The sequence below is a fragment of the Drosophila hydei genome, unplaced genomic scaffold (genome assembly GCF_003285905.1).
Source record: "Drosophila hydei strain 15085-1641.00,03,60 unplaced genomic scaffold, DhydRS2 tig00000172-arrow-pilon, whole genome shotgun sequence".
Classification (NCBI taxonomy): Eukaryota; Metazoa; Arthropoda; class Insecta; order Diptera; family Drosophilidae; genus Drosophila; species Drosophila hydei.
Window position 1 is genome coordinate 854,105 of NW_022045682.1, and position 72,089 is coordinate 926,193.

Consider the following 72,089-nt stretch of genomic DNA (forward strand, 5'->3'; position numbering starts at 1 on the left):
GGTCTGCCATTCCGGGTGGCAGCTTAAATAAATAATTGAGACGCACAGCGACAGCCAAAACGTTGCGCCTCGCTGCACTCACACACGCACACGCACACAGATTGATGGAACTGAAGTCGATGCAGAAGCTAGCAAAACAAATGACTTAGGCAACGAACTTGGACTTGGCAGCGTCTCAAGTGAATAATAGCCAGCGCAAATAGTGCAGACTGAGTCGAGTGGAACCTGCCCGTAGAAGTTCTCAGTAACCGCTAAAATCTTTTAAATATTTTTAGGTCTCAGAAAAAATGTTTTTGACTTGCTGAACCTTTTTTAATAACTCAATATAAAAGTAGATAAAATAATGCTTCTCATATATGACAATAGAATTAGATTCCTTTCACGTACTTATTCATTGTCAACTAGCCGGAGTATGGAAGTTTAAATAAAATTGTTTTTTTACCTCGAATTTTGATTATTTGCTTTATATATTTACTATTCACTATTATGATCTGTCAGCTATGATATATGACCGGGTATGCCATCTTTTATCTAGAAGTGCCGGCAAACTTAAGCGTATCAACAATTGAATGCTTTGCTTCGGGCTTTCTTCAAACAGAGTTAAGATCAAAGAGAAGTTCGCTATCGCAGTGTTTGATCAGCAAATGAAGTGGATGCTCCAAGTCAACTTGACTTTACTTACTATATACTCATAAAACTGCTAAAGACTGGGGAGCATGGAATGATATGTTCGTAATCACGTAATATCGATAATTCTGAAGGCAATGTCCATTAATAATGAACTTAAGTAGACCAGCAGCTCATCTAAAAACTAAAGCAATGACGACCTCTCGAGCTTTACTTCAGGGCGAATTATTGATTATAATACCAGTTAGCATTTCATTAAGCAAAGAAGTTGAAAATTCACATTTAAGAGCTCGTCTTGGATGTCCACAACATGTAATTAAAGCATAGGTCACAGGTGTTTATTTTTGTATGTCTCTATACTGGATTGTGTTGACGTTGAGAATGTATTTGAATGTCTCAATGCTCTCTCAATCTTCACATTTGGTGCGCAATCATGCATCTGAGCTGACCCTATACAAGTAATGTATTCAATACTTTACTCAATGTAAGTTCACTCTCGAGTAAACGTTTAACCGAACCACTTCGGTGCACCAACTGCACTTGTTGTATACAAAATAATAGCATTAAGTATTCTACTCTACTAAAGTAATTTATTTATTATGAATACTAAATATACATAATATAATATAAACTAATATTCTACATAAAGAAACCCGTATAGAATATTACAAATTCATCAAATCTATTGACATTTCTTTGCTTTTGCCCCAAACATAATTCCAAGCTGAAGTCAATAATTTCCACTGTTGAATAGTGCTGAAGCCACGCGAACAACCACAAATTAAATAATAAGCCAGGCAATTAAATAACCCTCCAACGGCTTCCACAACAACAACAACAAAAAAACTAACTGAAGAAAAAAGGTCATAAGAAATTGTGTATTTATTAGAGGTAAATGCAAAGCAGATGAGCTGAAAGGCAGTTGCTCTCTCTCCCTCTCTTCCTCTCTCTCTCTCTCTCTCTCTTTGTCATGCTAATGATGTAAACTAAGCATTTAACTGTTAAAAGTGCCGACAGCGCCAGTGGAAGATGACAAAAAAGAAAAGACAGTGGGCCACAGAAGATGCGCGGCCAAAGCGACGACAAAAGCTGAGGTCGCCAGGAAAGCGCTCCTAAGCCCCCACCCTTCTCTCTCTCTCTCTCCCTTCGCCCATGCCCGTAAAGTCAAAGCCAAGTTCGAGTTGGGCTCTAAGACCAAATCAAAGCCGTTAGCTGGAAGACAGAATGCGGCTAAGAAACGCACTCGACGCTTGACTTGAAAGACGTCAGCAACAAAGGCGAGGGGGAAGCCAAACAAAAGGGTTTCACACACAAATGTGTGTGTGTGTGCGTGTGTATATGTGTAGGAGCTTGTGAAAATGTAGGTTGCATTGGCAATGAGTGAAAATGTTCACGGTAATCTTTACAGAAATTACCGTTTTATTGTTGTTGCTGCTGTTGCTGTTGTTGACACAGCAGCAACTGGTTGCTGCGTGCTCGCTGCTGTTGCTGCTGCTGTGATCACAGCTGCCTTTTAATGATCATCATTAGATGGTTGGCGCGCACTTAAAGGGTTCTTATTTTTATGGCCACAACTTGAAGAAGAAGAAGAAGAATCCACAGCAACAGCAACAGCAACAGCAGCTAACGTGACAACATGCAATACACAACAGCAACAGCAACAGCAACATCGACGACAGCAGCAGCAACAACTGCTTCAATAATATTTGATAATGCAAAGCGGAAGCTATAAAAATCCCAATGTGAACGACATTTGTGTTAGTTAGTTGGTTAGTTAGTTAGTTGCTTGGCTCAGTTAGTTAGTTAGCTCTATCGTTACATTAGAGCGAAGAAATTTGCTAATTGCCTGCAATTGACGAGAGGAACTAGGCAAAGGAGGAGCTAGGGAGGCGCACAGGAAGCAGCATCATTAAATTAATGGAAGGCACACCAGAAGATGTACACTGGCAGAAAAGAGCAGCAAGTGCTTGATCAAATAGTAGAAGAATCTCAATTTCAAAAAACCCTATTCTGATTCAAACATTAATTGTTTCTTAGTTCTTAGTTCTTAAATTCGTAGTTACCAAGTTACTCAAATATTGTCTTCAACCCACTGTGACTAAGAATGTCGTATGCCTGTTGATCGAAAATTAAGTCATTTGAATAACTGAAATGCTATTTCCAGTTGAGCTTTCCAGTTGAACAGTTGAATTTTACACCTAAATTTACATCTATGTATGGAATATATATTTAGCATTTCATTTATTTGGACTACCTTTCGTAACTAACTAAGTTTGTGGCCCACTCTTATCATAATTTATAATTTGTATCTTATTTATCTAGATTCATATATGAACTTTGCCTAGTAAATTATCCTATTTAAAGTCAATTTATAGTTAATTATATACTCAATATTAGGCCAAGTTTATACCTATTTCATACCTTATATTATACCTAATGTTCTACCAAATTTTAAATATAATTTTATTCCCAATTTTATACCTAATTTTAAATCTTTTCTTTATAGCTTTTCTTTATACCTTTACTTTAATTTAATTTTATTTATAACTGTCTTATAACTAGGTTATACCTAACATTACAAAAACTTTATACCAAATTGGTTGATGCCCATTTTATTAATTCCAAAGTTTTAAACCTATGTAACACATATTTTATGTTTATACCTTAATTCAATACCAAAACTCAATCTACAAATTAGACTTATACCTAAGTTAACATACATATATTCAGAAAGCTTCAGCCTCTAATCCATTCAGATCACAATCTACATCACTGTCACAATTTCTCTAAGTGTAGCCGAATCTCTTGCTTGAGTGCACTTTAAACGAAACGAAAAAAAAAAGAGTCGCTCAGGGGCGTGGCGCAACGAATACACTACCTCAAGGTCAACTGGCAGCCAAATGGGCGCAGCTCCTTTTTGGCAGCTCGAGCTCCGTTCGAGCTCCAGTCGAGCTGCATCTGATATGCCTAAAAGGCCGAAACACAAAGGCGAACCGAAACCCGAACAGCCGATATAGAAGAACCGCACGTAATCTGATATTCCAAAAAAAAGAAAAGAAAATAAAACTATAAAAAAAGAAGAGTTAGTTTGCCATATGAGGCGAGCTTTTTGTTTGGTCTTCAGTTCTCTTTTTTTTTTTGTTTAGCTATCAAAACAGCATCAGCAACACACACAAAGACAGAGACTGAGACTGAGACAGAGAGAGAGGCAACTGGCCAAGAGTTGACTTGGTGGGGAGGTGTGGGGGGCGTGGCATGCATGCATGCAGTTCCAGGCGAGTGCACAGAAAAAACAGACGCTGTGCCGTAACAGTGAGTGGAAGAGATGACAACCAGGTGCATGCAACATCTAGATATAAATCAAGAGCTGCTCCAGCAGGCGAGTGCGCCAGAAGAAGCTCAGCACAGTTTTGGATGAACTGACTACGATAGAGAAATTCCATAGAATTTCCTAATGATATTTCAATAAAGTCATCTACTTGACTAAATTGTTGCGGCTTCAATTGTGGTGGTAATAGAAACTGAGGGTAATTAAAATTAAAGATGAGGAGGCCATATATAGATATACTAGAAAACTAATTCAGCTTAGCTCTGATATAATATAAAATAACTAAAGAAATTGAAATTACAACGATCATGTGAAAGTCACGATCATGTTTAAGTCTTATATACATAGTAGTAATGGAACCTGAAAGGAAAATGTGAGCTTATATGAAACGTATTCCATTCAGTTGCCTTAAGCTACTACGGAGCAGTTCTACAAAGTTCTATAAGGAAGTGTTGATTATAAAGGTCTGCTATTTCAAATGATATTCAACAGAACTATAGAGAACAGGAATTAAAGTTTGTGGATGATTAGCAGCATTACTCCTAGCTCAACTTAGTTACTTAACAGCAACTGTAAGAGCTTTAGGCTTGTAGTTTTTATTCACAGTTGGGAGACTAGCTGGAGTAGTTCTACATTATATTCATATTGATTTTATCTATTTTCATATATGTTTCTCACTTTTGGGTGCTTACTACGGCAGAGTTTCAAAAACTTCTTGTTTTAGCCAGGCATTACCTAGATGAGCCCTCCCCTAACAACTACACAAGCTATTGAAATCCCTCTATATTATATATGAACTAAGATGTTTGGATATATCTTTCTCATTCTAGATCTTCTCTCAAAGTCTAACAATGAACTTTAACATCAACAGAAACTCTTGAGTGCCCTATAAATATCAAGAGATCTTTCACATCCCATTGCATATAAATTTCTGACAACTTCACTTCACGTCAATTTCATATCAATTTCTTACAGAATTGAGTTCCAACTGCATTTGAGATTCATAGACTACCGCCAACTCTCTTCAAGAGTCAACCCAATATCTCAAATACTCTGCGAGTCGATGGACCATTCAGTTGGCTTCCATTTTGGCTCGTCTGCTCTGTCAACTATTTATCAGAACTGTCTGGCGCAGGCCTTTCATGGACTGAGAGTTGGAGGCTCTGGCCTGGGCACGCAAATTTTGTTCAGTTGGCTAACGGCTCTTGGCCATGTTAACAAGTTGCGTTGACAAATGTCCCGGAAACAGTTCGTGCGAATTTGCATGAAAAAAAGGGAAAATGGAGCTCAGCTGGGAATAACTTTGTAGTGCATTTGGCTAATGCATTGTCTCAGCTCCCAGTTCAAGTGAAGACAAAAAAAAGTACAAAACGCGCTTGAAACAGCAGCAGCAGCAGAGATTGCGACTGAGTCTGGGTCGTTGGCCAAGTTTGTGCTCTAAGTCTTTTGATTTATGTGTGGCCAAATTGAAGTCTATATTAATCGCAGCTGTCAGGTTGACAATTTTATTATAATGCGAGCGCGGGCAACTCACGAACTGGCCAACAATTTGGCTTAATGACCCAGTACAAAGCGACAGACAAACATATTTATGGCCAAGAGAGACTTTGGCCAATGAACTTGATGCTCGGGTACTTAATGTGGCTTAGAACTAGCCTAGCTCAACTCAGTTCGCTGTGAAAGGTGTACAGCTGTGTGTGTGAGTGTGTGTGTGTGTTGGTGTGTGCGGGTCCAGCACAGCGTATTGAGTACCTTTCCATTGCAATCGCTTTGTCGTGCAGTTGTTCTAATTTCATTTAGCTGACGACTTTCACCTGCCCAGCATAACTAGAGCCGCAGACCCAATCCATATGCAGCCCTAATTAAGCAGAAACACGTGCCAGCCCGAATCCACTAATGCTCCATATACAACTCGTTCTCGCCTTGCTACGATTTATGAAACGTCGCCATAGAAATTCAATTAACTCCTCTGACAAGCGCTGACTGTGCAATGGGAGAACTGGGAACTGGGCGAAGCTCAGTGAAAGAAGTTTTCGATGTGAAAAATACTTTTCTTAGCAATATTTATTTATTATTATTGCGGATCAATGGGGGCATGTTGGATTGGAGAAGCATTGCTAGAATGCTATAGAAGATATTGAAAAGATCCAGAAACGTAAGTTCCTTCCTTCTAGACCCTCTCTAACATAGTCCAAAATTGACTCTGGTGTGGAAAGTGCATTCAGACTTCGTTGAGCTTGCTTTGCCTCAGTTTTCTCTTGTTCTTCTTTTCATTTACAACTTCCGCTTGGATAGAATGAAAAAAGAAGCCAAGCACAAGAGTGAAGTAAGAGGAAAAAGGAGCTGGAAAGGTATTCGATGGCGATCGGAGCAATCGCTGATGATGAGGTGCATAAACGACGCCCATTTATTGAGCCCTCGCGGCTTTAATAACTTCGAACGTGAAGCTGCTGTCCGTCTGGCTGGCTTGAGGAAGGTACCAAAGGAGGAGCATGGGACTGAGGCAACATGTTTGCCTGCCAACAAATGACAGGCATTTGTCTGCTTCATTCTAAAGGGGAGACGGACAGACTAGGAGACTGGCAGACTAAGAGACTGAGAGACTGAGGGACTGAGAGACATCCAGACAGGCAGGCAAAAGTCGCATCAATTGAGTTCGACATGAAAATTGCGCTGTGTTAAATTCTTGAGACTCCACAACTCGTCGTCGTTGTTGTTCTTGCTGTTGCTGTTTACATAGCTGTGTGTGCAGAATATATACGTAGAAGCCACACATGAAGCGTAAGGTACCCCAGCACTGGCTGTCATTATTTCTTTTTATGGTCAGGTGTGTCTGCAGCCCGTTCGTAATGGTCAATCTGGCCAAAAATTGTGAGCACGCGTGGGCTACAAATTGTTTTGGCACACTATAACAAGCAAGAACAAGAAGAAGAACAACAACAACAACAACTGGCAACTGGCACCAATTTCACTCAGTATGAAGTGGCCAAGTTAGAAATGGCCAAGAGAGTCACAAGATAGTTCTCAACCAAGCAAATAGCCCACTTTGAATATATGATTTATAATCGATTCATTTATGAGTTTCGATTTCAATTTCTGCTCTCTGATTCCAGCTGCTAAGCTAAAGCCAAAGAATATGTACAGAAGAAGAAGCATATAGTATAGTAAAAGCCAAAGAATATGTAGAGAAGAAGAAGCATATAGTATAGTAATAGAAGAACATGAGAGAATAACAGCGTGGAGCTTTCTACTAGCCAAGTACCCTACTTGGAGCACATGATTCATTTGCAACTCATTCATAGGTTTCGATTTCAGGTTTTTAGTTTGTGCTCTCTGATCTAATCTGATCTGATTTAAAAGAGAATTTCCAGAAATATTAGAACAGGAGAGAACATCAGAAAGAGCAAAAAAAGTTTTCTACTAGCCAAATACCCTACTTGAAGCACAAGACTCACTTGCAAGCGATATCAATTTTGTATTTCCATTTCCATTTCTGTTTTCTTCTGGGCATAACTTGAGAATGTAGAATATAGACATGTGGGCAAAGCAGAACGTGAGAGAATGTCAAGTGAACACCTTGCTAGCTTATGTAGTTCTCTGGCAAGCGTAAGCTCACATAACTCATTTGCTACTCATTTGTCCGTGTCTATTATTCATTCATTCATTAGTTTTCAATTTCTGTTCTTGTGTTCGATTTGCGAAAGTTACATGAGAGTTGAGAAACCAAAAGAATAAGAGAAGAAAGCAAATAGATTATCTAGTCTAGTTCCTTATCTAATTCAATTGATTTATTTGCCTCACACTTTATTGGTTCATTCAATTAGTTACTAATTGTTTTAAATTGATATGAACAAGATTAATTTGAATACTCAGACAGTTTTCCCAATAGCTGAGTTTCTCATTGCCTTCAAATGATTCATACGAAGCTGTCTGTACGCAAGTAATGTGAATAGAATAGGAGTTGCTTTCATGCATTATGTTACTTGTGTCAACTTCGTTCTACTTGTGGCTCTCAATATATAAAGGTGTAACACATGATTCATAATTCATATAAAATTTCCTTCATTCAGATCTCCAGTTCTTTGCATAATTCATATGATTCATAAGCTCACTCATTTCATTTATCGATCCATTGTTTTCTATATCCATAATTTTCTTAGTCTCAATTCATCTTTTGGCTTAATTTGTATTCATCCTTGATACACTAAAGTGTAACTATGTAAATCATCACATGATTTATAAACGACTCACCTCATTCATTCAATCATGCATTCATAAGTTTTGACTAGCATTTCATTCCCTTTGCCTCTTCATTGTGCAAAGCTGAAACATAATCTGAGAGAGCATCGCAAGAGAATTCTCTACTAACCGAGTTCTACATTCCATTCACATGACTCAGTTTCTACTTAATTCATTCATTAGTTTCGATTTCTGAACTCAAGTTCCATTTGCGAAAGTGAAACACAATAGATTAGCTAGAGAATTCTCTAGTAACCCAGTTCGCTCCTCACTTTACATGAGTCACAGTATTCATATGGGAATTCGTTTCAACAATTCACTCATTGATTTCGATTTCTGTTCTTGTTCGTGTTCATTCGCTTTGCAAAAGTGAAAAACTAGGCTCTGGCATTATTAGATCGCAGTCTGGATTTACATAATCTGGGTGAAAGTTTCTGCTGCCTGGCAAAACAAATTATTAGTTAGAAGTTATGCCCAGTAGCTGCAGTTGGGGCCCAGATTTGATGCCTGAGATTTGCAGTTGCCTTTCACAAATCAAGCCACAAAAGACGCAAGAAATTCCCCCAAAATACAAAATCTGTCCGTGGGGCGTTGCCTCAGTGTCAAAGAGTTGAAGCGGGACAACAGCCAAAAGTATCTGTCAGATACAAGATACAAGTGCTCAATCGCTAATTTATTGCCTTGAATTGATGTCGCGCTTTAGAATTTATTGCTCTGCTAGCAACCTCTTCTTTCTCTTCTTCTTGCTGCTTCTTTTCTATTGATTCAAGAAGAATCACATTCTCTGTGCATTGTCTTCGGCTGCTCCGAAGATTGCTGTTCGAATTGGTTTATGGCACAGCTGACACAGCTACACTTAACTGGGCTGATTTCTAGAGTAGCTCCAAAAAATAAAGTAATCGGAGCTGAATGCTGGACAATGAAGTTGTGGGAGCTGCTTGAAAAAACTCAAACAACTCTTTGTCAAAAGAAAAACATCTAAGCTTACCGACTTTTCTGAAGCTTCAATCTACTAATAAATTAGGTTGAGGTTCTTCTTACTCAAAGTATCGAGCGGTATTGTAGAAGAGTAACTAGAAACTTCTATGAGCGAATGAAGCATAAGTTTGATTGAAAAAAGTTTTACTATGAACTTTTAAATGGTTTCAATTTTATTTTCAAAAGATTTCATAAAACATTACTGTCATTAAAGTGCTTTTTCCATAGCTTATACTACCCAAGCAGCTACGCTCCATGCAAATATATTTCATAAGAAAACTTTTCTATAATTTATTTTCAATTTAAGAAGCTTTCTTAAAAACAGCTAAACTGTTTACAAATATGCGTCACATGAAAGCTTTTGAAGCCTAAATTTTATTATGAACACATATGAAAAAGCTTAAATGTGCTTTTTATTGTGCAAATATATTCAAATATATTTTATATTTTATGTCCTCTAAAGTATGCTTTGTCAACTTTAGGTTTGTTATAGGCTCTATTCCAAAAGTAGTTTAAACACTGTTTAATATATATAATATAAATGACATTTAATCAAGCTTTAAGCTTTCCTTCAGAGATATTTTTTGAGCTGCTACTAGATTAAAAGCATTTATAAATATATTTTTCTTAATTCACACTAAAAGATAATAGTTTAATTTAAAGCGCATTAAGCGCTCTAAGCTCTAGATTACTTTCCCATTAAAGCTTTCTACAATTTAACGCTGACCTTTGTTTGGCTTCAGCTCCAATGAAAACTCTCCAAAGCGCTTAAAGTAATATCACACTCTCATTTTCGCTAGCCAATAATTAAGTTAGGAACTTAATATCTCATTCCCATTCTCAGAGACACAATCTTGACTACAGATCCAAAACTGGGTTGCAGAAATTGCAAGTTGAGTTTTCGACTAATATTCCAAACTTAATTTGGGACTTTCGCCGTTTTCGAGCGATCAAAGTTAATTGCTTTATTAATTTGTCTAGCATTTCTTTCTCTCAGTGTAGCTTTTGACAAAAATTATGTTGTTGGGGCGTAATTGTTGGCCCCGTTACGTTAAAGCCGCCCCAAATGGCAGTTGAATTGAGTTGGAGTTCTTGAACACACTCGACTCGAGTCGTGTAAGACAATTGCTCCCACAGCCTCGTGGCACACAGCTTTCTTTGATTTTGATATTGGCTTTTGTTGCCTTTATGCATACCCTGTATGACAGAGAGGGTAGATTAGGTTTGTTTAAGTGTGGCACAAGGAGATGTGACTCCCAGAGGGTATAAATATTCTAATTCATAAGCAATAGCCGAGTAGATTTAGACCACTCGCTCTTGCTGGCCAGTGTCCTTCCGTTCCTCATGTCTGTGCCTTCATTTACTTGTCATCCTTTTGTCTATGTCTCTTCCCATCTATATGTTCGTCCATCCATTTTATGTATTCCTCTAGTGACATTCGATGTAGTGCCTTCCGTCTTTACAGCTCATCAGTATAGCCTTTGAACCGTCCATTAATCCTTTCATTCATCTGCCATAGGTCCTTCTGTACGTCTGTCTAGCCATCAAGGCTTGGTATTTAGATTCCCCCAATAAGAAGTTTCCCACAGTTTATATACAGCAGTTCGCCTCGTTGTTCAGGGTATCTCCCAGGCGAGCACTCCCCACTACAGCTTGTTTCTTTCATAGCTTGTAATAACTGTAATTTATTTACGAGCTTTACACACGTTCTGAAAACACAGTTGAATTGTGTTTCTAATAATTCTTCTCTGATATCTAAATATATAACTAAACTGTAATTAAGTTGAAGTCGTTTTTCAGTTTCTCAGTTTTTCCAGTAGCTTTTCAGCAGCTGTCAGCTGCAATTTTCCTTGGCAAAGAAAGTGCCAAATTAAGTGCTTAAGCAGCCCTAGGCCAACAGCTGAGCTCGACTAGAAGAGTGTTCCAAAGAGAGTGTGGGAGAGACAGACAGAGAAGGAGAGAGAGAATGATAGCTCTTTAGAGCTGTTTCTCTTAACTCTTTGACTTTGGTTTTTTTTGGTTTTCATGGCCAAGTGAATTCAATTAATGACAACAGTCAAAATAAAAGTCAACTGCAGTGATTTATTGTGTGAAACTGAAACTTCTTCCTCTGCTTAGATTGTTTATTTTTAATTTTATTTTTATTTTTTTATTTGACTTGTTTCAGCTTCTGCTGTTGGCGTGAAAGTTTCTGTTTCGATCGTCTCAGTGCGCCAATTCAGAGGCTTTGACACTAAGATAATAGCTTGATTAAAACTTGTCATGAGAACGAACCGGCGAGTCTTTACCATGCCATGCCGAGCCATGAGAGCTCCAATTAAGCGCACTTCTCGATCAATGCTCAGTGTCTGCCGCCTTTTGATGGGGTATGCCAGACTAGCTGTGCCAATTTGTAACACATGAAGTGGAAGAAAGAGTTTTACAAGCAGTCGCTTGCACTGAATGTTGTCCCAGAGGGCATCTAGTTATGCTCTCCATCTGGAGTCAACATTTGGCAGGTTAGGGTATTTGAGATTCGAGTTGACGCTGAGCAGAGAACATGCACAATGTTTCTTGTGCCATGTTCTGCATTTGCATGCAAGTTTGTCGGGCTCTGCGCTGTTCTGCTCTGCTAATCACGTTCTTAATGAAAGTGGATGCTGTGCGCATGCAGTGCTGCCTGTCGACCACTGTTCGTGGTTTCGTTCTGGCCAGCTGCAGCAGCAGAGGCAGAGGAAGCAGACGACTATTTGGCTCTTTCACTGGCAATGACCGCCATTTGCTTTGGCTCTATTTGATTTTCACGTTTGTCGCTTCGTTCGTTTGTTTGTTTGTTTGTTTTGACAATTCGCATGCAACACTTTGCCGCGCTGCGAGCGGCTCTGGATGCTGTGCTGATTCCGATTCTGATTCTATATTCTGGTTACCAGTTCTGCCTCTACTTCTCCTTCTTCTTTTTCATTTTCTCTTTTTTGCCATTTTTTGATTGATAAATATTATTTATAGCTGAGTTTCGTGTCTGCTCAGCTTCCCAGCTGCGATTTTAATTAATATGTTGTTTCCTCCGAGAGAGCTTCTCTGGCCCAATTCTGTCCATCTCCCAATTTGTTTATACATTTTATGCGCGTGTGTGAGTGCGCCTCTGTGTGTGAGGGGAAACACTTAGCAAATGTAAACAAACCCATAAAGTTGCGAAAATTATTGCAATTAGATTAAGTGCTTCGGAAAAGTGGAAAACAGCGCAACGCATAGGAAGTACATAAAGGAAATGTTAATTCATGATATGTGAGATGTTGGCAGAAGGGGTAAGGGCAAAGATCGGGCGAAATGAGTTTTCTTAAGAGAAAAAGAAAACAAAGATGAAACAGAATGGATTTTCATTCAATGAACTTGGTGTCCTATCGTAAATAAAGCGGTTTATATATTAGATGTTGTATAACTGCACAGAGGAACGCCTTCAAGATTCTAAGAAATTTTACTCATATATTGAATAAGAATTTAGCTTAAACAGAAACTGCTCTGAGTGAACGAGATACAATTTTAAGAATTGAAATTAAATATATTTATATTGCTAAGCAAAATTTGCCGTAGTCTTATTATGCATGGCCGTCTGTCCATGAATACTAACAGCAAATGATGTGAGACCTATGGGAAAATCCGTATATTCCATCTAACTTTAACTATTTTGTAAGCGCTGATGTCTAACTTCAGCAATCTTATTTTAAAAATATTTAAGAAATATAAGTAAATTAAATAACTTATATATAAAAATACACTAATTACTATAGATCTGTTTTTTAATCTAACGAAAACTATTTGTCGAAATTAAAATAAATATATTTCAGTTGCATAATATGCGATGTTTCGCAGTATTACAAAATTCGATTGAAAAAGTTTTATAATATCTAAGCAAACTCAATCCAGGGGCAACGAACTCGAATAAGCAGATTATTATTGTCTTAATTTACACTTCTTTGCTCAATTATATTAGAAGAAATTATGAAAAAACGTAGAAATAAATTCCATTTCTCATTAGACAAAACAACGCAATGGCTAAAAAGTTTCTACCAAAAATTCCTAGATAAAGCACGAAATGCCAAAAATGTAGATATTTATCTAACACTTAAGACGGCAGAAAGCGTTAGTTAAATTAAATTTATGCTGCCCAGTCATTATGCCATTATGATACATATACAAAGTACTTGCTTATAAGGCAGTCACTCACCTGAACCCCAATCTTTACCTGTCTCTCTCGCCCTCTCTCGTTAACTCTTTCTTTTTCTTTGTCTTGCAGCTCACAAATTTCTTTTGTAAGCGCTTCATTAAAAGTGTGGCAGAACGACAAACGACGACGACGACGACTACGACCACTAGGAGGAGGAGGAGGAGGAGCGACAACAACCTGTATCATTTGCTAAGTGCTGCTCGCGACAATTGTGCGGGTAATTGCGAGTCTTTGAAAATTTTTGGTCTGTTTTGATGCGCGTATGCCCTGCTCTGGCTGTGGCTGTGGCTGTGGCTTAGTTGCCGGCAGAAGCTTCGATTCGCTTGTCATTGGAAAGTTGTTGCCGCTGCGTGACACACATTTCACGCATTAGACACGAGCCTACCGCCAGCTGGCAGTTGGACCTGGACTCTGGAGTCGGGAAGCCTAAGACTAGACTTGCTTTTTCTTAGAGCCCGCACTGCCGTACAGCGCGCTGCTCGAACCACCTTCTTCGACCCTCCGGCCCCGCCCCCTCCTTCGCATTATCTTTATGCGTGCAACGGCCCGAGGAGGAGCAGCCGCAGCAGCTGGCCCAAAGATGACTCTGCGCTTAGTCAGCATATTATCGCTGGCATTAATTTCTGTATTGCCCGCACAGTTGGATGCATTTATCACGCAGAATACAGGTGAGTTACGATACATGAAATAAACAACAGCAAGAAGCGTATCAAATAAGTTAACGAGCGGATTTATAGGGCAGCAGAGGGAGCCCAAGGGAGAGCCAAGATTTCGCTTCTCAGTTAGTGAAACACTTCTTAGGCCTTTGAGTTCTTTGGAAGGACATGAAATGCAGTTAACTTAAACTCTTTTCATAATACTAATGAAATGTTAAATATAAGCCTTGCCTAGATCAACCAATGCTTATGATCCTTCAGACTGGGGGCTGGGCAGATGGACAAACAGACATGGCTAGATGGACTCAACTCGTCATTCTGATCGAGAATAAATATCATTTATGGCGTATGCCACGCCTTCCTCCGCCCATTTTCATAATAGCTGTATAGCCATTTGCCAAGGGTTCAGGGCATGCAAATTTTGTCGCCCAGTTGATGGATTTTACTGAGATTGACTATATAAGTCCCTAGTTAAAGGATTATGTAAGGCAATAAGTCTTTGTTACTCTTCCATTAATATGAATAAAAATATTAATTTCGATTGCTAATCGAAGAAGTGTCAGAAGTTGTAGATCAACTCAGCTCAGCTCAGTGAGCCTTGCTTCGCTAGGAGAGGCAAAGTTTATCGGAATTTCAAAACAAATCAAAACTCCGCACAGTTCACATCGTCGTTCTATAGCTTGAAATATAAATCGCTGAATCGCAAACTAAAACTTTATATACATACATACATACATATATAAGTTAACTTATAACACTTAGTTAGCTTATAACACTTAATATAAGGTATTATTCAACACTTATTATCGGGTGCTAGACAAGTTAAGGAACAGCCCTGGCAAGAGCAACTCTACTTACGCCGGTGAGGCTATGATTTGTAAAAATATAGATCAGTCTCGTGTTTTAACTCGTACTGATAGGACATGCTAAAAATTGGTGTCATATAAGTAAAACTAAAAATAGTGAATATAATAAGAAAAACCAATAAAATTAACTGTTTCGATTATTCAAAAAAGAACAATTAAAAGCAGGGTTAAAAAGCGTTCTTCCAGTAAACCGCTTAAATAAATATTCACTCCGTCATTTGCTCGTTAAATGGCTTATTTCATTGTCTGAGCCCGAGGCCAGCAATAAGAGGCACAGTCGCCTCTCAACCTAACTTTCAGTCACCACAGGACTGGAAATCATATAATTGGCGCCCAACGTGGGGCCGGACAGAACACTTATCGCATTAGTGCCAGAAAGAAGCTATACGCACCCATACCAGGTCTCTCCGAGCAGCAACAGCAGCCAGTGCCAGCTGTTGATCCCTTCCAAGCACCGCCATATCCCACACAGCCATCGGCAGCGGCGGCAGCAGCAGCATTCGAGCAGCCTGCACCACCAGCCGTTCAAGAGGAACGCAAGAGCGGTGGTCTCTTCTCACTCACTAGTCTAGTGCCCACTGGCGTGTTACAGAATATTTCGGGTCTAGTGCAATCGGCCACAGGCAGAACCAACGAACCTGCGCCACCCCCACCAGCCAGCTACAATCCAGCTGATTCTGGTGGCTACTTTGACATAAGCACATCCGGCGCTGCCGTACCGCAGCCGCCTGCAAACTTTTTTACGCCTGCAGCTCCGCCTGCTGCTGCTGATTATTTTTCGCCCACTGTAGCACCACCCACTGTAGGTGGTTACATCAATCCTTCCGTAGTTGCTGCAGCTCCGTCTGTTGGTAACTTCTTTACGCCAGCACCAGCTGTTTCTGGGCAATCAACCGGTGTTCAGCCAACGCCAGCCGCGGTACCACCGACATTTACTCAGCCTGGGGCAACTGCTCCGCCAGCGACATACGCTCAGATTCCGACAGTCACCCAAGTAGCCACTGTCCCTCAGCCACTGACAGCTGCTCAAGCACCTGGTTTAATCGAGAGTACTCCAACGTTTGCACCGCCATCAGTGGCTGCAGCAACTCCCCCACCAGCGGCAGTAGCAGCACCACCACCAGCGGCAGGACCTGCACACTCCTCGTACCGCCTGCAGAAGGGTACCAGACTCTACAAGAGTCCACTGACAGCTCAGGAAACTGCAGTGCCCGCAACAGGCTTTGGCCAGCAAACAGCTTTAACAGCCACGCCCTTTGCACCCTTCGCAGCACCTGCTGCTATTTTTAATCCTTTTGGAGCACAGCCTACAGAAGTTGCCCTATTTACAGCGCCAGCTCCGTCAGCTGCACCAGCGCCAAGCCAGGAAGTTCCTCTGTTGCGGCTGCACCACCCCCAACTGGGCCAGCAACATCGCTGTTTACACCACAGGCATCGACGGGCCTCTTTCAGACTCACGAAGCAACTACATCGCTTTTTGCACCAGCACTATCCGATACACTTCAGGAGGTTCCTCTCTTTTCCAGTCCGACTAACGCAACACAAGGACTTACACCAGATACAAGCAACAACCTTTTTAAGTCACCGACTCAGAGGGAAGAGCTAAAGAGCTCTTCAAATCAAAATCAGGAGGTTACACTATTTGCACCACCGTCAACTGCACCTGTTTCGGAAGTTCCATTATTCCCAACATCACAGAGTTTGCCCATATTTTCACAAGGACCAGCAACAGCTCTATTCGCACCACAGTTGGATGCTAAGCCAGAACCACAGCAGGCAAATCTACAAGCGGAATCGTTGAGGAAATCCCCTTGTTCACGGCACCACCACCAACAGTAGAAGCAACAACTAACGAGTTCTTCGCGGCGGCAGAGCCAAGCGACTCTTCATCCATACTAGAACCAAGTCAAGAAATCCCCAAAACACCGCCAACTGCATTAATTCAAGAAGTTTCACAGCCACAGGTTGCTCCAACCGCTGTCCATCTCTGTCGGCACCTTCCACAGCTGCCGGCTCATCCTCATCCTCATCGGCAGCGGCGTCACGTCAACTGCAGCGGCCGGCATTGTCGGCAGTTGCCGCACGGCAACAGCAGCTACTGCTGAACGGCTCGCTGAAGAGCAAGACGAAGACATTTCCTGCGTATCGAGCATCGGTGCGCAGCGAGAGCGACGACAAGGAGTACAGGGCGCCTAGCAAAAAGTCGGCCGGTGTCGCAGTCGCTGGCAGCCAAGATCAGCGGCAAGAACTGTAACAATCTGCTGCACAACGCCGGCAATAAGCTAAGCGTGAGCAGCAACTCCTTCGGCCTATACGCAGCATCTGGCATCATCGCCCAAGAGCCCTGTCTCCAGCAACGGCCATCTGAACAAATACTGCCTGACGGACTTGACGCGCCGCAAGGCCGAATTCAATCGCCAGCTGAGCGCGCCGACAGACTACACACATCACTCGTCCAGTAACGGCTCATAGCATCGCTGGAGTGGTGGGACACAGTCATCACGGCCATCACGGGCACGTGCACGGCCAGTCATCGACGGCGCCAGCCACACTCAAGTCGCTGCAGCTGCACAACTTTGGTGTGCATCATCCGATGCCAAGGCTCACGTCCACGTCGGGCACCAACAGCTTCAACAGACGCCACATACGTAGGCGCAAGAGCAAGCTTAGTAAGCGCCTGCTGAACGGCGATAGCGAAGAATCAGTACGCTGCTCATACTGCTCCGTATTGAATGTGAATGAGAACGACTTGCGGATTTCATTCGAGAACACCTGCACCGACTCGCTGGTCACCGCTGCTAATATGCGACCAAGGAACCGAAATGGTGCACTTTGATGATGTGTCGTTGTACGGCACTCCGAAAGAGGAGCCATATGCTGTGCTTTAATCTGCATTGGCCTCACTCTTTGGTGGATCATCGACGCAAAGAAGTCCGCGAAGCACTTGCGAGGAGTCGTCGCTGGAATTGGGTCGGTCGAGGACGACCTTACACTTGAGGGGGGGGTAGTTAACTTATAACACTTAGTTAGCTTATAACACTTAATATAAGGTATTATTCAACACTTATTATCGGGTGCTAGACAAGTTAAGGAACAGCCCTGGCAAGAGCAACTCTACTTACGCCGGTGAGGCTATGATTTGTAAAAATATAGATCAGTCTCGTGTTTTAACTCGTACTGATAGGACATGCTAAAAATTGGTGTCATATAAGTAAAACTAAAAATAGTGAATATAATAAGAAAAACCAATAAAATTAACTGTTTCGATTATTCAAAAAAGAACAATTAAAAGCAGGGTTAAAAAGCGTTCTTCCAGTAAACCGCTTAAATAAATATTCACTCCGTCATTTGCTCGTTAAATGGCTTATTTCATTGTCTGAGCCCGAGGCCAGCAATAAGAGGCACAGTCGCCTCTCAACCTAACTTTCAGTCACCACAGGACTGGAAATCATATAACTTATATATATATATTTATATAGATAAATATATATACATGTACATATATATCTATGCACTCGAAAGTTTGTAGTTAAGAGAAGAGACCCCCAGCTAGCACTTCGGCAATGTGGACACAATTGGGACAACAGGAGCCGCTGCCCTATCGGACGACCGTGTATTTGCCCATACCTCAAGAGAGCGTGGTATCTAATGCGATGGCCACCAGTGTGCTGAGCATGCCATCCATGGCACCTGCACAGGCCTTCGTTGTGGTCACCAGTCCACAGGGCAATCACATACAGCCCTATCTGCAGCCGCAGCTGCAGCCGCTTCCCATGTGGAGCACCGTGGAGCAGCCTTCACTGAAGCAACAGCAACAGCAGCAGCAGCAGCAGCAGCAGCAGCAACTGTTGCCACATTCTTCCGATTCGGAGCAGGATCAAAAGCTGCCAAAGAAATCGCCAACTAAGAAGCTTTACCGTTATGGCGCCTCACCTGAGATGCTCAAGTCGGGTTCGGCCTTCCCCTCGTACTATGCTGATCCCCACAAGATGTCGCATCGCTTTTGCACGAATCAATAAGAGGAAGAGATTCAAACGGATAACAAATAACCATATAAAAAGTCGCAAAGCGGAAAGAGTATTCAATGCTCTTCTGCAATATCCTTAGGACGTTGAGTATAAATAAATCTTGAGCATATTGAAAAGCTACTTGAGGTTTTATTGCTGGTACAAACAATAGAATTGATATTGAATGGATAATGGATAATCCTATATCAACGGATAATCCTGTATTTATAGCACATATCCATATTTCTTTTAACTAGATATCAAAGAGTATAGGCATCGCATTTCATTGATCAGTAATGACAGATGGATAACGGATAGTTGGATATTCAGAAAGATAGACATATATATTATATTGTTTCTGGATCTTGAAGGGCCCCATATTGCAAGCATCGATAGGCTCTAGAATTGTGGGGCACTCGTTTAGGCTTAGCTTAGCAAATTTCGTTGTTAGGCAGCGGATAATTATATGGCATTCAGGTAGACATCGGATAACGGACCATATGTCATTCAGGTAGACAATTTATATTTTCCTTTCAGTGGTTGTCCTTAAGACAGACAAAGACTCTTTTTAACCTATCTCCCATGCTTGGCAGGCTGTCATCACAATGGAACTTGGTATGCGGATAAATCGGTGGTGCCCAGCATGGAGAAGTGCCTCAATTGTCAGTGCAACCGCAAGACTCTCGTCTGTCGGCTGAAAGTGTGCCCGGAAATGCCGATGCCACCGCCTAGGGGCTGTGTGGTTGTCCAACGAAAGAACAGCTGCTGTCCCTATTTGTCGTGTGCTCGCTTGGATGCCTTCTACAAGATACCGACCAAGCGTCGCATCATCGCCTACCTGGACCACTACGAACGCGAGTCGATCGACCGTGTGGTCAATGACAACATGCTGCAGAGGCGCTCAGATGACTCCGACGTGGACTTGCTTGGTAAGCTCCCATTTCAGAGAGCAACGAACTCATTTAACCAACCTTCTCCTCCCCTTAGTGTGCGTGAAGAATGGAACCGTGTACAAGTCGGGATCGGCCATGTCCTCATCGAATCTGTGCAGCTATTGCTACTGCATTGGTAGGTGAAAGACGATTTCAATTAGTGGGAACAGTTAGTGGCAACATTTATTACGAGGAATCATTGGGAACACTAAATGGGAACATTTAGAGTGAGCAAATAGAACGAGCAGTGTAAGCAGTTATTGGGAACAGTTTGCGGCAAGCAGTTCGTTTAAAAAGTGTTCAGTTTGTGGGTACAGTTTAGTGTAAGCTGTGCTTGGGTATAGCTATAAATAACTAATGTCAACCAGAATCGAGAACAGTTGGTAGGAAGAGTTAAATGGAACAAATAATTTACGCAGCCAATGGGAACACATATATATATAGCTGCTAGGAAGAGATACTGTGTGCAATTAGTGGGAACGTTTTTTGGAAAAAGATATGAAATGAGTAAGAATGAACATCACGAACAAGTGCAGTAGAAGGCACAAAGAAAGTGGGAACAGCTATTGTGAATATAAAAAAACTAAAGTGTCTCTCCTTCTTCACTTCTCAGGTGGCAACGAGAAGTGTGTGAAGCCCAAGTGCATGCTGCCCGTGGACGGGTGTAAGCCCATATTCGTGGACTCCACCTGTTGCCCCGTACGCTACGATTGCAGCAGTAAGACCTCGGGCAAATCCTCACAGGAAGTGCGCTATCGAAAGAACTCGAACAAGCACTTCCAGCGCATGTCGCAGCGCTTGCAACGGAATCGCGGCTGCACCGTGGGCGCCCAGTTCTACGCGGAGGGCCAGAAGATGCGATCGGACACGGACAAGCCATGTGACATCTGCTTCTGCATAAGGGGCACGCGTCGCTGTGCGCCAAAGAAGTGCGCGCCAGCCTTGAAGAATTGCATTCCAGTGGTGCCGAAGGGTCAGTGCTGTCCCTCCAGCTACGATTGCGGCAGCCAGCGGGACTATCGCCGCTCGCAGAGCTCCCGCCAATTCAATCTCTACAATCTGCTCTTTGGCAAAGAAGAGCAGGAGGCAGAGGCAGAGGCAGCAGCAGCTGCTGCTTTGATTCCACAAAATTCCATGGCCGAGCACTATCCACTCGATCGGCATCCCACTGAGCCACCCGTCGGCAATCCGCTGCAGGTCAGCAACGAGAAGAGCATCTTCGATACGCTGCGAGAGGGTCTCGAGTTCATCGATGGCAACAACAACCAAATGCTGGCCAACAACATGGATTTGGTGGGCAGCACACCCACTGCCAGTCCGCTGGTGGCTGAGCTGAGCAGCACCACAGAGCTCAGCTTCCTCGATCTGCTGCTCGGACCCAGCACAGAACGTGCAGCGCCCATAACGCCAGAGGCCACGACTGAAAAGAAGAAGCCAATGTCCTGGATGGACATACTGCTTGGACCCGATGACGAAGAGCCAGCTGTGGCAACTGAGCCAATCGCTTCCATAGAAGCCAGCCCCACCGTGGCACCAGCAGTGAGCAGCACCACTGAACGCAGCATTGAGCGCATTGCAGATGATTTCGGTGACCAATTGGCTGAGGGCGAGCTTGCTGTGGGCGAACTCCCAGCGGAGGCGCAACACAACTGGGCTCGCCCCACTGAGCCACCAGCTAGTACCACAGCACAGCCAGCTGATCTATTCAATGTGCTGCTGGATGGACTTTCTGTCATGCTAAATGATAATGTCACCAGCAGCACTTCCACAACAACAACAACGAGCACCACATCGACTAGGAAACCCTTTAGTACACGCGCACCACCCATGTTCCGCCCACTGCCTAGCAGCAAACCACACCACACACGCATTAACTCCAAGCTGGCTAATCTAACAGTGACCCCACCGATGGTTCTGGTCACCAGCAAATACGGTCAGCCAGTCACCTACAGAACAATGCCCAGCAAGGGCACCACCAGCACCCCCAGCACAACAACAAGCACAACTACACCCAAGTCAATTCCAGCGAATGTTACTAAAACAAGAACCACAACAACGCATAGACCCACACCCACAGCAACAACAACAACAACAACTACCAAAGCCAAGCCAAAAACCACCAGACGCACCACAACAACCACTAGCAAGCCAACAACAACCACCACCACCCCCATTACTACAACCACAGCAAAGCCCACATCCGCAATCCCTCGAACAACTTTCCGACCCACATTCAAGCAGAAGCAGACACCACCATACATCACCAGCACCACCAAACCACTGATCATCAAAACGAATCCGAGCATTTTGGAAGCGGAACCTTTGGACGACGCGGACAGCACGGCGCCCACACTGCCGCCCAGCCTGCCCAACCTGAAAATCATACCCTTTCTGCCAACCGACGCGGTGGATACAAAACCACCAATACCACCACCCGAAGTATTTAACAGCCACAGCTACTATCAACAGCCAACGGGTCTGCATGCCTCACAAGTCGCCTCCGATAGAGTGGACAACGAGTACGATGTGGCTTACGTCGATCACACACAACACAGCAGCAACTTCAACCACAACCAGCACAACAACATCCACAACAACAACGATCAGGCTGCCTACAAGTACAAATTCAATGTGGAGGTTCCCGCTGTAGAAGCACCACCGGAGCCCGTGGTGCATGTCATTGGCAGCGCAGACTATGTCAAATATGATTTCAATGAGCAGGTGGTGCAGCCACCAGTGCACAGTGGCTTCTCGCCACCCACCGAAACCGAGGGCGGCTTCATGCCCAAGGAACCGCTGGTCATCGACGGCGAAGTGCTGCAGGACCATGTCACATCGAATGTCCTGCTGGGCGATAACTATCATGTCACGCAGCATATTATCGATATAACAACGGAGAGGGAGGACAATGATACGGCCTCAATCGGTAAGTTTGATTGATGGATTGACTGATGGAATGAACACATATAACACATATGAGATATATTGAGACATATAGATTTTATGTTGAAGAGAAGCAAAGACTCCTTTGCTAGATTATCTCAAAATTGTTGTAGATTTATCAACTGATTGATTCAATGGCTGATTGATTGATTGATGTGTAAAGCACAACTCAAGCTGAATGAGTTTTGACAGTAAGCTTTGAAATGATAGAATTTCCATAGATCTCAAAACTAATTGACTGCTTGATTGACAGATTGAGATATTTGTATTGATTGATTGATGTGTCAAAGAAAACTTACATTATAAAAGCTTAAATACTAAGCTTAAGTTAAAGACAAAGATTTTTAAGTTATAATGAGAATTTCAATAGAGCTCACAAATAATCAACTGATTGACAAAGTTATTGATATATTTGCCATGCTTGATTGAATGCTTGATGTCTGAAGCACAGCAAAATCCATAGTTGGTGCAACGCAATATTTGTTTTATATTTATCTTGAAATAAAATATGAGTTCTATATGGTTGATGCTCATTTCAATCATTGATTGATTGACTGATTGCTGTGAAATGCTGTTGAGCTGAAGTGCTACGTCAATCATTGAGAAATTGAGAAGCAATTCAGGCTCCGCTTGCCATAAAAAGGGGAATTCTTAAGTTTGCAACTGATTGATTGGCTACTTATTTGATTGACTGACTAATTGTGAGATCGATGATGCCTAAAGCACAACTCAAGGTATTCAAAAACAATTTCTCTTGAGGTTGCTCGGACATAGAACGTTAGGAAGTATTCCCCTCTGTTAATGCATCTGCCACAACCTTTACCTCGTTCTTCTTGTACTGTTTCACAGAGATCACAACGCCCGATCCCTTCAAAGATGTCATACACACGGAAAGGCCGCCAAATCTCGACGCGCTGATTGGGGACAAGCAGCAGCAGAAACCTGCACAGCAGCTGCAGCAACAACACATCGAGAGTGTCACCTACAGCGTCAGCAACTCTTCCGGCATCAAAGCTGCAGCAACAGCAGCAACAACAGTTGCAACCACAACCACAAAACAAACATCGCAAACATCGATAGACAAAAATGAGATACACAAACTGGATGAGCTGCTGGAAGAGCTGTTGGGCATGAACCTGCCCACCAAGGTGCACAGCAGCAGCAGCACAGTGCCGCCATTTAAAACATTGCCAACAGCAGCAACAGCAACAGCAACAACGACAACTACTGCGCGCCCAACTGCCACACCTACCGCAGCACGTGGCCACAAGAAGGGCAACAAACCAAAGCAGAAAACATCGAGCAATAGACGCAACCAGCCAGCAACAGCAACGACAAAACCATCCCGAAACAAAGGTCAAGTGACCACGCGTCGAACACCCGCGAGCAACAGCAACGGCAACAGCAACCTAAACAGGAACAACTCAATGGGCAGCACAGCGCAAACAAGTGCTAAAACCAAAAATACGTCAGTGACAACAACAACAACAGCAACAACAGCAGCAGCAACAAGCACGACAGCAGCAACAACAACAACAGCAGCAGCAGCAACAGTAATTGCTTCCAGCACAGTGCATCCATTTTTAATGTCACCATTCGACAAATTGCCCTTCATGGACACCAGCTACGAGGTGCGACAACAGCAGCAGCAGCAGCAGCAACAGCAACAGCAACAGCAACAACAGCAACAGTTGCAACAATTTCATCATTATCAGCATGCGCCAAGCAGCAGCAGCAGCACAACGACAACAACAGCAGCAACACCACCAGCAGCAGCAGCAGCAGCAACAACTGTTGCTGGGGGCGAGGGGCTAATGGATCCTACGGGCATACTAAAATTAGCCGGCTGCAACATTTACGGCCGCATGTATCGAGTGGGTCGCATTATCGTGGAGCTATCCAATCAATGCCTCGAATGCAAATGCACCGAGGTGGGCGTCAAGTGCGGCCCATTAGACTGTTAATTTAAGCCACGCCCCCAGGACCCCCTCCCCCCACTAACTTTAAGTCTGTGTGTGTGTGAGTGTGCGAGTGTTTAACATTTAAGGGTTGACCTTTACGGTTTTAGCTCTGAACTTAAGCATTTAGTATATAGATTAAGCTCATATATAAATAAATATATTTATATATATTTATATATATATTTAATATACATAGTTACGTGCCTAACACTAAGTTGTATTATAGACATAGCTGCAGCACCTTAAGTCTAACCAAATTTTGAGCTAACTTCAGTGCATTTAAAAAATGTTTTATTAATTAAGAAGCATAAAAAGCATATTTTAAATATTTAATTTTTATTATAAAAGCTATATATATTTTATATAATTATATATAAAAATAAAAACTCGTATTTATTAATTCACTTAACATTTTAACGATAAATAATAATTTAAAAATGAGCATTTAGAGAAAATTTCCGATAACTGCCAACATAAATTTGTTTGAGATCAAATCAATTCCAATGAGTCATTGAGAGTACATAAATTCCATGATCGATGCTTAATAAAAAATATAAATAAATATAACGAAAAACATTCCTCTACATAATAATCGCTGATCCACTTTAGATAGGCTAACATAAATATTTAATTAGCCTTACCTTAAGCATTGTGCAGCTCATGAGCTGGCTCATCAAATCGTGTCTATTAAAACAATTCGAGGGTGTAAAATTAAGGCATACAAATTTATGCATGCCCTTAAAGAGGTGCCACCGCGTCAATCGCTTGACCATAAAAACCAAACTGAGCAGCAAAAGCTGCCAAAAATTTGCTTTTTCCGGCGGACTTGAGTTGAATTGTAAATTTTAAGACTAATTTAAGGCAGCTCTAATTATAGAACCGATCAACGTTAATTACAAATTTCGAGTCTCCGACGGGAATCGCCTGTAGATGAGAAAACCGGATAACAGTCCACCCAGGCCCCCGCCCAAGTGGGCCTCCAGACTGATGCGCGGATTCCGATTGTGATTGAGGCAAAAGTGAAAAACTGTGTACGCCACGTTGCTGACGAGCAAGATCAAGAGGACGGCGATGCGCCAAATGCGATGCGACAACTTTGAAAAATTCTATGGGAAAAACCAAAAACAAAAGCAAAAGTTAATGAAAAATTAAAAAAAGCCAACAACGTCGGGCATAGCCGACTACATGATACGCTGTTCACAGTGCATAAGCTGAAACTGAAAGTAGTCGAAGTTCGGTTTGCTGCTTGCTAACCTGTAAGCAGTTACTGTCAAACTGAACTCTGCCGACTTGCTGACTCCGTAACTGTTCTCAGTTACTCTCAAACTGTACTTAGAGAGTTGAAAAAGGCGCAGTGAGAGAGGCTCGCTGACATTGCAATGGATCTCACACCTTAACAATGTTGAGTCTTGAATGCACCTCAAACTGTAGCAGTTGTAGAGGCATTGATAAGAAATGGAAGCTCGCTGCTTTTAAAACTGAATGTTAAGCTGTAATAAAAGTGGACTCAATAAGATATAAATTGGAGGACTGTAAAACTGTAAATTGTAGCCCTTAAACTGTAAGCGAAAGCGAATGTTGTCTGGCCGAGATAGATGCTGCTGAGGATGACCTCAGTAGCAATAAAAAATGGCTCTCAGACTATAAGCAATGGCTCTCAAACTTTCATGTTAGATGTGTAAAGACTAATGCTTAAGCTAATGTATAGTTCAAGGCCTTATGTTGAGAGTCAGAATCAGAACACTGCAAAACTGTAAGCAGGTGCTTTCAAACTGTAAGTATGAATAGTGAGCATAAGTCATCAATTAGTGGCTTTCAAGCTGTAAAAGAATGTTCAAACCAATATGCCCGATTGCAGCACGTGAACAGCGTATGACAGAGTATACAAAATAAATTAAATTGCGGTCGCATTCGATTTAGCCACAGTTGACTGACCAAAACCAGGTGGGGCACATGACTGCACAGCATGGCATAGACGCCCGCCGATGCGCCGAGCAGCGAGAGCTCCGGCAGCAGCCAGGCGTTGGCCAAGCTGCCACAAAGGCCGCCCGTTACGTAGACCACGCCCACGCGCCAATGACCTTGCTCCAGCTCCAAACAGACGCCAATGAAGCACTAGACGAAAATCACAATCAAAAGTGGCTCAAAGTGTACTGTGCAGTGGATGGGACCCACCTGCAGGCAGATGTTGATCCCCAGATGCCACACGTCAGCATGGAGCAGCATGTAGGTGACGAAGCGCCAATACTCGTGCCCCAGCTCCGGCTTGAAGATGAGGCGCCGTTGCATGCACGCGTTGACAATCAAATGCAGCGCAATCTGTGAGTAGACAAGACACAAATGAGTGACCTTAAACGATAGACATTAAGACATTACACTCAGCTACAAGACTGAGGGCGAGCATGTGAAAGTCTGCTCTAGATGTAACTGCTCGACTCCCCACCTGGCTAATGCATAATGGAGTTAAAAAGTGTAAGGGTTCTCCTGTCGGGAGTCTTAACTAGGAGATACCCTTACCCCGCACATAACTGACATTCCAATCACTCTACGCCTCTCTGTGAAATGTGTATTTATATTTTGTTCTATATGTTTCATATATTTCTGGCTTCTTTAATTTAGTTTTTGCTTATTCACAAATTTATTTATGTTCAATTTCAATTTCTGTCCAAGTCTTTTTCACCTTTAAGGTAAACTATTTTGAGTATTGTTTTTATAAATATTATCTAATTAGTATTCATAGTGAATTTTGTGTGCTTGCCTCGAGCCAAGGTACTTAGATGATTTGCCTTAGATAGCTGACCGGAGTGAAAGCTACAATTGGATTCTTGAAAATAAAATACAACTACACTATATCAATATCTATATATAAATACATATGAATATATTTTCTATGTAATATTTTCTCTTATGTCGCACTTTTATATATTTTTTCTCGAGTGGTAAGTTTTCATTCTATTATTATTTTGATACGTTTTCTCATATATATATATATCACACATATATATATATATATATATATATATATATATATATATATATATATATATATATATATATATATATATATATATATATATATATATATATATATATATATATATATATACTATAGACACGTGTACTTTGTAGGACGGTGTAATCGATCAGAATGTTACAAAAAACAAATGATGTCAAGCCATCTGTCACTTTCGCTTAGCATCAGCCAAGTGTTGGACGTCCCAGTGTGAGTGCCAAGAAGCTTCAACACATTGTGCTGTCAGACAGCACAAGGCAACAGCAGCAGCAATAGCAGCTATGCCAAATCGGTGCAACATGCATCACACCAAATATGACAAATGCCAGTTGCAACAATTTTGAAGCCAGCATCGAAGCTAACTGAAAAAGGCAATAGCCCAGTCGATTGTGATTGTGGAATTTGGAAGTGGAATTGGAATTGAAGTTTACGGAATTATGTAACATGGCATGGAATATCTTAAGCCAAGCCCAAAAGCAATTAACAGATCTCGACTCGTGCGACGATTGCAAATAAAAAGTTATAAAACAAGAGGCAGCAAATAGCAAATGGCAAATGGGTCGACTTTTGTGATAGGGAAACACTTGTGCGACTTCATCAAAGCTGGCGCAGTGAGTGATTGGGTGAGTGGGTGAGTGGATGCAACCACTTGCACTGCAAACCACATTCGCACTTGCTGCAAGACGGCAGCAGCCAGGCAAACGCAGAGCATTTCACATGCGCGCAATCAATTGGAACAGTCAACCAAAGAGGCTGACTGGAAAAGGAATGAAAACTTTAGCTTAGCTCAGAAGTAGTTATCAAATGTAGAGCTTGAAAAGCATATACAGATATAGCTTCGACTTGACACATCAGAGCAAGGCACTGCCTTAGTCGATGTGTCATGATCAACATTGATTTTATTTGTTATATAAAAACTATAAAAATAAAACACTATAATAATAAAAAGTAGAGTTTTATCATATTTATACTGTTATATTCTTGTGCATGATTATATGAAATTATATATAGATATATGTATTACTTTGAAAAGGGCCTAAAAATAAATATAAATTAAATAAACAAATATTTATCATATATATATAGTTTGAAGCTTAAGGAATTTTTTATTTACTTTAAACTTATTTTAATTAATTTTAATTCTATTAATATAAAACACGAAAAAAAGGATAAATATTGAAAATAAAGTTTAAAATACTTATAAGTTTTACTGAGCTTTTATAAATCGATGGATATAAATCTATTACTAACTGACGTCGCCAGGTTAGTCACAAAAAATTCCAACCACACAAAATAATATATATATATATATATATATATATATATATATATATATATATATATATATATATATATATAATATTTTAAATTTATGTATAAAATAAATATAGTTTAAAAAAAATGTCATCGTTTAATATTCTTATTATGAGCTTTTATCTACCAATCTTTGCTTTTATTAAGGTAGATATTTAAATAATATGAAAATTAATATAAAAATTTGCTTAGACTGTACTCGTTCGTGTTTAAATGATTATGGAGAAGGCTAGAGTCTCTAAATAAAAACCCATAATTATATACACATATATACACATTTATAGACATATATTTATGATGTCCCAGAGGTCTTGATTGTTGGACAGACGCAAAGTTAACAGTTTTATATTTTAATATTCATTGATTGAGTCACTTTCAATAAGTGGCTAACTGATTTCCTACATTTCGTACAAGGGTGTACAAGGTCGCACTAATAATGAGTAATTACGTTATCGTCTGCAAAAGTGACCGATAACACAATTGATATTCGGCGTAACTCACGTTAGCTCGCCGAATAATGCAGTTAATGACGAAATACCTGTAAAAAAGACATCTGCAAGAGGAACCATGGCACCCGCCAGCGACGTCGCTGCTGCTGCGAAATCTTTCGCAGCGGAGCCTGCGACTCCCACGACAGCAGTAGTCTTGCATCCTTTGTGTCCTGTTTGCTGTCAATGTGTTGCATTGCCCCTACACGCGCACGCCCAAAGACTTTTTGATCGATAGCTCAAATACTTAGCAAAATAAAATTCAAGCAGCACGCGACGTCCGATGCGTTGAGCGTTAAATACGCGACTGCACAACATTTGATAAACATACACACAAAACATTTTACTTTTGTTGTCGCCTTTTTACCTGAAGCTACAAAAATACACAGCTAGCAAGCCAATTTAAAAAGTGTAGCATACTTTTGTGCGTTAACTAGATTTCACTTGGTTTGTGTCTTGGCTAAAGTGACCAACACGGAATTTGCCTAATGATTCTTATGTATTTTTGAGATATAATGTTAATGTTAATAATTAAATTTATATATTATTATTAGTAATTTAGCATTTTTATATAATAGCACAATTAAGTAAGTCTATACTTTAAGTTTAATTAAAATAGTTTCATTATTTTCATCGAATTATCGCTCGTTCTATTTTATACCCATGCAGGCCAAGCGAGCTTATGTGCCTGTGTGTACGTGTGTGTATATCAGCTCTGATAAAATTCTACCTGTCTACTAGCCAGTACTTAATAAATCTCTAGCTTTTGCTGTGCTCACACAGACGGATAGATGGACAAACGGGCATGGCTCGATCGGCTCAGCTCGTCGTCCTGATCAAGAGTTTATATATTTGGTGCCTGCCAAGCTTCGTTTAGCCTGTTATATGCTTTATAAAGGGCTCAGTGTATACAAATATATTTGTGGCGCTATAAAACATATAGAAGAATGCCAATATAATTATCTACAATCCGTAATCATTAGCTTAAACAAAAGAGTCAGTTGAAAATTATTCACAATTTCCTTTTCACTTTTCATTTCACACGCTGAGCCTAAAATTAAAATACTAAAAAAATACCAAAACTTGATCAAATTCGAACAGCAGTTGAAATACTTGAGAGTAAAACATTTCATTGGCAAAGTAAATTGTTCCCAGCTCGCAGACATATTTCTGACTTGTGGCATCTGACAGCGAGCCATTGGCAATTGCATTCAACATCAACAACAGCAGCAGCAGCAGCATCCTTGGCATTTGACATTTTGGCCAAATCAAACAGAAGTCCAATTGCCAGCAGCCAGCAGCCAGTTGCAGTGGCAGTGGCAGCTGCAGTTGCAGCAACAACAAAGCGAAAACCCGCCGTGTTTACACGATAAATTTGTCGTTGTTGTTGGCGTGGTGAAAAGCTTTTGCGAGCTAAGCACAATCAATGCTCATTTGCTCAGTTTGGCAGTCGCTTGGGCTCGCTCTCTCGGACAGGGCACGTGGCACGTGGAGCAGCGCCTGTCTGCTGCCAAGCCAGAGCCTCATGAATCCCAACAGCGAAACATTTACATAAGCCAAGCGAAACCAAAACGAACTCATTAAGAGTCTCCCTCCAGCCGAAGCTCCAGCTGAAGCTGAAGGCTACGTGCCAAAACAGTCCCTGCCGGACTTTGCACATGTCCTGTTTTTTCTATTGTATTTTAAGGTCAACTACGCCAGCCAACTAGAGGAATCTGAAGTGGCTGAACGCATCGGCTTGAACAGCGCAGCTTACTTCGTCCTTGCAGCTCAAACTATTTTTATTTTAAATATTTTAATTTAATTGTTCTACTGTATATCTGTCTGTCTGTCCGTACGTCCTTCCGTTCGTCTATCAACGCAAGCCATTACGCCGGAGGAGTATTGGGCAGTCGGTGCCGCCCGACTGCAGCATTCTGACTTGTTTCTTTTTGGTAATTGGTAAATTTTCGCATTTTCTATCGGTTGTTATCGGATTTGCAGTAATACCCCTAATGGGCTACGAGGATAAGCCATGGCGGAGCCTATGCAAAATCTAACTGAAAATCAACAGCTGCATTTTCCTGGCGTTTTCTTGGCACAGCTTCGACTCATTATTATTGCGGGCTCAGACACGCAGCACGAAAAAAACGTTTAGGCAAATCTTGCCAGCAAATCTCCAGCAAACAAAGGGCGTAAGGGCGTATGAGCTGTGGGCGTGGCGCTTGAATGTTTGCCACTTGATTGAGTGACTAAAGCGTCGTCACTTGGGACACACAAGAGCTAGTTGAGGACCCTTTGCCGTAGGCGTGGCACTAGAGTTTATGAGCGCTATTTTATTGATAACGCCAAAGGGAGCCAATAAAAGAGCCTGGAGAAAGGGTGGCAGCAAGAGAGGGCATGGGCGAGCCGAAGAGGCAGAGTGTCATAAAACGCAACGTCTGATTAGCCAAGGAATTGGGCGTGTTTATGGCCCGAGCTGAGCAACTGCAATAACAATGAGCAGTTGAAGCAGCAACTGGGATAATGTCGAAATAGCAAAATAGACTGAAGGATGCTATCAAAATTTAAAGATGCAAATGATAGAGTTGGCGAGTTAGTGGAGAGGCATTAGAAGGGAGAAGGCAGCAGGAAAAGAGGCAGGAGGCAGAAGCAGACCGAGGGAGACCGAGAGGCTAAGGTTAGGATTAAGCTGCGGCTAACTGTACAAGTGACACAATATGTGACTGTGTGTGTGATGTGTGTATGCATCTGTATGCGTAGTAGTATGTATGTGTGTTGGAGCCAACTCGTGTGTGTGTGTGTGTGTGTGAGTTGTGTTTGTATTTGTGCGGTCTTAGCGCGTGCAAAGGCATAAGCCTCAAAGCAGCTCCATAAGATGTGTGTAAGCAGTTCCCTCTCCATATATAAACACACACACACACACCCACACACACATATGTCATGTATGTGCTGCATGTGTGCCGTCTATATGCTGTGCGTGCCTCAGTTGCAAACTCAATTATTAACTATGCGTAAGCAAAAGGCAACACCTTCGGCTTGCTCTTCTTAACAAGTAACTTCATTCCGTGCTACAGCACGGCCACGCCTACTCACACTAACATCCACCGACCGCCCCTCTCCACTCAGTACGCAGCTGTCAGCTCTTGGGAAATTTGCATTTTATCATCCATGTGTTGGGTCCTAATGCTGCAAGGGGCTTTGCTTTTAATTGGTTTTCTTTAGCGCTGCGCTAGAATTAACGTCTTTTGTTGTTGTTGTTGTTGTTGTTGTTGCTATATAGTTGTTAATTTGGGCGGAGGCTGAGGCGGTGGCTGAGACTGCGGCTGCGTCTGAGGCCATAACTTATAATTGTTTAATTAGCAAGTAAAATACGGTGAAAATATGTGGAAATTATTGGATCAACCACACAGAATGCAGTGCAAATTGTTCTCCTGCCACAACGATGAAGCCAAGCAAAACAATGCAAATTGCTTTAGGAGTCATTTCCGTAAAGGTATGAAAATTCAATTAACCTGTAGATAATTAGAAATGTTGGACAAGATGATAGATGAAACCATTATTATATGAGATTAAATTAGAGTAAATGAGGTGAATTATATTGGATGAGTAACTGATGAGCGCATCGTGGAATGTGAGTCAAACAAAATGGAAATGAAACACTTGAATATGATAAGTGAAATAAGTGTGTGAGCAATACAAAATGGAAATGAAACGCAGTAATATGATAAGAAGCCAAATAGGAATGAATGTGAAACAAGGTGGAAATGAAGCAATTGAATGTGATTGAAGCGAAATATGACTGCATGTGAAACAATGGGGAAATGAAAACTTGAATATGATAAGAAGTGAAATAAATATCTGACCGATACAAAATGGAAATGAAACGCAGTAACATGATATGAATAGGAATATGAGTGAAACTAAATAGAAATGAAATACAGTAATCTGATAAGAAGCGAAAGAGGAATCTATGTGAAACAAGGTGGAAATTAAACACTTGAATATGATAAGAAGTCAAATAAGAATGTGCTCAAACCAAATGGAAATGAAACGCAGTAACATGATATGAATGGGAATGTGAGTTGAACCAAATGGTAATGAAATACAGTAATCTGATAAGAAGCGAACGAGGAATCTATGTGAAACAAGGTGGAAATGAAACAATTGAATGTGATAAGAAGTAAAATATAAATGTATGTGAAACAGGGTAGAAATGAAACACTTGAATATGATAAGAAGTAAAATAAATATGTGAGTTATACAAAATAGAAATGAAATACATGAATATGATAAGAAGTGATATAAGAATGTGACTCAAACAAAATGTAAATGAAACGTAGTAATATGATATGAATGGGAATGTGAGTTGAACCAAATGGTAATGAAATACAGTAATCTGATAAGAAGCGAAAGAGGAATCTATGTGAAACAAGGTGGAAATGAAACACTTGAATATGATAAGAAGTAAAATAAATAATATAAGAAGCGAAAAAGGAATATTTTAAATATAAATAATATAGTTTATAAAAATAAAATGTTCTCTATTTACAAACAACAAAGCTAAATATATATTATTTTCGCTCAGTGTATTCGTGGTTCTACATTTAATAAACTAAAAGCATATTGTGCGCCGCTGAACTCCGAAGATATTTATCTTAAACGTATGCGCATTATCCACTCAATAGAACCATTTTTATTACGACAACAAACTAAACAAATATGGGGTCAAATACGAGTGCCGCGCGATGTGGCAACTTAGTGCAGAGCGTGCAACAAAACGAGGCAGTTTACAAAAAAAAGGGAGAAAAATGATACAAGTCATGAATTGGCTTTCTATGGCAAGTTCTACAGAGAGTTTATTAAATTTCTCGAATTTACTTTTGCCCCTCTCTAGGCCATAGGCCTGATACCGCTCAATCGTCAGCTATCGCAGTCCAACATTGTGCTGGACTATGCCATGATGGTGATTGTGCCGTGCCTCTATTTGGGCTCCTATTTAGGCATCATTCTGATGGAGAGATTCGGCTTGCCCTATCTCGATGCTTGCAACAGCGTCTGCCGGCTGAGCAACAACCTGTTCATGCACCTGGGCGCCTTTCTCTATGTGACGATCACCCTGCTCAGTCTCTATCGGCGCAAACAGTTCTTCGTGGAGTTCGAGACGCGTCTGGCTGAGATCGATGTGGTCATCCAGAAGTGTCGACGCGTTGCCGAACTGGACAAGGTGCGCGCCCAGGCGGTCAAGCACAGTGTTGCCTACCATTTCACCTGGCTCTTTGTCTTCAGTGTATTCATCTTTGCCCTGTACTACGACTCCAGGGAATTATATCTGTGAGTATGATAAGAGTATCGCAAGATGCTCTGCTCTAGATAAGAATAGTGGCAATGATAATAGAATTTGAAATGAAAGTGAAACGTAATGGAAATGAAACGCAGCAATGTGACAAAAAGTAAATAAAAAAGGATGAAATAGAAGTATGGGTAAAACAAAATGGAAATGAAACAAAATAATATGATACAGAACTATATTAAAAAGTGTTAGGCACAATGGAATCGAGACACAACTCAGTTTACGACTCAGTGCCACTAAAACGAAACGATTTAGAAACGAAACACTACTAAAACACTTTCATAAAAACAACTGAAATAAATAAAGTGAAATTGAAACACTACGGAAATGGCATCATACGTTCGTAAAGGCGGAACAATATGATAATGAAATTTAATACCAGATATCACGAAGCAGACAAAGTCGAAATGAAACGAATATTAATAGAAATGTGAAATAAATTGGAATTGAAACATAACACAATACTCTTACGAAAAAAGTGGAACGCTCTAAAATAGATAAAATGTGTTATAGACACATAAAAATAAACGAAATGGAAGTGAAACACTATGAAATATGTTTTAGAAATGAAAGTGCCGAAGACCCATAAGCTTGATGGGCAGCTTATTAAAACAAAGTATAATAAAAATAATTATTAGGTACAAAGCTAAAGGAAATATTATTATTTTATTAAAATAAATCTGTTTTCGTATTAAGTCAATTAATTTTTTAATCATTTCATTAATTTTAAAGACTTATTCATATTTCTTATAAAATAAATTGTTTCTATTTTTTTTGTTTTATTATTATTATTTTTAGTTAATATATTTAAACACTGTTTAATCAAACTTTCGTTTATTTATTTTTGTATTCGGTTCAATTTATTATCATATCCTAAATAAGGAAATCCGCCTCGACGGCCACCATAGGCCATACTATAAATCACTTTACAAGAGTCAGTCTCTACCCCTCTCTGTCTGTCTCTACCTCTCTCCTTCTCTCTCTCGCTCACATTGTCAGCACCTTTGGCGAGTATGCGATAATACCATTTATGGTCTCGAGCTTTCCATATCTGGCTGGCAGCATTATTCAGGGCGAATTCATCTATCATGTGTCTGTCATTTCGAATCGCTTCGAGCAAATAAATAAGCTGTTCGAGAAGATTAACCAGGAGGCGCGTCACCGCCACGCCCCGCTCACCGTCTTCGACATCGAGAGCGAGGGCAAGAAGCAGGAGCGCAAGCCAACGCCCGCTGAGAAAGCGGCCGCCACCAAAGCCATCTACAGCAACGATCCCAAGCTGGCGGATGAGTTGAAGCGCCAAAAGGCACTGCCGGCCAAGCAACAGAACGAGGATGAGCTGAACACCAGCGATGAGGAGGACGACGACATATTTGACTACAACGAGGGCATGATGGAGGAGAACACTGAGTGAGCTTTAAGACATAGAAAACCCAGCTCATATATTTAAGCAACACTTGAGTAGCTGATGCCATTAGCTTAGAATTACTGAAAATATTAAGACTGCTTTTATTTCATATCATTTTTATACCCTGAAAGCATTTGTTGGTACAAGGTATACTCTAGTCGGACACTCGCTTACTTTTGCATATATTAATAGAAATATTGAATATTCAGGGTATCTTCTAGTCGGGCACTTTCGACATAAGTAGAGCACACTTACTTATGTATAGAAATATTTGTGGATATACATATTAATTCAGTCAGGGTATCTCCTAGTCCGACACTCCCGACTAGAGCAAGCTTACTTATGTCTATATTAATATATATATAAATTGATTCATTCAGGGTATCTTCTAGTTGAACACTCCCTTACGATTTCTATTTATGAGCTTTGATTCGACCCCATTTTGATTACTACCGTAGCACCACTTCGGAGGCCAATTTGCCGGATTTGTTTAAGCTGCATGACAAGATACTCGCGCTGAGTGTTCTGACCAACGGAGAGTTCGGGCCACAGTGTGTGCCCTATATGGCTGCATGCTTCGTGGTCAGCATCTTTGGCATATTCCTCGAGACAAAGGTCAACTTCATAGTGAGCGGCAAGAGCCGCCTGCTGGACTACGTGACCTATCTGTATGTCATCTGGAGCTTCACCACCATGGTGGTGGCCTACATTGTGCTGCGCCTCTGCTGCAATGCCAACAATCACTCCAAGCAGTCGGCGATGATTGTGCACGAGATCATGCAGAAGAAGCCCGCCTTTATGCTGAGCAACGATCTCTTCTACAACAAGATGAAGTCCTTCACTCTGCAGTTCCTGCACTGGGAGGGCTATTTCCAGTTCAATGGCATCGGTCTCTTTGCACTGGACTACACATTCATATTCTCGGTAAGGCACATTCATTTCACTCGTTCACAAACCCGAACTGAGAGCATATTAGGTGTGGCTAGAGGTTTAATATTTTGAATATCTGTCAGTTATATTAGTGAACCTAAGAAAAATGCCCACTAAAACGAAAGGAATACTCGTTCATACAGGGAAAAGAGCATATTAGCATTCGTTCACATTGAAAGTAAAGATTTTATACTTGAAATGTCTCTTTATGTCTACCTGGAGAGTTCTACTCATATATAGTACTCATATATAATAATCATATATAATATAGTTTAGAGAGCTATAACCATTCTGAGCTGAGTTTTATTAGGCATACCTTTAATAGAAAACTTTTCGTATTGTCTTAAGATTTGAATTTTTCAATTTTATTATTTTATATTTGAATTATTTTTCCGATATTTTTAGTATCTTTAAGTATTTTTAAATGCTTTTCAGATATTTTTAAATACTTATCAGATATTTGTGATATGGTTTTGGGCATTTTAAAATACTTTTCAAATATTTGAAGTATTTTTTAAATATTATTTAGTGGCTGAGCTCTGGTAACAGCAGACCAGAAAGTAAAAATCGTTTAACTTGAGTTCATTTTCATTGAACTTCCAATGTGAGCGAGTATTAAGCCGTCGTTTGATCATTTTTCCAATTTATACTTTAATGATTTTTCATAATATTTTTTTTCGAAAATTTTCAAATTAATTCCATTTAGTATTATATTGAAAAGTTCGAAGGGAAACTTTAGTTAGCTCATTAACATAGGGAACTAGCTTAAGCACCCTGATCGGGTATTAAACAGTCGATTATCTTCGATCTCACTTATTTTATATATTTTTTTACAGACTGTGAGTGCTGCCACCTCTTATTTGATTGTCCTGCTGCAGTTCGACATGACAGCAATATTGCGCAACGAGGGCCTCATGACCTAAACGTTTCGGTCCAGTTCAATTAAATGTGAACGTGTTTTTCATTTATGTTTTTCTACACTATTTGCGTGTCACATTTATGCACTTTTATTGAGCACTGCAAAAAGTTGAATTTGCATACGAAATTCACACGATTGAAAGCTTTAAGTATATTAAATATATGAAATATATTTTGATTATTTACTCAAAGGGAAAAGTATTTTAATTGAATTTCAATTTGAAAAGAGAAAATTTATAAATGATTAAATTTCCGATTTAACAGAACATTTATTTTCATATTAAAATATTTATTGATTTATTTTTTTGCCATTCTGACTTCATTTGTTGCCCATCAGTTTTTAGTTCCCCGCCGAATACTCGCCCCAAACTAGTCTTCAGAGTAACTCTGACCCTGAATGTGGCACAAAAGCCTAACGCAACACGACAGTTGCTGATGTTCGGTGCCGTTAATCGCATCAGCGCGCGTTGCTCAACACTGCGCGGTTAACCCAAGGTAGCTGCAAGGGCGGCGAGTGGCGAGGGGCTAGGCGCCAGGAACTTCGCTCTAACACAATTTTATCAACTGTCAATTGAAAAACACGATTTGCCAGTCATTCAGGCTTAACTAGAGAGTGGAAAGAGGAAGAAGGAAGCGCGTGTGAAGTGCTGAGCCGCCATTTTGTGGCTGTCAAACGGAAGCGGCGAAACGTAAAGCAAAAAGTAAGAACCTGCCGCAATTTCCGCTTTCAATCACGTTTAGCACAGCGGAAATGTGCACAAAATTCGCTTGCACTTTGGAATTTGCCACAGCTGAGATATATAGTATGTAGGGATCTATCGAAGTGGGCTCAATTAACACAAGGAGAGAGGAAGAGGGAGAGGGAGAGGGAGAGTGCGATGGCAGCAGAGCGGAGCCTCCAAAGTGCAGGCAATCAATTAATGTTTTCGTTATTATGAAAGCTTGTCAAATAAAATTGATTTTCATGTGAGACTCGCTGTGTGTGAGTGAGTGTGTGTGTGGTGTTGGCCAGGCCAGGCCAAGTGTGGCTTATATTACACGGCAGCAAGTGATACGATGTGTGGAGCCTCATCAATGCCATAAATCAATACGACGCGTAAATGTCACATGTTTGACCAGTATCGTTGCAACTTTATGGAGAGCGAAAGAGACAGACAGAGAGAGTGAGAGTGTGGGTGAGGGAGTGTGTGTGTGGCAGGCAGAGGGCCAACAGCAGCAGCAACAGGCCACACATTACCTGCAAATTACGTCAACTGTTGCCTGTAGCACAAGCCACTTGAATGACTGCCTCGCTCTCTCCTGCGCTCCTGCTCGGCCGCTCTCCCACTCTCCATCTGTCTCTCTCTCCCACTGCCAGGACGCAACGTGACCAAGTGAAATGTCAGGGCACTTTTAAGAGTTCATTTGAAATGTAGCAAATTGTATAAACTACCAAACAGGACGAGCAGACAGACAGGACGAGCAGACTGGGACTGGAACTGGGACTGGGACTGGGACTGGGACAGGCTCTGGCATAGACAACGTAGCGCACATTTATTGGTGGGCGAGTTCAATTCACACACAATGCCAACAGGTTGTTGTCGTTGTCGTTGTCGCCATTGTTTGCTGTTGTTGTTTAAGTAATTGACACTAAAATGCATTGGCCTTCAACCCAGCTCGCATGGGCTGTCCACAGCTGTGAACTGATTATGCTAGAGTCTTTGGCTCTGGCAGCTGAATATACAAAAGGCTGTTGTGCAACACTGGCAAGTGCTTCCTAGACTGTGGCTGAGCTCATGCAAAGGTGAATCTATAAAAATATCACTCGATAGACTTTATTTGGCTGTGGCGCAGTCAGGGAATGACCAAAATTGAAGATCCTTGAATTAACTCAGTTTTAATTTCAAAAAATCTTGATATAGCTAACCCTTAACTTACAGTATCTGGAATGTAGGTTCAAAGCATTCAAGTTTACCTATGAGAAAAAGAAAATCCTTAAACCAGCTCACATTCTACCTAGTTGCCAGCCATTTGATGTCCAACTACAAACTGATTTCAACTTTGATACAATTTCTGGCGAAAGAGGTAAGAAAACTCTTGTGCCCAACTAGGAGATACCCTGAACCTTATATCTTGTATTTATGCATGCACCAATTGGAGTCCAGCCAGAGTCTCCAGCACATCATGTAGCAGACGCAAGACTTAATTGAAATGGATAAGCTGAGAGACCTACATAAAACACTTCCAGTCTCTAGACGGCTGGATCGACTCAGCTCTTCGTGCTGTCGAGAGCCTGTTAGCTTATGATTAGTAGCTGTGGGTGGCAACTCTGGCGCAAAAGCTTTTACACTACAGGTGTCTGTGGCTCGACGAACAACAGAGAGCAGCAGCAGCAGCAGCAACAGGAGCAACTGTGGTGAGTTGAGCATAGCGCGCGCTCTCTCAGTCAGATACAAACGCCCACACACACACGCGTGCACACACACACACACACACACTCAGACAGGAAATATCCTTGAGAAGACAAGCAAACACCCTCGCCCAAGCGCAGGCAAATTGTGCGAGGACTTTGCCGCCTGCTGCTGCTGCTGCTGCTGCTGCTGCTGCCGCTGTTGTCGACCAAATCAAATCAAACTGATAACAAATAGCAACAACAACAACAACAACAGCAACAACGATAACAACTGGCTGACAGCATGCGTGAGAGAGCGTCGCTCGTTCGTTTCTTCCTTCGTTCGCTCGTTCATTCACTCGTGCCACACACGAAGCGGCGCTTGCAGAACATATTTGAACTTTAAAGGACTCCTGGCAGCTGTTGGCGGACCAGTTCGTGGCGGAGTTGCAAGTGCGTTGGTTGTGCGACCAGAAAGGAATCGAAGCCAAACAGTGTACGTGTGCCTGTGCGTGTGTCAGTGTGGGTGGCTGCCTACACATACACATAGTAGAGTGTCTCTGTGTGTGTGTGTCTATGTTTCTGCCTCTGTGTGTGCTGCTGTAATGAAAAGCGAAAGTTCTGCGGGCGGCATCGAATTTTGTGTGGCAAATTTAATTAACAGTTAGTCGCCAGAGTACACACACACACCCCAAATTCCAGCTCGTATGCCCCATTTTGTCTAGTGTTAAGGTGTTTTTTGCTTTCGAGCGAATGAGGCGATATGCGTTTTGGCTTTGGCCTCCGAGACGCACTGTTGAATAACCAGCGCAGAGATGCGCAAATGGCGCCGCGTGGGCGTCTGCCTCCAAACAAAAAGCAAGCAAAAAAAAGTAGTAGCAGCAGCAGCAGCAGCAGCTATGTATGTGCCCCGCCCCCTGCACAGCTATAGATATATCTGAGATTTCTACTTACAGGTTGTTCTTTTTTGCTTTCTGTGACCTTGCAGCAAAGTAATAAAACTTTTGCTCCAAGAATCTGTTTTGCATAGTCGAGGCGGGGTAGAGGTACGCCGAGCACATTCGGAAGTACAAAACATAACTTTAATGGCTTGCTCAAGTTTACAATAGCTAAAAGCCATCAACTAGAGAAATATAAACATTTTGTTTCATGTTTGTAGCTTGGCTTCAACTTGAGTTCAGGCGCAGAGCGAAAACTAAATGTGCCACAAATTTACTGCAGCAAGAAGCGTTGTTAGGACTGATAAGTTTAGCGCTTAACGCACAGCTCAGCTGCTCTTAAGAGGCAGCTGTCAAGGCAGTCGAGCAAAAAGTTGGTTTGAACAGAGCTCAAGCTGCTCGCTCGGTATTGCCCAAGCCAAAAGAAAGAAGCAAAGCTGAGAAGCTAAACTTCTTAGCTGTCAACTAATAGAAAACAATTTTAAAAGCAATCCAGAGACAAAGACATTCTAAAGCCTTTGTCGCTTCTCTCTTCATGTTCCACGAGCAAAAGGACGGCAAAGAAAAGACAGACCAAAAAAGTCTCGAAATAAGTTGGTGATTAGAAGAAGCAGTGGAAGAAGCTAGAAATAAATGGGTGGAAACTGCTGATAAGCTTCTAAAGAGAGAAGCTTAGTAAAGTAATGAAAACAAAGTCTAAAGCCAAAGCTAAAAACAGACTTGAATGTCAAGTGCTGATAAGACTTTACGATGCCCACTTTAATTATAAAAAAGCAGCAAACTATATTAAAGTAAAGATAAGCAGCTCCTTTGTTCAATATCCATAGACCGTAAAAACAGCTATAAGACTGATAAGATTTGAAGATTTCATTATAACAATGCAGTAGCAGAGAGATGCAAAGAGCAGCAAGTGTCGCTTAGCCGAGTTGCTTCTCGCTTTGACTTACCTATAGAACTGCTCTCGCAAATTCTATCCAAGTTCGATGCATAAATTCTAGACTTGCGGCACAGATTTCTCTGAGGCCGTTTTAATAGCTCTTGCATAGATCTAAACTGTTCGAAGAGTCGCCCGCCCCGGGCTCTACTTCAGCTCGGATTCTGTCGCTTCTCGCTCAACTTTCATTTGGAATCAAATTCTTATTTCCTGCTCGAGCTGCGCATTTAAGGTCCATGTCAACCCGAAGTTGTATTTATTTTTCCATTTCTTTTAAGGCGCTGCTCGGTCACGTCTCTCTTTTTGCCCTGGGCAGTGGGCAATTTGTTGGGGAATTAAATTTGTTGCGTATGCCTCGCCATAAAATATTGTAATTAACTTTGCCCGCTGGCCGAAATACTTTTACTGCGAGCGAGGCAAGGCGTGGGCCTAGGCGTTAATGAGGCAACAGGTTTTTCGGGATTTTGTGAAACGCTTCAATTAACCAACACTAAGAACTTTGCAGCTAATAAATATTCATAAAGTGTACGAATGTGTCGAAGCTTCTTTGCCAACGCCAACTTTCGACTCTCCTTTGAGGCAGCAGCTTGCGGGGCACAAAGTTTCAATTTCATTCATTATTAACAGCGAACTTGTGACTGAAATTGCATCACAGAGCGCCCAAGCCGAAGAACAAACTAATATGTGACATTTCAGCAAAGAGCCAACTTCATCTCTTGGCCATATCCACAGACCCAGCTGACATGGCGCCGATGAACTATATTTAGGGAAAAGCTTAAACAAATTCATTCCGCCTAAATTTCAACTACCCTCGAGCTACTTTTAGCAGCAGCTTAAATATTTGGCTAGCTATTTATAAGTGAGCGCGGGGCGAGGGCTGTTTAAAAAGTAACGCGAATAAATCGAAGAGAACCTTGAAGAGGAAGACACTTAGCTACGGCCCTCGTAGAAAAAGGCGTTGGCACAAGTGATAATAATATTTGATTGGGATTAGTTTGAAGGGCACAAAAAAGATATTCCTAAACAAAAAATTAGCGAAGCTCTTTGAACAACTCTCGTCTATGCCAACTCATATATTATGCAATTGTGAAAGCCAATCATAAACTACATAAATGCTACAAGTTCAATGAACAAACAAGCGACAAATAACTTAACACACAGAGAGACTGAGAGAGACAGAGACAGAGACAGAGACAGAGAGAGAGTGAGGGGGAGGCAGAGAGAGAGGCAGCTACTGGGTCTGCTCACAGTAATAATTTAAATATCTTCACATCATCAATAGAAATTGCGCAGCGCCAAGGCAAATTGAATTATAAAACAAAGTGAAAAATAAAAACAAAATAAAAAATAAAAGAAAAGGAGAAAAAATAAAAACAAAAGAGACAGCAAGAGAGAGGGAAGAAATTGAATTGAGTTGAAGTGAAAGCCAAACGCAATACAAGTGCGTGGGCCTCTCGAAGTGAACGTATGTCTGAGAGCCTGAAACACAATACGTAAAATACTTATTTAAGTACGTAAAAGCCTGCCACAGACAGCACACACACACACAACAATAAAAGAAAACAAAGCAAGAAAAACTCAAAATAATATAAAAAATAAAAGCCACAAAAACAAGAGGCAGAAGCTGAAGAAGCAGCAGCAGCAGCAGCAGCAGAAGAACATCAACAACAGCCAAGTGGTTGACTCTGACGAGGACAAAGCGTTAACATGATTTGATTTTTTATGAAAGAGAGGTAAGACCTATAAAAAGAATCGAAACATGTAAATTGAGAAATATGGCAGCTGTCTCAGATGCTGTACACAGCTAACATTTACGATAAAGTATTCTGGATGAAATTCATAATGCGAAATGCTCAGTCTATAAATAGTTCAGGAAGATATAGTTGTCTTACCATATGGCAGATAAGAAGGCCAGGAATAACTAATATTGAAAGTATAAATAATTCAGTTAGCTAAGGAGGCGATATTTAAAGATATTTTAATTAGAGATTCAATGAAATGCTGCACTAAATTTGCTAATTCCTTTTTGTGCCTCTTCTGGCTTAAAGGAGAGGTAAGAGGACTAGACACACGTTAACAATTCATGAATGAAATTGATAACAATAAATAGCAAAAGCAACTTTATCGCTTTTATTCGATAAGAGCCTAAGTTTCGGCCAAGAATTATATTTATGTAAAAAGTGTGCCATCACGAATTAGGACAAATACATTAACTTAAAAACAGAGACAGCGAATGTCGCCTCTTATCATTTTAACAATTTCAAGCAACAATTTCATCCGCAGCTTTTCTATACCCTGTCTATCTGGTCTCTAATCGTCTTTAGATTCAACATAAGTTAGCTAAGCAACTCTATCGCCTTGCAATCGTAAATTACGACCAAAGCTTAGCCATATTTTGAGGACGCTTTTGGGGCTCGTTTAGCTCAAGTCCAACTCATAACCAGAGCCTGCGTCTGTGAGATGCTGCGCCTTGAGAGCCAAATCGATAGCCAATAGCAGCTCACACCAAATAAAAAGGAATGAGCTGAGTCTAACAGCACTTTTGGGATATAAGAAAGCGATGCCCCTGGAGAAAAGGAGAGAGGGAATAGGAGAGAGAGTGAGAGATGCAGAGGCTCGCTGGGGAATTGCATTTTATGATAGTTACAAAACCCTTGAAGCTTTGCGTTTATCAAACTTTAAATCCATTTTGTGTACAGTGAAGACTTCACTTGAAGTTCGCTTTATTTGCATTTGCCTTGAAGCCATCGAAATTGATAAGCGGCGCATGCCAGAGCGTATTATATTTATCAAAAGGCGTTCATTTGTATTAAATATATATATATGTGTGCGTGTGGGTGTGTGTGTGTGTGTGTGCGTGTGCCACATTATTGTACATAATTGAATGCGCTAAATTATTTACTCAGTGACTTGTGAAGCGGGCCCGAGCTACACTTTTTCCTTCTGCTTCTTCTATTTCTTCTTCTTTCTTTTTTTTGAGACCCTTTTAGGCATCTCGGCATCAGCCAGACATCGCTTGATATGGGATAGGGCATGGCTTAAAGCTGCTTAATAAAATTAAATGGCTTTAAGGCCAATTGTGAGCCGAGGCGCTGCGCTGGAAAGTATGCTATGTTTTCCTCTTCGTCTCTTGAGCCAACAGCACGTAGCTGTACTTGATGGGCTTTGCCCATTTTATTTATGCATATTTGCTAGCATATCGATGTGAGGAGGACGACGAGGGCAGCAACGACGACTGGCAGGCCGTGTTCATTCACCTTTACGCTCAAGAGCAGCCGACCACCCACCTGAAGCAACAACAGCAGCAACAATAGATTCAAATGCTTTTTATGCCCATTGATAAGGGAGCCCTGAATCAGGGTATATTGATTTGGCGAGCCCATTCAGCTTATATATTCTTGATCAGGACAGACGAGCTGAGGCGATCAAGCCAAGTCCATTTATCAGTCTGGTGGTCCGGCCATTCGTATGAACGCAGCGTAAAAGAATTCTAGTTTGATTGAGTTCAGGGTATCTGCTAGTCGGGCAGTACCGGCTAGAGCTCTGCTATTTGTTTTTGTTGCTTTTATTGCGTTCAGTCGGAGAGTTTGGCGACCCTCGCAGCCGTAATCCAGGCAGTTGAAAGGTTTGCACATTTATGCTAATGTGTGGCATAATCAATGTGGCATGTCGCATGAAATATTGTTATACATACAGACACAGATACCAAAAATGTGTATACGTTTATACGACTGTCTATTTGTTGCTGCCACAAGTTGACTCCGGTTGCTTTCAACAACTGCCATGCAGCAGCAGCTGAACTACAATTTATTTACTAATATGCTTTTTAATTAGAAAACAACATTGTTTGCTATTCGATTTAGGAATTGTTGTGGCCACACGATTATTATTAGCAGCAAAATCTGCATAAACTAATTTCATTTTAATTAAATTAAATACACAAATTAGAAATGTCAAACAAAATTAAATCGGGGCAAACAACAGCGATGCGTTGCACGGACAATCCAGAGCTGGAGTCCAGACACAGAGGCAGCTGAGCTGAATAATTTAACTACAGTTGCGAGCTGTCTGTGGGAATTCCTAGTCACATTGGTTTTAATTTACATATACGATATACGATATACGATATACGATATACGATACACGATATGCGACACACGATATACGATATACGATATACGATATACGATATACGATATACGATATACGATATACGATATACGATATACGATATACGATATACGATATACGATATACGATATACGATATACGATATACGATATACGATATACGATATACGATATACGATATACGATATACGATATACGATATACGATATACGATATACGATATACGATATACGATATACGATATACGATATACGATATACGATATACGATATACGATATACGATATACGATATACGATATACGATATACGATATACGACATACAGTTAAATTCATTGTGTACCCTCTGTATATACGATATACGATATACGGTTAAATTCATTTGGTACCCTCTGTATTCGTTAACTCTTAATATTCGGTGATCTCTCACTTATTCTGAATATCGTAATACGATATTTCAAATCTTACTGTTGCTTAAATTGCCACATTCTCTGGATAGAGTTTTACGATATGTACGCTTTTATATTAATTGCTCACTCACATTTTCTGAATATCGTTTTACGATAATACAATACAACTTAGCAGCACTTTGAACGCAGCCAACACTGTTGAGTGTTTTCCAGTCTGTGTGTGTCTGTCCGTATGAACGTTGCGCTGTGTGCGTCTCTCCGTGTGTTCATCCATGTGTATGTCCTTTTTGTAATAATTAAACAAAGGCTTTAGCAAACGTTGTGAGCTGATGTAACAAGTACTTTCATTTAGTAGATCCAATCACTCGCACTCGCTGCCTGGCTGGCAATAATTGATAATAATATTTGCAGTCAGCTCATGGAAATGTAAGCTCTACATAAATATACGAAACACAGAGAAGTCCGTACAATACAAATTGTATATATACAAAGGACTCTCTATGTACGATATAACAATTATGTTCTTTATATGCTAGCTTTTAATAAGCTTAAAGCTGTCGCTCCCCTCTCACTCTCTCTCTCTCTCTGTCCTCTCTTCTGCTTGCTCTCTTTTGTCACACTTTCATATAGACAGCCATATATATATGTATAGCTAGTCTGTATGCCATGTGGCCCTCCGACAATGATGGCTGCGGCGATAAATATTAATGACAATCGTTGTGGCACTTCACTTTGTTTACATTTGGACTTGTCATTCCTCGCCAAACAGAACATGTAAGGAATGCGAATAGCGAGAATGCACAGCCGAGGGATACCCTAACTGAGCTCAAATAAGTTGAAAATGCTTTGTATGCATTCATAAATGCACTCACTGTGACATTAGTAGAAGGCTAGGACTACCTGCGAGAAAGAGAGTGCTAATACCCTGTAAATAAAATACCCTGTACACATAGAGAGCTTAGCAAAAGCTTAGCAAAATTTGCAAAAATGAATCTAGCTATTTATATAAAATGTATCTAGCTATTTATATAAATTATATCTTAGAGGGTGTATCCTTTTATAGTATTTGTTCATTTTTGTAACCATTTTTATATGAAAACTTAGAAATAGAACTTTGCATTTCTACAGGCTCAGATAACTACATATATATTGTCTATAAGGTACTGACAACTCTACTTTCCCTCAATATATGCCTGTTTGACTTATTATAACGATTTACAATATTATGCACAGCTCATTGAATCAACTTTCTGCTACAATTGCCTTAAATCCCAATTTAAATGAAATAATCCTCAATAGAAATTTCTCTCTAAATTAAATATATTCAGTGTTAGCCCTAGAAATTGATAAATTCTAACCATTTGAAGTTGAAACGCACTCGGGCTCTGGTTACACCATGCTCCACATCATTCAATCTTAAGTGGCATCAAATTGATATTAAATTCCCATGACGCGAGCATGAACATGGCCCCAACAAAGTGTGGGGCCGCAGACCCAAATCAATAAACTCATTATGGCTGTCAGACATAGATATAAATATACATATATATATATATATATATATATATATATATATATATATATATATATATAAATTATATGATTTCCAGTCCTGTGGTGACTGAAAGTTAGGTTGAGAGGCGACTGTGCCTCTTATTGCTGGCCTCGGGCTCAGACAATGAAATAAGCCATTTAACGAGCAAATGACGGAGTGAATATTTATTTAAGCGGTTTACTGGAAGAACGCTTTTTAACCCTGCTTTTAATTGTTCTTTTTTGAATAATCGAAACAGTTAATTTTATTGGTTTTTCTTATTATATTCACTATTTTTAGTTTTACTTATATGACACCAATTTTTAGCATGTCCTATCAGTACGAGTTAAAACACGAGACTGATCTATATTTTTACAAATCATAGCCTCACCGGCGTAAGTAGAGTTGCCCTTGCCAGGGCTGTTCCTTAACTTGTCTAGCACCCGATAATAAGTGTTGAATAATACCTTACATTAAGTGTTATAAGCTAACTAAGTGTTATAAGTTAACTACCCCCCCCTCAAGTGTAAGGTCGTCCTCGACCGACCCAATTCCAGCGACGACTCCTCGCAAGTGCTTCGCGGACTTCTTTGCGTCGATGATCCACCAAAGAGTGAAGCCAATGCAGATTAAAGCACAGCATATGGCTCCTCTTTCGGAGTGCCGTACAACGACACATCATCAAAGTGCACCATTTCGGTTCCTTGGTCGCATATTAGCAGCGGTGACCAGCGAGTCGGTGCAGGTGTTCTCGAATGAAATCCGCAAGTCGTTCTCATTCACATTCAATACGGAGCAGTATGAGCAGCGTACTGATTCTTCGCTATCGCCGTTCAGCAGGCGCTTACTAAGCTTGCTCTTGCGCCTACGTATGTGGCGTCTGTTGAAGCTGTTGGTGCACGACGTGGACGTGGGCCTTGGCATCGGATGATGCATACCAAAGTTGTGCAGCTGCAGCGACTTGAGTGTGGCTGGCGCCGTCGATGACTGGCCGTGCACGTGCCCGTGATGGCCGTGATGACTGTGTCCCACCACTCCAGCGATGCTATGAGCCGTTACTGGACGAGTGATGTGTGTAGTCTGTCGGCGCGCTCAGCTGGCGATTGAATTCGGCCTTGCGGCGCGTCAAGTCCGTCAGGCAGTATTTGTTCAGATGGCCGTTGCTGGAGACAGGGCTCTTGGGCGATGATGCCAGATGCTGCGTATAGGCCGAAGGAGTTGCTGCTCACGCTTAGCTTATTGCCGGCGTTGTGCAGCAGATTGTTACAGTTCTTGCCGCTGATCTTGGCCGACTTTTGCCCGTCGTCGGTATCGTGTTGCTGCTGCTGCTAGCCGCCCTGTACTCCTTGTCGTCGCTCTCGCTGCGCACCGATGCTCGATACGCAGGAAATGTCTTCGTCTTGCTCTTCAGAGAGCCGTTCAGCAGTAGCTGCTGTTGCCGTGCGGCAACTGCCGACAATGCCGGCAGCTGCAGTTGACGTGACGCCGCTGCCGATGAGGATGAGGATGAGCCGGCAGCCGTGGCAGGTGTCGACAGAGATGGGCAGCGGTTGGAGCAACCTGTGGCTGTGAAACTTCTTGAATTAATGCAGTTGGCGGTGTTTTGGGGATTTCTTGACTTGGTTCTAGTATGGATGAAGAGTCGCTTGGCTCTGCCGCCGCGAAGAGTTCGTTAGTTGTTGCTGGCTGATGAGCTTCTACTGTTGGTGGTGGTGCCGTGAACAAGGGGGTTTCCTCAACGATTCCGCTTGTAGATTTGCATGCTGTGGTTCTGGCTTAGCATCCAACTATGGGGCGAATAGAGCTGTTGCTGGTTCTTGTGGACGACAGGATAAATCGTAATTTTTCTGCAGGCTTTTTTAATTTTTGGGAATTTGGTTATAAAATGTATAGTGTTGATGGATTCCTCTAGCCAAATTGATTTTAAATCTGAGGAGTCCAAAATGTTTGGGCTAACAATGAGCCTTCGCGAGAGTAATAGCAAGCATTAAACTTTGCAACTCCATCGTCCGCATTCTGTTTCTGGACAGTGTTTCAGTGTTTCAAATAAATAAATCAATAAAATCAATTTGTGAGTTTTGGCTATCCCGAGAACTCCACTGACAGCAAATGTTAACTGGTTAAGTTGGTCTTGAACCTCAGTGTTTACTTCTATCCGTCTACTGTTGGCATTCATTAGTCGCATTTCAGTGGACCTAGTCTGCTCTAAATCACCAGCATCGGGTGTACCCGCCACCAAAATGTTTTATAAAAACTATGCCAAGTGGCTAAAGGTAAATAGAAAACTATATCTAACTTATTCGAAATTGCCTAGCGGCTTAAAAAAAAGGTGTAATAAAAAAAAACAAGGGAGTCATCTTAGGTTGTCCTTGTGGACCACCCTTCCTTTAATGAGGACCTCGGTCCCCAGGTCTGCTTCCACGGCCTTCTCGACACATAAAGGTGTGAGTTTGTTTCCGAGCCGTCGGTTGGACTTGACCAAAACCTTGTCACCAACATCGAAGACTCTATTCTGCCGCTTTGCGTTCTCCCTAGCTCTGAGCGTCGTCTGAGCGTTTCTGATCTTTTCTTCTATCTTCTCTTGTGGCTCATCAGAGTGCGCCTGAACCACATCAACTGGTCTCTGGTCGATGACCGAATGGATCGACTTATTGTATTCGGTTGTGGCCAGTAAAATGACTTCTACGGTGTCATTTATGCCTTTGTCGATCTTTAGGCATCTGGCTAGCTCTAACAGAGTGCTGTGAAAGCGCTCAACCTGTCCATTCGATATGCTATGCAATGGTGGTGCATTTGAAATGCTGACCCCATAGTTGTTTGTGAGCATAGTCATGATGGTCTCTGAATTCAATGACGGTTCATTGTCACAGTAAATGGATCTGGCTTTTGGAAAAAAATTCATAAGTTGCATTACGGCTGGCTTCAGATCCACAATGGTTCTTGAAGCGACCGGTTGGACGATAGCAAACTTAGAGAACTTGTCGATGCAAGTGAGAAAGTATTTCTTGTCAGTGGAGAAAATGTCTATGTGTAACATCTCTCCTACATGTGAGGGGATCGGTGTCTCTCCAAGCTCTTGTTTTTTGGGGTGTCTATCATACTTAGCCCTAGCACATGTTTTGCAGTTTTGTACTATTTCCTTGGCAATTTTTGCCATCCGTGGAAAGTAGTACTCCGAGAGTACCTGCTTAACATTTTCCTGTGCAGACCTATGGGCCCTATTATGCTCGACTGTGAGGATTTCCCTTCCTTCTCCAACCGCAAATATGTCCACTACGCGATTTTTGCAATGCCAGAACTTTGTGGCTGGGTATCTTCGCACTAATGCATCTTGTATCATTGCAAGCGTGTGTAAATTACAGTGGAGAGCATTTACGCATTTGGGTGAGACTACATCTTCGAGCTCGTCTAGCAGCGATTCGACGCATGTATAGCTGATCAAGTAGCGTTTCTTATTTCCAAAAAGAATAAAACTTCGTTTTAAGGGGAAACGCGCCTCTTCTAGCACTATCTGGTTTTGAAAACAGTTCAAGGGTTTGTCTGTCGTCTCAATGGTGTTGGTGAGAGATACCTCACTGTGGATCGTTGCAGCGCAGGACTCAATTTCTTGCTCATTTATAGCGTTGAGCTGCTGTCTTGACAAGGCATCCGCAACCAGATTGTCCTTGCCAGGTTTATAGAAGATACGTGCATTAGACTCGTCAATGCGCGCTTTCCACCTTTTGATTTTCGCATTTGGATTAGATTCCGAAACTGCGAAGGTCAAGGGTTGATGGTCAGTGAAGATATTAATGTCTTTCACCCCATACAAATAGTGCCTTAATTTGGCAAGTGACCATACAATGGCCAATAACTCTCTCTCATTGGTTGCATAGTTAACCTCACTGTCCTTCAATGTTCTTGAAATCATTGTTATAGGACGACCCTCTTGAGACAAAACTGCACCTATGCCGTGAGCCGAAGCATCGGTCGTTAGATCGAATGGCTTCTTAAAATCGGGGTACCTGAGCATTACATTCTCGGATGACAAAATATCGCGCAACTTCTGAAATGCCCTCTGCTGCACTTCAGAGAATTGAACCTTTATATTTCTGGACCTATGCTTACTGACTGTTCCATTTTCACCCTTCAGGATATTCGAGATGGGTCTTGCTATTGCGGCGAAGTCCCTAATGAAACATCTGTAATAACTTGCGAGGCCTAGAAATGATCTAACCTCGAACAGCGTTTTTGGTTCTGGATACTCCTGTATTGCCCTAACCTTTTCAGGATCCGTCGTGGTGCCAGTGCTGGTGACTACGAAACCAAGAAAGTTCACGCTTTTCTTAAAAAAACGTGACTTTTCGACGGAGACCCTCATGTTTGCTTCGTGTAAGCTTTTTAGGACCCAATCCACGTGTTTAATGTGGGATTCCTCATCTTCTGAAAAGATGATTACGTCATCGACATAAACATAGCAAAATTTGCCAATCTGCTCTCGCAGTATGTCGTCGATGGTTCTTTGAAAGATGCTTGCTGCATTCTTTAATCCAAAGGGGAGTCTTTTGAACTCGTATTTCCCCCCGTTCACAGAGAAAGAGGTTTTTTCACGGTCGCGTTCAGCGAGTATGATCTGGTGATAACCAGACTTGAGGTCTAATGTTGAAAAGAATTTGGCTCTCCCCAAATTCCCCAATATCATTGATATATTTGGCATAGGGTATTTGTCCGGCACGGTTTTTTCGTTAAGTTTACGAAAGTCCATTACCAACCTCATTTTCCTATTGCCCGCTTCATCAGTGCCCTTCTTGTCTACTACCCATATTGGGTTATTGTAGGGAGAGACGGACTTTTGAATTATATCATTCTTTAGTAGATCTTTGATTTCTTTATTAACGAAATCAGCCGCTCCCATTGGATATGGGTAAAGCTTGGCATAGATCGGTTGCTCGTCTGTAGTCCTAATGGTAGCCACGACTGATGTGTTATACGGCAACGCCTCGTCTGGGTCTGCAAAGGCCTTTTGTCTGGTCTTCAGCATTTTCAAAAAAGAACTTCTAACTAATGGGGATGCGTCTGCACAGTCTACATTTGTGAAATTTACATTTTTGCATTTGTGGAAGGTGATTGGTTCGACCTCCGTGCCCCACTTAAGTTGTCCTGAAGCTAAACAAAGCGAAGCAGATGCCTGCTTTAGCAGGTCAAGGCCTATAATCCCATCAAAGGTTGATAAGTCCGGCAGAATAAAAAAAGTTGCTTTTAACCCAAACATTGAAACAAAGCATTTGTGTGTAATTTGTGTCTCGCCGTGAATGGAGTGAATTTTGAAGGGGGACTCTACCGAGCGGACGCCTTTCAACCCTTTATGTGGCCGAATGAAATTCTTGGCCGCGCCCGTGTCTATGAGGAATTGCATGTGAGTCCCTCCTACTCTTCGTCTGATGACGGGTAGAAGGGATTTACTCCTAAAAAATTAAGGGCATCAGAGTTATAACTAGTAACGTCATTGGTTTGTGCCGCTGCGCTGGAGGCAGCATCAGCACACACCTCTGCCCCCTGTCCCGCGCCTTGCGTGACGTGATTCAACCTTTGCTGCTTTCTCAGACCGCCTGTGCGGTCAGATGCGGGGTGCTTCTTGTTCGCGTAAGCAAGGGCCTGAGTGGGCTGCATTACCCTTGAAAAGGAAGGATCGACCTCCATGGGCACTGGTGCGCCATTATTGTTGTGCTGCCTGGTGCTTCGTGGGTCAGTCCGAAATGGGGCCCTGTTTTGCTTGCTAAAGTGCGGATTCTTTGTACCGCTAGCTTGTCTTTCGGCTTGATGCGAATACCTCTCATATTGGTGACCCTGCGCTTTTGCATGCGGCTTGCGCTCTTTGTCTTCAAGACTTTTTGCAAAATTAGCCGCGAATGAGTACCTTTCGTGATTCGACTCGACCTCTTGCGCGAGAGCTAGCGCTGAAGGCAGATCTCTGGGCTTTGCTGCAAAGAGCACATCTGTTAGACTGCGCTTGAGACCCGATATGAACACACGCAACGCATCGTCGCGGAATTTTTCACATAGGCCCTTTGCTAAAGCCGGCTCATATGACATATTAACTTTGTTTGTGAGAAGAGCGAGTTTCTTCTCTACTTCATCATAATATTGAAGCAGGGACAGGCCACCTTGCCTCAAGGTACTTAATTCTTGTTCAATGACATGAATTGGTCTCTTATCACTGTATGTGAAATCTAGGCGATTTATTATCGCATCAAAATTCAGCACAGTACCAAATGAGGCTAGCACCGCGTCTGCGGGGCCCCTAATCTTGCTTCTTATGATGATGACGGCCTGATAATGACGAGAACTGCCATTATACGGTCTGAAGATCTCGTAAGTGGCTAATGCTGCCTGCCTCCAAGATACATACGATTCCTGTACCCCTGCAAACTCAGGTAAGCATTTGACGGCATCTAGTGGCTCGTCACAGTGAATATCGTTCCTAATTCCTATAGCAGCATACGCTACTACTTGTGGGGCGGCAACGTTTGCTACCGCTATTTGTTCAGCTAACTCATTAATTCGTTGAGTTAATACATGTTCCCTCTGCTGGTTTACAGCGGCCTGTTCGGCTAAAGCTTTGCTAGTAGCCGTCCTTATTATTTCCGTAAGCTGATCTGCATCCATTCTACCTGATGGTGGGGGAACTACACAGTCGGAATCTGAGTCGCTAGACTGCCTGCGAGGGTTTCTATATTGGTTGAACCGAGACATGCGCAGGTCAGTGGTCGCGAAAAATAAAACGGGCCGTCAGAAGATGGGTCGAATTACGTCACAGCTCTGAACTACGAGAACTGCATGCACAACTTCAGACACACAGAAAGTAACACAATGTAATTTTATTGACGATCTGAATGATCAATTGCTGCCACTAAAATTCCCAAAGTAGTCACTCTCACTTGGTTCTGATCATTAATTTTTTTTTTTTTTTTTACATGCAATTGCAATATAAAATACTCGCTAGTCCTAGGTATTTTTTTATAAAATAAATTTTAACACTTTTTGTGTTTGAAGAAAAATTTTGGCTAGAGTATCCACTTACAAGATTCAACTAACACAAAACAAAAAAAAAAAATCCCTTTATAAGATCTGTCAATTGCAGCTCCCGCGCTGCTGTCTTAATTGTTGTTGGTTGTGGAGTCCGACCACTAGTTGGGCGCCAATTATATGTTTTCCAGTCCTGTGGTGACTGAAAGTTAGGTTGAGAGGCGACTGTGCCTCTTATTGCTGGCCTCGGGCTCAGACAATGAAATAAGCCATTTAACGAGCAAATGACGGAGTGAATATTTATTTAAGCGGTTTACTGGAAGAACGCTTTTTAACCCTGCTTTTAATTGTTCTTTTTTGAATAATCGAAACAGTTAATTTTATTGGTTTTTCTTATTATATTCACTATTTTTAGTTTTACTTATATGACACCAATTTTTAGCATGTCCTATCAGTACGAGTTAAAACACGAGACTGATCTATATTTTTACAAATCATAGCCTCACCGGCGTAAGTAGAGTTGCCCTTGCCAGGGCTGTTCCTTAACTTGTCTAGCACCCGATAATAAGTGTTGAATAATACCTTACATTAAGTGTTATAAGCTAACTAAGTGTTATAAGTTAACTTATATATATATATGTATATTTTATTTTATTTATACTTTTTTTTTGTGGCGCGCATTGAGTTTGACTTAATGACCAATTTGAAGGCAGCGTAATATTATTTTGTCAGCCTGTTCCTTCTTTATGTGTGGCAAATTAATAAAATTAATGCTAACGATATTGGCCACTAAATAAATTGCTTCAAATGAATCATGGAAGTGCCACGAAAACTAAGTCAAGTCGCTTTATCAATTGCTTCAGCCAAACAGTTTCTTTCACACACTCGAGGCACGAAAACTTTTCACAAATTGCAAAATAAATCTAATTTATTGACAGCAAAAGAAGCCAAACTCCAATTCTGACTCAGCTGCGTCATTTCGTAGCTAAGAATATAAATATTCATAAATATTTGTGTATTTAAATTTTGCATACTCAAATATTTTATTTATGGAATTAGCTTGAAATGAATGAAGCATCAAAAATTAATGTTAAACTAGAAGAAGCAGCAGTAAATGTTTGTTTAAGACTTAAAGAATACTTTAATAGGAAAACGTTAGTGTATTTTCAAGCAATTATAATCGAGATTTTAGTCTTAAATATATAACTTATTTATTTAAATATTTAGTGCAATCTTGACAATTTCAAAGAACCTGGAAGTTTTGCATGTTCGCATTGATTGCTCTTCCCTAGAGCTGTCCCCTCTATACCCTATCTCTCTTCTTCTTATCTGCCTCTCTTGTCCCTCTGTATCATCAATTTTTCCAAACTTTTTCTTTGTTCCTATCCTCTATCTGCCTTTTTTCTCTTTTCCCTCTCTACCAGTTTCTGTTTCTCTATCCTTCTGTCTCTGCCAGACTCTGCCAACTCTTTTCTTTTCTCAAATTCTATTCTCTCTCCCTGTCTCTGTGCTTTAACATATTTGAGATTAATTTCTAGAGACAGTAAATTGCCAGATAAAAGATATTGAATTATTGTATACATTAGCTTGGGGCAATTTATAGCTTTACAACAATTTTCAATACAAAGCATCGCAAACGTTGCGTATGCGTAATATGCAATCTGCTTCAAGTATTAGCCATATTTATTTATGTACATATATATCTATATATATATATATATATATATATATATGTATAGATCTAAAGATACAAATACAGATGGGTGTTAATAGAGAATGTGAAAATTTTGAACTTGACTGAGCGGCAATAGCGACAGACAGACTGATGAGCACGATGAGCACGACATGTGAATGATTATGAAGCTGGTGTTGAATGACGAGGACAATGTAGATGAGGTTGAGGATGAAGAGGAGTGAGAATGGAGCTGATGACATTGTCGTGTTTAATGCCCCAATTTATTGTTAACCGTTAGAAAATTTCACAACACGCTGCGCTGCGCTGTTTTCTGGGCATGACTAAGCAGCGCATCGCGAAAAGCGGCCACAAAAAAAATGAAAAAACTCAGACATAGCTCTAAAAAGGAAAGCAAACACGAAACGCAACGATGCTGAAACAATATGGAGCAATATATATATATATATAAGTCGGTTAAAAAAGGCGAGATAAAAAAAACCTTACCAAAAATAAAATGAAACAATGAAAAACTCGATAGTACACGACTAGAGGTTACCCTGGAAGTCAGTTACGCAGCAGTTCGTGTGAAGTATGTTTTTACCTTAATGAGATATCTATTTAAATGCTTGGAACCAAAAAAAGGGTTAATATTAAGGAAGTTTAGGCTTATTAGCAAATTTATATAAAAATTTAGTGTCTCTTGCTCGAATAGTCTTCGAGCTATGCGTAAAAAACTAAACAAGAAAAAATCTTTTGATCCAAAATTTCAGAAAACTGTTAAATTTTGACTTATTGAGGTGCAAATCAATATATATTTTAAATTTAAAGTAATTTGCCTATGAAGTTCTTAAGATTGACTCGATTGTGGAACTCTAGAACGGTCAGACAGCTAGGCCAATAAGCACACCCCTTCGAGCAAAAATTACAGGGTATTCCACGGACATGCTGTACACATGCCCATCGATTTCCGTCCTTGTGCTGCTAGCTTATCCTTTCTGTGTTTGTTTACAAAAAATAAGCACGAGTGAAACTGAATAACGCAAATCTGTGCCGGACACAGTCCAGAAATGTGGCACGAATAATTCTCCCTTTCATTGCTCGCATTTGTTGTGGGTTTTTCACATTTCCGTGTGCTTAGCATAAGGCAAAAAAATAAAAATAAAGCAAGATGTGAAAACCCTTTTCATAAACCACATTTAACCAAAGTCAAGGCATCTGCTCATGAATCTGATGGGTTAACTCGGCGAGCCATAAGGCTGGGAATGCGCGCCGAGATGCATAGCAAAGGTAGTTGATTGATTAGGGTCATTTCATAATAAATGTGTATTACAGAATGTCTGCTAAATATAAGCCACTGATGTGTAAGGATTTCCACAATTTGCCCAATGCTTAGCTTAAGTTTTCATCGTAAGGCTGGAGTATCTTAAAGATACTCGCCACATCTCTCTCTCTCTCTCTCTCTCAATCTCTCTCTCTACTTATATTATATATTATATATTTCTCTCAGTCCCTCTCCTATCTATCAATTCTTTCTTTCTCTCTATGTCTTTCTGCCTATATTGTTCCCTTTCTTCCTCTGATATGTCCTATTTTATGTCTTTTTCTGTCTCTGTATCTGTCCCTCTCTCTCTCTCTCTACACTCGCTCTCCCTTTCTCACTCATTGTCTCTCTTTCACCCTTTCTCTCTCACTCATTCTTTCTCTGTGTCCCTCTTGCTAACTCTTTCCAGCTCTCTTCGTCGTCCTCTCTGTCTCTGTCTCTCAAGATCTGTCTATCTTGGTTTTTCTCTATTTCCCTTTATCTATCTATAATTTTCAAGGAGTCTTCTTCTCAGACGCACTTCCATCTTCATCTACTCGTCTTCTCACATTCGCACTGCACTTACACTGCAAAAAATTGTTCGTTACCAATGGAGAAATATGAGTAAGATTAGTATTCATGATTAGCCAAATATGCGCCTCTTCTGCAATTCCCTGTTGGCACGCGAATCGTAATCGCCTGATCTGTTACACGTCTATTTTGCATGTCATGAGCTAAGTGGCAGCTACTCCATATATACTGTGTATGTACATAGGACTTAAGCTGCAGCTTAGCCTGGGGCTGGCCGAGGCTAGGCCAACATTTCTTCATGTATTTTCGGCCTATCAAACATTTCAAATCTTGGCACAATTTTCGCGAAAGACGTTTTCCCACGAATTAGTTTTTTGGGCAGCTGTGAAAGATGAAGGAGACGTGAAGCAGGTGAAGGAGGAGGAGGAAGAGGAGGAGGAGGAGGAGGAGGAGGAGGGGGAGGTGGAGCAGGAGGTAAAATAAACTCTTGAGGCTTGCATTAATTTAATGAGATTTTGTGGCAGCGCCTGCGGTTAGATTTTGCTTTGGTTTTTTCTTTCATTTCTTTCGTTTTTCTTTTTTGGCCAGCTGAACCGTCATCTCATTTGCTTTAAGTGTTGGCCAAAATGGCATTGACGGCCGGAAAATGGGCAAAAATAAGAAGAAAATTTATATATATATATAAACCGTTTCAACGCCTTTTTCTGAACAGTTTTCCTGCCCGAATGCCAAAAGGCATCACAACTCAAGCGGAATAACTGAAGTTGTCAGCTGTTGATGTTTTGACTTGGCTTATCTTAATGTTGTTCTTGTTGTCGTCATTGTTGTTGTTATTGTTGTTGTTGTTTCTGTTGTTGTCGTCGTTGTTCTTGGCTGCATTTTGCATTATATGTGCGTTGACTTAACACATTACGTTCGGCCGCACCTTTCTGTTTGTTTGTTTGCTTGCAAATTAGCTAGTCGAAATTAGCTAACAGTTGATAGAGCATCAGACAGCATCAATAGAGCAGCAGAGATACAGCCAGAGCAATCTTTGACAAGCGCTCAACCAGCTTATCACTTGGTGCAGTCCAGCAGAATAGACTTTTTATAGGGTATACTCTCGCCATACTCCACATACTTTAGTCATAAAACCAGCCAAAATCTTATTTGAATAATGAATCATTAAAACACCCATTAATTTAATAAATAAAGCGTCTTTATATAATAATGCCAAAGTGTATATTTAATATGTTCAATTATATCTGAAAAACGATTAATAAATTTACCTCGTTTCTTAACCGTCTCTAGATCATAGTCAAGGTCAAAAGGTTACCATAGTGAGCCCAAATGAATTTATTCTGAATATTTGATTATTCATGCAATTTTTTACTTTGAAATAAAAGCAAATTGTTTTTCAAATCTCTACACAGCTTTGCCAAGAAAACTCCTTTGGTTAGGGGCATTTCAAGCTTCAATAAGCCTGCCATAAGCATGGAATGCCTTTACTCTAATCTAAAGTATTAGATAAATCTCTTCTAATCCATGCCTAAGTCGTAGCATAAGAAGAAAATTTAATAACTTTTAAAGCGAACTTCTATGGGGCATGCAACGTATGTCGCATATCTTGCAGCAGCAGCAAAATCCAGACATATTCAACTTGGCATAACTTGCCAGAGCTTGCCAAGGTTTATGACCAGCAGCTCGAATGGTCGAATGTCCTGCTCCCCGATAAGACGCACATTATAAAGCCATAAAAGCGACGACGAGCATGGCATAAAAATCAAATCAAATGCATTGCAATGACAATTGCTGCTGTTGCTGTTGATGTAGCTGCTGCTGCTGCCTGGCAACTGGTATGACAAGTAAGCAGAGGAGGGGCAGCTCGAGCTCTGCCTCGGTTTCCGGCACATAAAGCACACATCAAATTATTAAGATCGAAAATCAATGACAAAGAAAACTGACAAAATCAGCAGTTCAGCATACAATACATATATACACTATATATATACCATTATATACCGAAAAATGAAGAAAAAACATCCATTTGTTATGCCCGTTCAGGAAATGAAAAGAGTGTATTTGGTTAGTGCAATTTCGCTCTGGTTGCCCGCTCATTTCGCTGCTATTGAAGCTGGAGACTCGAAGCTTGGAGTCTCTACTCATGGCTAGCCATATTGCAGAGCCTCGAACGAGCATTGTGCAGCCCGACACACCCGACTGCAACATTCTTACTCGTTTTTTTCTTATTTATAGCGAAGGCAACGCAGAAATGTGTAAAGCAGATAAAAACGTGCTTATGAAAGGGTCCGCAAATGGATCTAAAGATAGTTTATGCCAGCCTGTGGCAACAACAAATACAGCCACTGAGCTGGGAGTGGAGGAGCAGGAGGCGTCAAATATGGGCGTGGCTACTATGAACTCAAAGCTGTTGTTTGCTTAGTTCAGGCAGCCTTTCATACAAGGAAGTCATCTAACCTATATAGCAAGCGTAGAGGGGCACACGCTGGCGGGAGGCGAAAGGGGGCGTGGCTATACACATAAACCTGTCTTTTGCATGTGCCTGATTTGCCAGAAGTGTTGCTTAACCCTTTATGAATTAAGCCGATAGCCAAAGACACAGAGGGCGGCAAATGTGTTTACAACAACAACAACAAATTTTAAACATGTTGACAAATTTCTTATGCGACATACTATACGCACAACATGCGAAGAAGAAGAACAAAAAAACGGAAAAAAATATGCAAGCTTACTCATGGGGTAGCTACACCCAGATACCCTAGCAAACGTGCTTCAAATGTGCTCATCTGACTTCTTATGTTTCTGTCATCTGTCTTCTGTCTTCTCTCTATCTGCTGTCTTCTGTCTTCTCTTCTATCTTCTCTCTTCTGTCTTCTATCTTATATCTTCCATCTTCCATCTTCCATCTTCCATCTTCCATCTTTCATCAATCATCTTCCACTTTCCATTTCCCATCTTCCATCTTCCATCTATCATCTTCCATTTTTCATCTTCCATCTTCCATCTTCCATCTTTCATCTTCTATTTTCCATCTTCCATCTTCCATCTTCCATCTTCCATCTTTCATCTTTCATCATTCATCTTCCATCTTCCATCTTCCATCTTCCATCTTCCATCTTCCATCTTTCATCTTATCTTCTATATTTTACCAATTTCCATCTTCTATCTTCTTTATAATATTTCACATCTTCTGCACAAAGTCAATATACCCCAAATCAACCCCTATAAAATGTTGTATAAAGGGTATATAAAAGAAAGTTCGCACACCCTGAGTAGCAGCTGCGTTTGATGCGCTGGCCGCTGTGGCGCAGTGGGCGTGGCAAGTAGAGGGCAGCCATGCATTTTGTGCTGCCACATTTTTACAGTTGTTCCTTTGGCTTGAAGCGCCAAACTTTCCACAAAGTGCAACTGCAGCAGCTGCAGCAGCAAAGGCAACAAAAAAACCTGAGCGAAAGAAAAAAAATAGACTTCGCCTTAGGCAACATTTCAAGGATCATTTTGCTTAAACTGCGACATTATTAGCTTTACGATGTCAAGTGCTTGAAATGTGCAGCAAATTTCACAATTTAAAAGGTAATCTATAAAATAAATACAAAATATATTGAAATAAATTTAAAAAAAAAAAAACAAAACAAAAATAAAACAAAACACATACAACTTAAGCGCTTTTTAACTAAGCTCACAGTTTACTGGGGGTGTTCCTCATATAATTACTAAAGAAAATATAAAAACTTTATGCAAAGTTTTGAAAGCTGCAAGATATTTTCTCAGCTATAAGCTTAAGTAAAATATAAAATTGAATATAAAAACAAAGTATTTCAGCATAATTTGAAACGAATTTTAAAAATATATGAAACACATTAAGGATCATCCCTTCAAAAATAATAAATAATTCAGAAAATAATAGGAAAAGTTACTTAAATTAAAATAGTTTTTTAAAAACTGAAAAACGCATTTTAGTTGTATCTAAAGATATTCCCCTTACACTTACCGCTTAATATAAGCTCAAGACACATTGAAGGTACTCCCTATAAAAGCAAACATTTAATTAGCTACTTTCGCCAAAGGCCAAACTCGTGACGAAAAGTTATTCAAACGTGACGTGTTTATTAGGATGCTCATAAAAAACACATTTCGCTGTCAAGTGCAACTCAAGGAATGCCCTCACACACACACATAGCCACCCACACACACACGCAAACACACTTCAACAAACACACAGCTGTGCACTGGTGTAAAGTGCAGCTGAGATGTCGCCGTCAATTGCAGTTTGCATATAAATTAGTCTAATTAAAAGCGGAACAAGTGCTATAGATGAGAGCAAGAAGGAGAAGCAGAAGAAGTCACCGGGAACTGTACTTAAGTATAACCATTTGATGTTCAACGATTCCTATAATGTATACCCAGCAACAGCAGCTGCAAAGCTCTCATTTCAAGAGCATCAAATGTGTCGAGTGTTTGCGTTCCTGTTAACTTGACTTGTTAAATTTTATGACTGCATTCGATGGCAGCTCAAGTGCAGTGCAAATCATTGATGAAGGGTTTCCACTAGGCCATTTCAGAGAGAAATTATAACAGTTTACTCAAAACGAGGATAAAAATATCCAAAGCGCATCATAATAATTTAAAGGGAATATCAATATTCTTTAAAAATTCTTTAAAATGTTTGAGAATCTTCCAAGCAAATTCTATAACAAAAATCTAGTAAAATTAAATAACAAATATCGATAACAGTTTGTTAATTTGGGGCATGCCTTATATTAAAGACTATAAAAATTAATTCAATAATAATATTAACAAAAGACATAATAATAATAAATTAAATTTTATTAATAATATTATATTATATTATTCATAAAAATAAAATTATTATATTAGTCATATCAGACTGACACGCGGTTGCAGGAACACCACTAATAAATTGTATAAATCAATAAAAATATATAAAAAATAGAATTTCTCTGCACATCAAAAAATTTATTATTATATTTATATTTCCCACTACATTCTCAGACACCTCCAGCTCTATTTCCTAGGTAGCATAAAAGCCCTATACACCCCATTTGTACCCTACACCTTCAGAGTAAACAAGGGCATAGCTAGCTGTGCGAATTTTATGGCTTGTTACTTTTAATGTCTCTGACGGCATGAACGAACTCTGAGAACAGAAAACAGAAACAGAACATAAAACGTGATTGAGCTACCAAAAAGAGACAGTAAAAATAAAAAAACCTATTTTTGGTAGTAAAAATAAACTAAAAGGAACTACTCTAGGAAAGAGAAGGAATGAAACGGCTGTAAGCAACAGCTTCATGCTCCTCAAATTTAAGTCCATCTATGCAGCAGCTCTATAGAGATATTTAGAGAACAATGGAAGTTTAACTCATTTGCATTTGAGACACATAAATGCACACCAAAACCTATATACCCCTCTTAACTCTACTCGAACGTGTGTTATAAGCTGTGCAGCAAATTTGTTGCTCTTAGCGCTTTCAATTGACTTTTATGGCTTTGCTCGTCATTGCAATAGCAACACCAAAAAAAGGGTTCGCTTGCCACGCCCCTTTTTTGCCAATGCAAATTAATTCGCGCATGGCCATTTAATATGCACGCCCACACACAGCAGCCAGCGCCATGCCCCCTTTAGGCAAAATAAAAAGGCAAAAGCCACGCACGCACACAGACAGTTTTCGTCGGCATTTAGTTAAGCCACAGTGGCCCACAAAAGTATGAGCACACACACACACATCATCAAGCAGGCAGTGATTATTCATGCTGTCTCGCTCGCACTTTTTGTTTAGATTGTTTTCTCTGGTTTTGTGCTGCATTTAATTAGCTTCCTCGTGGCTGGAGCAAAGGCAAGGAAATTGTATTTTATATCATTGTGTGGCTAGTTTTTTAGTTTTTTAAGGGGCTGGCAGGGGCGGGGCGGGGCGGGGCGGGACGGGGCGGGGCGGTGGTAGTGGCCATTGTCAACAGGTTTTTTGCTTTTTAGTGATATTTTATTTCAGGCCATCCGCATGCCAAACTTCATTATGCAGCCATATAAAAGTTGTTTGATATTTGAATTTCATTTTGAATTTTAGTTAAGGCAAAATTGAAGCAATTTAGAACTTTGGCTGAATGTTTGAATTAAAGTGGTTAGCTATATGAGAGAGAGCAGCATACTCTAATCAGGAGAAACCTAAAGAACCATGTATATTGTATCTCCATTTAAAACTATCGTCTGACTTATCTGAAACTCTACACAGAATAGACGCCCTTTCCTGCTTCTCTTCAACTTTTTTTGTACTGCAAACGAGATACGAAACATTCAAATTGCAAAACTTTGTTTCTACGTTTTACTAGGATATTGAAGTTAAAAGTTTCTTTAAAACAACAATGTGAAAATCTGACGAAGGCATTGAACCAAAAGTGAGCTCAAAGCGTAAGATCAAAAGTTATTCAATTCGATTGATAACAAGAAAACTTGAAGCGAACCAAGCCAAGCTAAATATTGCTATGAATCTGGTTTACTTAAGCATTTCTGAAGAGTTCCATAAAAGAACAAAGTTAAGTTATGATTGAATACAGACGGCAAACGAAGAGCTGAACAATATCATTAGAAATAATTCTTGACGTGCTTCGAGGATTGGATTGGCATTCCTTCAATGTGCCTGATTTAATAACCATAAATATATCATATATTAAAAAGAAGGCAGAAAACGGATTCAAAATTGATTTGGAATGACTCCACTCCACGTAGCATCTAAAGACTTCTAGTCTCTTTCATGAAAACTGTCCTTAAGTCGCTCACAATTGCTGTTTAAGGCAATTCACATATCATTCACAATATCAACCGCAATTACTGCAGCATAAACTCATCCCCCTTCCGTTCCCTGGCTCTATCTATAATATGAATCTAAATAGTTGACATCATAATGGCCCCTCGCTCTCTGTTATTCTTTAGTTAATCTCTTTAAGTAATTTCCCCAGCGACAGTTTTTCGTCCATAAAATGGCTTTTCGTTAGCGAACATTTAACGGGAAATGCAATCAATAAGCTATGAACATGAAATATTATGAGTAGCCAACACACACACACACACATTTAAACAAAATGGTGGCCATTTTGTAAAATGTGCCGCAAATAAAACAAAATGGTGGCGAGCCCATGGCGAATGGGCCAAGTTTTACGACAGTCGAACAAAAATTTGTTGCCAACTAAAAGTGAAAACGGTAAAATGTTGCTTTCATTTCAAATGGAAAGTCCCCTAACTCGGCCTGCCTGCCCGCCTGCCTGCCACGCCCACTCAATCCTTTCTTCTCCAACTGGAAAATCCAGCTGCATTACGTCCCAGTTTAGTCGTCATTTTACAGCTCTCAACTGCTGCTAATGCAAAAGATATGTAACACAAGTACATATCCTCTACAAGCTGACGCTTTTTGTATATGTAAATACCCTGGAAGCCTGTTTGACCAAGCTGGGATCTCTTGGCCCACATGTGCAGGCTGTGAGCACATTGGGCTTTCCTTAGATATATAATAAACTCTCCTTATGATATAATAATATTATAGATGATTTAAGCTATAAGTCTCTGAGTAAAACTTTATTTAAGAATTTTACATTCCACATCAAGTGTACAGCGTTTGTCTAGACAGGGTATTACCCAGTCAGTCATAACCTTTGTTTATCTCTTCTTTTTTCCTCTGCTTTATTTTTGATATTTACATTTCGTTCGCATTCATAAAAAACTCATAAGCGTTTGGTTTCGTTTGGTTTGACTTTGGTTTGGTTTGGGTCTGGTCTAGAGAGCAAGTCGTATGCAAGTGTTTCCGCTTGTTGCCTTTGTTGACGTGGCTTCTACTTGTATATACACACATTCTTACACCCACACACACACTGAGAAAGACACTTGAAGCTCTGCCTTTTCGTTGGCGCATAAAATAAATATTTTAACAATTTATTTATGTATTTGCTTAATAATTTCTGTCTCCTGCTGAAACGTGAAGTCAGCTCAAATATGGCTAAAAATCCTACTAATATCAGAGGGAAATCTATTTAATCGTAGTTTCAGCTAAGTTGTTTATAGAGCTTAAACTGGCAGTTGACTGCTAGCTTTCCCTTAAAGTTTATCTATCATAAGAGCGCTTCAATTTTACAAGTATTTGGTCATTTGCCAACACTGAAATGCAAATGAGGTTTTATAACAATTGTTAAACCTGAAACGAAGTTTCAATTAGTTTTCACTGAGTTTTAAAAATCTTTACCAAACACACTCTCTACACTTCAACCTCACTGCTCATTTACCAACACTGAAAATATATTATTTATAATTATTTCAATTCAATTTTTTGTTCTTCCAATATATTTTTCTAATATGTCTCAAAATTGATCACCTTAAACACAAATTAAGCTGTCGTTTGGAGAAATAAATGGTCATTTACCAACACTGAAATGCAAAGAGCATTGTAAACATTTGCTGCTAGCCCCAAGAAAATCTTTTCCAAAACTTGTCCACCTTGAGACCTACTCATCTTTATCTTAACTAAATAACTGGTCGTTTAACAACACTTAAATGAATGAAATATTACTGCAATTATTAAAAAATCTATTTTCATTTCAATTATTTTCCATTAGCCCTAAGACACCTCAAGCGCCACTTATCTTTGTCTTCACTAAATAATTGCCCATTTACCAACACTTAAATACCCGTTAGCCATTAGAACATCGTAATTAAGCTTTAAGTGTTGCTAAACGCTGTGCAGGTACAAAGAACTGAAATTAGAGCCATGTCTAGTCTTAGCTAAGGCAATGACAGGCCGCAAAATGAAAGGAAAAGTAAGGAACGAAGAAGAAAAGAGAAGGAGAAAAAGATTTCATTTAACTAATTAAATATTCAGGCAGCTGACATGTTTTTATCGCAAGGACATTTCGGTTCCAGCAATTACGACAAAGTTTTTCCTCCTTTTTGCAAAATCCTGGCAATTACTTATTAAAAGAGCATTACAGTTTCCCTCTCCCTCTCTCTCTCTCTCTCACTCACATTTTGACTCTCTCTCTCTGTCTTTTTTGCAGCTGCACAGTGGCAAATGATAAACAACAATGAGATGCATGCTCAGTGCAGAAAAGAGGCAAATTCTGGCCGCAGCACTCAACGACAGTTGTCAGCAACGGCAACGGCAACAGCAACAGCAACAGCAACAGCAACAGCAACAGCAACAGCAACAGCAGCAACTAGTTGCTGGTGTGACAAAGCAACTGTTGCTATTGTTGTTGCTGCTGCTGCTGGCAGTTGAGCATGCAAAAGCAGCAACAGCAACAGCAACTACAACTGCAACACAGCCAGCAGGCACAGCAACAGCAACAGCGACAACAACAACAACTACAACAGCAGCAGCAGCAGCAACAGCAACAGCAACAGCTGCAGCAGCAGCAGCAGCAACATCCACAAGCTTCGCCTGGCTGGGCGCAACTGCTGCTCAGGGCAATCCATTTAAAAACATTCTACGAATTGGCGATGGCAACATCGTCACGCGTGTAAGTAGCGGGCGGATAGCTTAGAGTTGAGTAGCTGAGTGGGTGAGTGGGTGAGTGGTGCAGTGGTTTGGGTGGTCTTGCTGTGGCTCTGGTTTAAGCTACTCAAGTTTAATTCATCATTAGCTGCAATTAGCGCAAAGTGCAATTGTTATAATGAGACAGCCTACAGCTGCAACACTTAAGCAGCAGCAGCAGCAGCCGCAACAGCAACTAATTTGAAGTGAACTTGATTAGCACTAAATGTAGGTGCAAATAGCTGAAATGCACCTGCACTTACACCTGCACCTGTACCCACTCAAGTAAATCGATTAGCAAACTGCTTTGGCTTTCTTAACTGAAGTGCCGCGCTGAGCATTTAATCTGATTAAGCGATTTGTATCGCAGCACAGTGAAGCATTTCAAATGAGCCAGCCTAAGGAGGAGCAGTTGCCTTCAACTAGAGGTATTAGCATTCAAAATTATATAAGCAACTATTTTTGATGAGCCATAATGTTTTAAAAATATCACTCGCAGTGTTGCCAAGCGGAGCACCATAGATGAAACTAAATGAATATAATTTTAATTGATTTCAGCACACAGAAATGTTTCAAAATAATCAAAAACTAAAAATCAATTCAGCCTTTGCCTTGCCTATGTTTTCGAGAGGCTTGATAAACGAAACACAAATTGCCCAAAGATTACTTGACAGCTTCTTCACCTGTCCACGCACAATGGCTCAGACCTGGCTCTTCAGAGATAAATATCCAAGGAACTGTTGGCTAGTGCATTCGACGGGCTACCAAATGGTCAGTTGGCAAAAGCTCAGCAGAGTTCCGAAAAATGCAATTGTTGCACCTGATCTTCGCGCTTCTCTTCTTTATAGTAATAATGGCTTAAAATGTATATTTTTAAACAATTTTACTAGCCTAATTTGAATATTCTAAAGTTACTTCAAAAACAAATCATTCCGATTTATTGTATTATCATTAAGATTACTATAGCCGCCAATTTACATTGTAGAAGTTGACAATCAAAAGTATATTCATTTAATATTTCAAATAAATTAATCAAATAAAATTGTATTCCCTCTAAGCAATGAGTGCAACAAAAGTTTCGGGTCGCAGCAGTTCAATTAAAATTGTCCATGTTCAAGCACTTAAGGAGATCATCAAGCCAAAACAACAGAACAAAAGTTAAACAAAACAAAGCAATAAACTGTCAGGTCACACACACACACACGCACACACTGTGTTTTTTGGGCCACTTTAGCGATTTGGGTGGACCAAAGTCAGGCGCTGTTTGGGCAAGTTTCGCGGCCGCAGATTAGAACAAAGTGAGGCAAATAACTCAATTTTCCACTCTAACGATAAAAGCCAAGGGCAACCCAGTCTGGTTAGCTATTTGGGCCATGAATGTATTTAGCCAAAAAATGTATTTTTAATGCGTTGACCAAGCAAATAAGCTAAAGCTGTCCCTTTTTCGGCTGGGCTGGGCCAGTAGTTGGACTCGTTTATAAATATACCTAATGAATAGAGATTTATTGAGCTCTCCCGCCCGCTCTTACCTCTTCACAGACGGCCATTGAGCAGTCGCTGGTGACAATACACGACATCGCCACCGAGAATCTGGGCACGCTCTGCATCTCGCAGCTCTATCGACCGCTTCAGGTGCCCCTCAACTCGGAGCGCTTTGAGAGCAGCAGACAAAAGGCGGATTTGGCGGCATCGATACTACAGGAAGTGGGCATCATACGGCACGGCGGTGAGTACTCAATTATATGAATACAATTACGACATAAGCCACGCCTACCTCATACATATATGTCTCGCCCTCTCCCTCCCTTTGCTTTGAGTGATTGTCACTTCGCTTATTGATTTATTTTCTGTTTACGCAATTCACCAAAAACCTGCTCCCGACTTGGGCATCGATTGGGCCAATTAGATGGCTAATAACAGCAACTACTTCGGCTTCTTATCAACTGTAGCAAAGCCTAGACTAAAGCTTGTCAAATTCTATACTTAACTGCTTGTCAAGTGACTTTCAACTAAGCTTCGCCAGGTGAATCTTAAACTTAAATAGTTCTAAAAAGTTACGAAATGTTAGCAGAAAAGCGGAAAAGTATGCGATATGCCCCATACTCCTTATTGATCTATTAGCAGAGTTAGCCAATAATAATCCATCCATGTATTGAACCCTTACAAACTGCAAGGCATCGCCTCTCTTTGCGCTTCTCAATCAAAGCATTAAGCGCAGCCAGGCAATTGATATCCTTTCGAGTGGCAGACACTGCTTGCCACTGCCACAGCTTCAAAAAATTGTCTTAAATTTATTCGATTTGCAAGAAGCTTTTCCCTCGAATAATTTATGCGAGACATCAAAAATTTTAAGGGGAGTTAGTTTGGCTGCTGCTGCTGCTGCTGCTGCTGCTGCGGGTTGGGTGGCGGCAACTGCTAAAAATTCTATACAGCATTTACATGCGTGTGTGTGTGTGTGTGCGTGTGGCTGTGTGCGTATATATAGCACATACTTATAACCTCATCCTGTTGCTCCTGCTGGCATAAGAATAACAACAACAACAGCAGCAGCAGCAACAACAGGAGCAACAACAACGGGACAAACGACAGCAAATTTGCTTTCACTTTATGCGATTTTTGCTGACACGTCGCACCTTTTCAAAGCTGATATGGAGTGGCTCGGTTAAGAGGCAAGTCGGCAATGGCAGGGTGATGGGGAGGCGTGGCACAAATCAAGCGCTTGTCCAGGACACAAAAGGCAACTGGTGTGCCTCAGCACTCAACAAGCAGTTGCTGTTGCTGTTGCTCCTGTGTTATTATCAGAGTCAGTGTGCGATGAGTTCATTGTGCGTCTGTTGTCCTTGACAACGCACACTCGTCTGTATATATATTTATATATATGTAAAGGCACGTATATATATATCAGCTCTAGTTGTCTGTTGGCAAGGCTGCTTGACTGGGGACCCGGGCCCTGGCACCGCTCCTGGCGTCGTCTGCCTGGGGGCATACAACGACGCACTTGTGGCGCATCAAACGTTCTGCCAGCAGCTGCCCTTGCCTTTGCCCACGTCCTTTGTCAGATACACGCATGCAGCTGGCCGCCAGCTCCCTTGACACAGTATTTCCCTTCTTTTTTTTAATTTCAAGTTGTGCTCTTTCCCATTTGCCACATATTCGGGCTCTGATTTGACACGAGCTGTTGCAGCTCTCGTGTTCCATCAACTGCTACACGACGGACAGACAGACAGCATCAGCTCAGATTTTTGATTGCATCATTTGAAAAACAAGTCAGAACGTTGCAGTCGATCGACACCGACTGCATAATGCCCGTCCACGACAGACATTACAGATAACCAATATATGTTCCTCTTATCACTTATTGAGCCATAATACAAGTCGCATAAGTATCATTCATACGCCTCGTTGTACGGCGACATATCAAGCGCAGGTCTTCATGAGAAAAACAAGTTTCCATTTTTTATTAAGCATTCACATAGTCCCACGCCATTTCGCTTTTAAATATATGCACACTTTTTCTGCCTTAAATTATCTTTTTTGTTTTTAAATAAATAAATTAATTAATTTTTGAAATAAATTCTACGAAGA

At 40.8% G+C, this 72,089-nt stretch overlaps 4 protein-coding genes across 4 annotated transcripts in view; 3 read left to right on the plus strand and 1 right to left on the minus strand.

The window, feature by feature from the left end:
• The first annotated feature begins 13,956 nt into the window (after positions 1 to 13,956).
• Positions 13,957 to 24,744, plus strand: LOC111599338 (mucin-5AC). The gene is made up of 7 exons (XM_030223375.1): positions 13,957 to 14,044; positions 19,499 to 19,834; positions 19,893 to 19,973; positions 20,451 to 21,940; positions 21,977 to 22,763; positions 23,630 to 24,231; positions 24,289 to 24,744. Exons 1-7 carry the CDS (start codon positions 13,957 to 13,959, stop codon positions 24,742 to 24,744), a joined length of 3,840 nt encoding a protein of 1,279 aa, XP_030079235.1.
• A 596-nt stretch (positions 24,745 to 25,340) lies between these two features.
• On the minus strand, positions 25,341 to 29,826 carry LOC111599373 (protein rhomboid). Its single transcript, XM_023315009.2, has 4 exons — positions 29,607 to 29,826; positions 26,917 to 27,060; positions 26,677 to 26,856; positions 25,341 to 25,847 (listed from the first exon to the last, which is right to left on the minus strand). Exons 1-4 carry the CDS (start codon positions 29,751 to 29,753, stop codon positions 25,635 to 25,637), a joined length of 684 nt encoding a protein of 227 aa, XP_023170777.1. The 5' UTR covers positions 29,754 to 29,826; the 3' UTR covers positions 25,341 to 25,634.
• Positions 29,827 to 34,346: 4,520 nt separating this feature from the next.
• On the plus strand, positions 34,347 to 38,149 carry LOC111599385 (gustatory and pheromone receptor 33a). The gene is made up of 5 exons (XM_023315022.2): positions 34,347 to 34,376; positions 34,433 to 34,869; positions 35,888 to 36,298; positions 36,755 to 37,220; positions 38,063 to 38,149. The coding sequence occupies exons 1-5, from the start codon at positions 34,347 to 34,349 to the stop codon at positions 38,147 to 38,149; spliced, it is 1,431 nt and encodes a 476-aa protein (XP_023170790.2).
• A 31,051-nt stretch (positions 38,150 to 69,200) lies between these two features.
• LOC111599306 (probable G-protein coupled receptor CG31760) overlaps positions 69,201 to 72,089 on the plus strand; it is an 8,742-nt gene continuing 5,853 nt past the window's right edge. The window contains exons 1-2 of the mRNA XM_023314916.2: positions 69,201 to 69,275; positions 70,044 to 70,230. Of these exons, the coding sequence (XP_023170684.2) occupies positions 69,201 to 69,275; positions 70,044 to 70,230 (262 nt within the window). The remainder of the gene's footprint in view (positions 69,276 to 70,043; positions 70,231 to 72,089) is intronic.

What these genes read in the sequence shown, in the direction of transcription:
- LOC111599338 (XM_030223375.1), top strand. Translation starts at nt 13,957, where the DNA reads ATGACTCTGCGCTTAGTCAGCATATTATCGCTGGCATTAATTTCTGTA. An exon ending in CAATGATACGGCCTCAATCG is followed by an intron (nt 22,764 to 23,629) that starts GTAAGTTTGATT and finishes ACTGTTTCACAG; the next exon opens with AGATCACAACGCCCGATCCC. An exon ending in GCAGCACAGCGCAAACAAGT is followed by an intron (nt 24,232 to 24,288) that starts GCTAAAACCAAA and finishes ACAGCAGCAGCA; the next exon opens with ACAAGCACGACAGCAGCAAC.
- LOC111599373 (XM_023315009.2), bottom strand. Translation starts at nt 29,753, where the DNA reads ATGCAACACATTGACAGCAAACAGGACACAAAGGATGCAAGACTACTG. An exon ending in GGATCAACATCTGCCTGCAG is followed by an intron (nt 26,857 to 26,916) that starts GTGGGTCCCATC and finishes ATTTTCGTCTAG; the next exon opens with TGCTTCATTGGCGTCTGTTT. An exon ending in ATGTGCCCCACCTGGTTTTG is followed by an intron (nt 25,848 to 26,676) that starts GTCAGTCAACTG and finishes TTTTTCCCATAG; the next exon opens with AATTTTTCAAAGTTGTCGCA.
- LOC111599385 (XM_023315022.2), top strand. Translation starts at nt 34,347, where the DNA reads ATGATACAAGTCATGAATTGGCTTTCTATG. An exon ending in TCATGAATTGGCTTTCTATG is followed by an intron (nt 34,377 to 34,432) that starts GCAAGTTCTACA and finishes GCCCCTCTCTAG; the next exon opens with GCCATAGGCCTGATACCGCT. An exon ending in ATGATGGAGGAGAACACTGA is followed by an intron (nt 36,299 to 36,754) that starts GTGAGCTTTAAG and finishes TTACTACCGTAG; the next exon opens with CACCACTTCGGAGGCCAATT.